This window comes from Lagenorhynchus albirostris, chromosome 5 (genome assembly GCF_949774975.1).
Source record: "Lagenorhynchus albirostris chromosome 5, mLagAlb1.1, whole genome shotgun sequence".
NCBI lineage: Eukaryota > Metazoa > Chordata > Mammalia > Artiodactyla > Delphinidae > Lagenorhynchus > Lagenorhynchus albirostris.
In genome coordinates this window covers 51,766,953-51,839,041 of record NC_083099.1, presented here as the reverse complement: position 1 = coordinate 51,839,041, position 72,089 = coordinate 51,766,953, and the positions used below count along the sequence as shown (strand labels likewise).

General features: G+C 41.2%; 2 protein-coding genes across 3 annotated transcripts; both read left to right on the top strand.

Moving 5' to 3' along the window:
* Positions 1 to 13,656: 13,656 nt before the first annotated feature.
* Positions 13,657 to 57,053, top strand: TNFSF10 (TNF superfamily member 10). 2 transcript variants are annotated; one of them, XM_060150024.1, is made up of 6 exons: positions 13,657 to 13,872; positions 20,360 to 20,497; positions 23,404 to 23,446; positions 26,960 to 27,061; positions 44,939 to 45,032; positions 56,156 to 57,053. In XM_060150024.1, the coding sequence occupies exons 1-6, from the start codon at positions 13,741 to 13,743 to the stop codon at positions 56,376 to 56,378; spliced, it is 732 nt and encodes a 243-aa protein (XP_060006007.1). In that variant the 5' UTR covers positions 13,657 to 13,740; the 3' UTR covers positions 56,379 to 57,053. The 2 variants fall into 2 exon arrangements, with proteins under 2 accessions (XP_060006007.1, XP_060006006.1); XM_060150023.1 differs by lacking the exons at positions 44,939 to 45,032; positions 56,156 to 57,053 and adding an exon at positions 28,677 to 29,983 and having other exon boundaries at positions 13,675 to 13,872.
* Positions 57,054 to 61,675: 4,622 nt separating this feature from the next.
* On the top strand, positions 61,676 to 64,946 carry GHSR (growth hormone secretagogue receptor). Its single transcript, XM_060149231.1, has 2 exons — positions 61,676 to 62,471; positions 64,642 to 64,946. The coding sequence occupies exons 1-2, from the start codon at positions 61,676 to 61,678 to the stop codon at positions 64,944 to 64,946; spliced, it is 1,101 nt and encodes a 366-aa protein (XP_060005214.1).
* Positions 64,947 to 72,089: the final 7,143 nt, after the last annotated feature.

Below are 72,089 nucleotides of genomic sequence, written 5' to 3'. Positions count from 1 at the left end.
AAAAGAATTTATATTCAGACACTGACATTCGAAATAAGATTGTGCAGCAAGACAATAGCTATGAGAGAGTATTTCTACTTTCCTTTCTCCACTCCAACCCCATTCTCTCCCCACACCTCAAAGTAGCATAAGAAAAATCGAGTACGGAAGTTTCAAGCCTCAAAAGTTCTCTTATTTAGAAAATAGCCCTTCTGCCTATGGCAGCTGGGCCATGAGGCTTGGAGTTCTATGGTAGAATGAGGCTCTGGTAGGGAAAATAGAAGTCCCACCCTTCTTTGGCTGAGGGGATGATAGAATGATAGAAAGAAGGAGAGAGAACAAGGAGGACTTTGGTGAGTGAGGAGAAGGGGCTACATAAATGCCGAGGGGGCCTTGTGTCCCCCTCAATTTCCAATAACCCCTCCCCACAATTCCAGTAACTGAGACAACAGATGAAGACCTGATTAATCAGTTAATGCTGCCCAGGCAGCAACGCTTTTCAATAGACTTCCCGGTGGTTTTAAATGTGCATTCGGTTGAGAACCACTGGACTAAGAATTAAACAGAGTGAACATTTAGGTTCCCCCGCCCTGCTTCTTCACATGAAGCCCTCATGAGAATAAACAGGTTAAATATAGGCAAAATAAAGAAGTTCATATTCCTCAGAACACCCGAGCATAGTGTGTGTTCATTTGTCACATCAGCACACAAATGAAAATACTCTATATGTCATAAGGCGCTCTCCTCTGAAAACTTCCATTGTTGTGGCCAGGTTGCAGCCGAGAGTAGAAAAACAGCGCTCTAGTTAAGGTTCCAGGAGCCTGGGAAAGGAAACTAGATGAAGGTTTTAGCCAAAATGACTACAGAAGTGGTGCGTGTTCTCTCTGTAATAAAGTAAAGTGGCTTTCCCCACAAATCAAAGTGAGATGAGCCAATTCACCAAAAGCACTTTTGTAAGTAGCTGGCTACTCTGGAGTCAGAATGAGTGGGGTTAGAATCCTGGATCTGCCCTTACTAACTGTGTGATGTTGGCAATTTTACCTAACTCCTCTAAGCCTCAGCGTTTTAGTGGGAAAAATGGGCCTTATTACACAGTCTCTCTTCACAGGGTTGTTATGAGGGAAGACAATCTGTATCACATGTCTGGTGCTAGGGTGGGGCTGTTAGGAGTCCCTTTATCTAAGAATTCTGCTGTAATTCTTAAAAGCAGAGAGACCTCGGCACTGAATAAGGAGGCCCAGAGGTATGCTTCTAACAGCTACGCAGGACGTTCCTGCGCACGCAGAAGGATTACTGTGGCGCAGTGGGCCTCAGATTTCAGCATGCATCAGCGTCACCTGGAGGGCTTGCTGGGCCTTCCACTGGAGTTTGTGATTTAAGAGGACGGGGGGAGGGCCTGAGAATGTGCATTTCTAGCAAGTTCCCAGGTGACACGGATCCTGCTGGGAGTTACGGCTCTAGATTAGAGGTCAGCCAACCAGGCTCTCAGCACAAGTCTGGCCCACTCCCTGTTTGGGGAAATACAGCTTTATTGGTACACAGCCACATTTGTTTGTTGTTGTTTCATCTGTGGTTGCTTTTGTGCTGCCATGGTGGAGTTGTCACTGCAACAGAGACCATGACGTTTAAAATATTTACCATCCAGTCCTTTACAGACTTTTCCCAACCCCTGTTCTAGGGTGAAAGAGTTCAGGTAATTTGGGGGAACAAGGTTGCCGTGGAAAATTCCCAGAGTTAGACTAAATTAATCAGGGCTTGATAAAGGGTAAGGTTTGGTCAGGACTGTGTGTGTCCTTCAAATCTTGTGTTTTTGCAAATCTTGCTCTTGTTCTATTTGTAAATGTACACATTCTTAGAGTGAGTAGGGACCACTTGGCTCTGAAATTTTAATAAAACGTTAAAAGATTAGCATTGATTATACCATCGACTCCATTTTACTTTATTTTCATGTCTAATATTAGCTTATCTACCTGTTATGATGTCAATAATTTACTTCAGAGGGCTTCATCACAGAATAGTGGGTCTCAACCCTTACACATAAGTCACCTGGGGGGACTTTAAAAAAAAATACCTGGGTCCTATCTCTGGAACTTCTGATTCAAAGGGTGTGGGATGGGACCTAGGCACTGATGTTTTTAAAACCTTCTAGATGATTCCACTATGCAACCAGGATTGAAAATCGTAGACAGAGTGTGTACTAGTTAAATTATCTCCTAGGTCCTGTTACCCTAACTACGAATTGACAGCCACCGGTGGCCTCTGGCATCCTCATTAGAGAGCTTGCCCACCAGACATGGAGCTACCAACTTTCTCTTCTCCGTGCCACACGCACAACATAGGCTCTGCTCTCCACAGAATGGAGGCCAGAGGTTGGTGTTCATTGGGAAAAGTAGTGACTTTTTAAACAGTGAATGTTAGAAATGGTGTCTCTTTGTTGGAATGAGTGATATTTAAAGTATGTAAATGGGGTAACATATTTTAGAAGCATTCACCTTGCTCCCACGAAGAAAGTATAAGAATCTAGTGAAACATCTAGGCCAGGGGTTAGCACTCTTTCTGTAAAGTTCTGGATAATAAATCTTTTAGGCTTTGTGGGGCAACCAGCAAATCGAGTTATAGCTGCACCACAGAGATGTGTAGTGCTCTGAGCAGCAGGGGGAAACCATGAAAGCACCATGTACCGTCTCAGCCCAACGATTCTGTCCCATGGTTTCTGCGTGATGCTTATATAATGCAAAACAGCCCTAAGCAATACACAAACAAATGAGCAAAGCTACTTGGGTTTTTATCATTGTCATGTGTCACAAACGGATATTCGTCTTTTGATTTCTTTTCAACCATTAAAAAATGTAAAAGTTAACAACAAAAAAAAGTAAAATCATTCTAAACGTGTGGGTCATACAAAAAGAAGTGCTGGGTCAAACTTGACCGGCAGGCAGTAGTTTGCCAACCCATGTTCTAGACTAAATCCTTAGGGACAACATCCTAGGCTAAATTCCTAACTCCATGTTCTATGTCTAGCTGTGATTGCCTGGTGCCAACTAAAAAGATAACAGAATCCAGCCAATAAAATATAGTCACTGCTGCTTTCAATAAACCTTTCGTGTAGGGTGACAGTCTGTGAATCTAAAACTTTTAGAGGTCAGTTGTTCTCAACTTTTGTGGTACATTGGAATCATCTGAGGAGATAAAAACCTCCCACACCCAAAGCAATCACATCAGAAACTCTGGGGTGGGACCCAGAGATCAGTAGTCTTTAAATCTCCTCAGGTGATTTCAATGGGCAAATAAGGCTGAGAGCACTTTTCTCAAGAGGAACAAAGAACTGGGCTTCATCAAGCTGCAGAACAGGTAATATGGTTATTTCTGTTTGTTAATAAATGTTTGTTTAGTAATACTTTCATGTGTGGGAGAAATTGGTCTGAGCCTTGCTTTCATTGTATTAGGATGACGAGGCTTCTAGAGGAGTAGCTAACATACACGCAAAACTCGTCCACAGCAAAGGAAGCCATCAACAAATGAAAAGGCGACAACCTACGGAGAAAATATTTGTAAATGATGTGACCGACAAGGGCTTAATCTTCAAAATACACAAACACCTCATACAACTCAACAACAACAAAACAAACAACCCAATCGAAAAATGGGCAGAAGACCTTAATAGACATTTCTCCAAAGAAGACATACAGATGGCCAGTAGGCACATGAAAAGATGCTTAACATCACTAATTATTAGAGAAATGCAAATCAAAACTATAATGAGGTACCACCTTACACCAGTCAGAATGGCCATCATTAAAAAGTCTACAAATAACAAATCCTGGAGAGGGTGTGGAGAAAAGCAAACCCTCCTACACTGTTGGTGGGCAAGTAAGTTGGTGCAGCCACTATGGAAAACAGTATGGAAGTTCCTCAGAAAACTAAAAATAGAATTACCATATGATCCAGCAATCCCACTCCTGGGCATATATCCGGACAAAACCATAATTCAAAAAGATACATGCACCCCTACGTCCATAGCAGCACTATTCACAATAGCCAAAACATGGAAACAACCTAAATGTCCAATAACAAATGAATGGATAAAGAAGATGTGGTACATATATGCAATGGAATACTACTCAGCCATAAAAAAGAACAAAATAATGCCGTTTGCAGCAACATGGATGCAACTAGAGATTATCACACTAAGTGAAGTAAGTCAGAAAGAGAAAGACAAACACCATATGATTTCACTTATATGTGGAAGCTAAAATATGGCGCCTACCTACAGAACCTGTCTATAAAACAGAACCTACCTACAAAACAGAAACAGACACACAGACATAGAGATCAAACTTGTGGTTGCCAAGGGTGAGTGGGGAAGGGAGAGGGATGGACTGGGAATTTGGGGTTGGTAGATGCAAACTATTTACATTTAGAATGGATAAACAACAAGTTCCTACTGTGGAGCACAGGGAACTATATCCAGTCTCTTGGGATAAACCATAATGGAAAAGGATATTTAAAAAAAGAATGTGTATATGTGTACAACTGAGTCACTTTGCTGTACAGCAGAGATCGGCACAGCATTGTAAACCAACTATACTTCAATAAAAAAAATGAAAAGGCAACCTATGGGACGGGAGAAAATATTTGCAAATTATATATCTAATGAGGGGTTAATATCCAAAATTTATACTCATACAACTCAATTAAAGAAAAAAGCAGTGCAATTAAAAAATAAGCAAAAGAGGGCTTCCCTGGTGGCGCAGTGGTTGAGAGTCCGCCTACCGATGCAGGGGACACGGGTTCGTGCCCCGGTCTGGGAAGATCCCACATGCCGCGGAGCGGCTAGGCCCGTGAGCCATGGCCGCTGAGCCTGCGCATCTGGAGGCTGTGCTCCGCAACGGGAGAGGCCACAATACTGAGAGGCCCGCATACTACAAAAAAGAAAAAAAGCAAAAGAAATAATTAGACATTTTTCCAAGGGAGACATGCCAAGTGTCCAACAGGTACATGAAAAGATGCTCAATATCACTAATCATCAGGGTAATGCAAATCAAAGCCACAATGAGCTACCACCTCACACCTGTTAGAATGGCTATTCTCAAAAAGAAAAGAGATAACATGTGTTAGTGAGAATGTGGAGATAAGGGAATCCCTGTACACTGCTAATAGGCCTGTAAATTCGTGCAGCTACTATGGAAAAAAGTATGGAGTTTCCTCAAAAAATGTAAAATAGAACTACCACATGATCCAGCAGTTCTACATCTGGGTATTTATCCAAAAGAACAAAATGACTGTCTTGAAAAGATATCTGCACCCTCATGTTTATTGCAGCATTATTTACAATAGCCAAGACATGGAAACGCAGATGCATGGATAAAGAAAATGTGGTGTATATACACAATGGAATATTATTCAACCATAAAAAGAAAGGAAATTCTGCCATTTGCAACAACATGGATGGACCTCAAGGGCATTATGCTAAGTGAAATGAGTCAACCAGATAAAGACAAATACTGTATGATCTCACTTACATGTGAATAATTTTTTAAAAACCCAAACTCACAGATAGAGAGAACAGACTGGTGGTTGCCAGAAGTCGGAAGTAGGGGAGGAGGGTGTGAAACAGTTGAAAGTGGTCAAAAGAAACAACCTTCTAGTGTTAAGGTCAATAGTCCTGGGTAGACAGTGTACAGCGTGGTGATTATAGGTAACGATGCTGTATTGTGTATTTGAAAGTTGCTGAGAGAGTAGATCTTAAAGGTTCTATAACTATGTGTAGTATGGATGTTAACTAGACTTATTGCAGTGATCATCTCGCATGATGTACAAATATTGAATCATCATGTTTAAATACCTAAAACAAATACCATGTTATATGTCAATTATATCTCAATTTTAAAAAAATAAGCCTGATATTGCAGATGAGGAAACTGATGCATAGAAAATGTTACACATTTCCAAGAGAGGAGCTGGAAACCTAAGTCTGTCTGATGTGACTACAGGCTCTTACCCACTAGGGTCTGCCACATTCATGTGCTACATCAAGAATGGGGACTCAAGGCAAATATTCCTGCCCACAACACAGCACCTCATTTTCTGAAGTATTGGAAGAGCCCCTAGAAACAAATCTGTTCCAGTATTCTTCATCTACAAGAGCAGAAACACATCCAGAGAAGTAATGTGACTTTTCCTAAAACCACCCAGAGAGTCAATGTTCGAAAGGCCATGAAAGGCAATCAAGTGTCTCCAAACAGAACTCAGGAAAGGGCCATTCACGGCCTGGATCTTCCAAGGTACATGAAAAGAAAGAAAAACATAGCAATCAAATTTTTTCCTTGGAACCAAAAATGGGGGCTGGGGGGGGAGAGAAGAATTCCTTTTCAAAAATCTATAAATATGATATTCAAGTGTGTCTAAATGCATTAAAGGTAAAGTGGTTTTTTATAACCCTCACCATTCTTCCAGGGGTCCCCAGCTGATGGCCCACAAGCTGAATCTAGGTGCGCTTTGGTTTCCTCTGCAGAGTTCTGGCAATAAATGTCCAGGGCTGAGAGGGAGTGATCCTTTCTTAGTTGACACATGCATGCCCAGTCCACTACAGCCCCGAGCTGCCCCCCGTTTTTGTGTTACTGAACTTTAATTATCTGTGTGTCCTTGGCTAAGTCCCTTCCCCTCCCTGTAAGCCATAATCTTCACCTATCGAATTGGGATGGGGGTGTTGATGACATTGTATTTTGTTTATTGCCTGCCCCCTCTCCCTAGAAGGTAAGCTCTAGGAGGGCAGGGATTTTTGTCTGGTTTGTTCAGTGATGTCTCCCATAGCACCCCGAACCCTGCCTGCCATGTAACAGGTGCTAAATAAACATTTAAGGGGAGAATAAATAGTCCTAAACACCCCAAAAAAAAGAACTCAGGCAAAGGGGATGGAAAACTTTTAAGGCACAGTAACCATTCTATATCATGATGGTGATGGTTACACATTGTATATAATTACCAAAATCAATCAAACTGTTCATTTAGAATTGATACATTTTTATGTATGTAAATGATAACCTAAATAGACAAAGAAGATGAAGCTAATATACATATATAATTAAAATTAATTTCACCCACTTCCTGTTATTTTTTCCTGACCTTAGTAATTGCTGCCATTCTGGGGGGTTTCTACATGTCAGGGACGTGCTGAATGCTTTACATTCCTTATCTCATTAATCCTTGGGTATGAGTGTAGTTTGTCTAAACCGCTCAGGTGCATTTCCTTAGTCTTTCTGGGTGACACATTCTGGAACTCCATATCTATCACTGGCAGTAAAATCTTACTTAGGACTAACTAGGATTTCATTTTTAAGTGGATGAGTAGGCTGTGCCCACTGCCTATGACTAGAAAGGTTACAGCATGCATTTATTAATTGCACCCAGGAAGCCAGTCATCCTCCCGATGACCTGTGAAATAGGTGTTATTATCATTCCCACTTCCCAGATGCTAAAGTCAGAATAGAGCCCTGATGTGCCACCAGCCAGAGTGACACAGCAGGAAGCAGCAGAGCGAAGACCTGATGCCAAGTGGTGGGAGCCCCTGAGGTTGTTTGCTTAATCCCCACACCAGATGGCCTCCCAACCAGTGACCCCGGGCACGCTGCTGAGCTGGTGTGTGGGGGCCAGGGTGTGACCCTTGCAGAGATGACAAAAGATGATTTTCCGATGCAGCGGGCATCTCCGGACCAGTGTGGGCTCAGACAGTGGTCAGAGCTGTGGTATGTTCCCCGCAACAGGCTGCTGGGGTGAGATGCGACATGAGAGCCTAGGAATTCGCACCGCCACTGGGCAAAGGCCCATCTGCAGGACCCAAAAGGCCCTGAGCATTGGGGAAGGGGCTGTTTGGCGTAAGCCTCACATAGCCCTTCTGATATTGAAGAAGTTTTTGAGGTGCGTTCACCTCCTTGGTCCCTGACATTGCTGTAGACTGGAGAGAACCTCCAGGAATTTCACTAGTGCTCCTCTGGCCAACCCAGCATGTTGTTTCAGTCTCTTTTTCTTTATTTTTCTGTAGAGTTGAAGCACTGATTGAAATGCAGACCAATCCCTCTGCAAGAGAAAAACGCAAGTTACCACATCTTAACTCCTTATGAAGGTAATTGGGACAAATTAAACATGTATTGACTTTCTCAAGATAACTTGAGATTTCTACACCCTTTGCAATTACCAGAAATAATACTACAGTGACTCAGTCTTCTGGTAATTGAAAATGCACAGCTGCAGAAGAAATTGCATGTTAATATATGATATTATCAGTGCAGGAGGGCCACCATATACAAGAATGCAGAGACTCAATTAAATACCCATTATTCAGCTTAATAATTCAGAAAGATCAGGAAACATTATCCCTGGTCAAACAGGCTGAATTTAATTGAGACCTTCCTGGGTTCACAGAGTATATCAACTCCGGATCAAACTAAAGCAATCTCATTTGACACAATGTAAAAGATTAATACAAGACAAAGAGGACAAATGACTGATCAGTCAGGGAATTAGTGTTACTGAACCAGACTTGGGTCCGCTTACCCTACATGCAGTAAAGCCAATCTACTGACACCGGCTTGTGGTGAAAGAAAGTGCAGCATTTATTGCAGAGAACCAAGCAAGGAGTCCAGGCAGCTAGTGCTTAAAAGGCCTGAACCTACCCCCCAACCCACCCCCACCAAGGCTTTCAGAGAAAGGTTTTTAAAGTTAGGGTGAGGGAGGGAGGGTTTGAGGTGTGTGATCCGCTCATGGACATTCTTCTGATTGGTTGGTGGTGAGAGTCAACGTCATCAACCTTCTGCTTCCAACCAGTATGGGATCTAGGTGCTTGCGGACAGCATACAGTTAACTTCTTCCTCCTGGTGTTTTTTTTCAGTAACTGCAAAACAGCTAAAGGACCTGGCTCAGAATATTATCTATAGCCCTTGAAAAGCAACTGAATGTCCTTGACTTTGTTTAATGGCTAAAGTATTATTATTTTGTCTTGCTTGACTGTTTTCCTTTCTGCATTTTCTCACTTTTCTGATTAAATTTATTCTTTAACCAAAGTTTTTCTACAGACAAAAGGCAGACGGAGGACATATGGGTGGAGAGGTCTGTTCTGGGAAGGCCCCATAGGGTCCTGCTCTGTTACACTATGACTTATTTTGCTTTGAAGAGAAGATATGTACCTTTTAGTTACCATGTATGCTTTTCTTTTGTGGATTTAATTAAAACATTCAGTTACTCAATAAATACTTCCTGAGCACTAGCTATGCACCAGGCACTCAGGTACTAGGGGTTCAGCTGCAAAATAAAGAGACAAAAATATGTGTCTTCATAGAGCCTAAACTCTAGTTGGTGGAGACAAGCAATCAATGAGTAAAATATATCAAATGACAGAAAACTTAAAGTGCTGTGAGGAAAAGTAAAGCATGGAAGCAAGATGGGGACTGCCAGGGCAGGGAACAGCAGACTGCAGTTATACATAGGATGGCAGAGAAAGGGCTGGATGAAGAGACAATAAAAATATAGTCATTAGAGTATCGTTTGTGATAAAGATAAATATTGGCAGCAACCTAGATATCTGTCTATAGGAGATTGGTTAAATATTTTATGATGCATCTATATAGTAGAATACTATATAGCAAACAAAAAAAGTCCTACAAATACAAAATGAACTCCCAAGATATATGAAGTGATAAAAACAAGGTGCAGAATGATGTATAGCAGGGGTCCCCAACCCCCAGGCCACAAACCGGTACTGCTCTGTGGCTTGTTAGGAACTGGGGTGCACAGCAGGAGGTGAGAAGCGGGCGAGTGAGCAGAGCTTCATCTGTATTTACAGCCGGCCCCCTTCGGTCACATTACCACCTGAACTCCGCCTCCTGTCAGCATTATGGTGAGTTGTATAATTATTTCATTATATATTACAATGTAATAATAATAGAAATAAAGCACACAATAAATGCAATGTGTTTGAATCATCCCAAAACCATCCCCCCACCTTCCCCCAGTCCGTGGAAAAATTGTCTTCCACAAAACTGATCCCTGGTGCCAAAAAGTTGGGGACCACTGATATATAGAGTATGCTACCATTTACGTCTATCATATACATGATATATATATACACACATAATATTTTTATAAATGCATGGAATCAGTGGAAACACACATAAAAAACTGTTAGTAATGGCTGTCTTTGGAGTGGAGAACAGGATGATTCATGGACAGGTGAGGGTGAAATACTTTGTATCCCATTACTATGTATATGTACTACTGTATGGTCAGGCCATTCAAGATGGCTGTTCTCTTGCTCTGGGTCCATCATCTGCTTGACCAAGCCCTGCTTCACTCACATGACTACCCAATCCTCTTAATTATAGGGCTTAATTAGTCCCAGGAAACTGATGAGCCCATCTGACATCAATTCCCCTATAAATGGTAGCTTTTTTCTCTCCCTGAGTAGCAGAGACTATTGCCGTGACCTGCTGCTGTCGGCTGTACACAGTGGGGATGTCGCTCCAGGACTTTTTGCTTCAGACACGTAAGATCCCCTGTCCCATAAACTGTTGTTGTCTCTATCACTGTCTCCTGGTTCCTTCTTTGGTCTCAAGGCTGGACAACTACCAGGCTTTCAGGCCTGCAGGGTGCAGCCCAGTAACTGATGAGCCAGCCAGGAGGCCAAGGAAACTCTCGTGAGTGCAGAGATGTCAAGAAATGAGGACAGGGGACGGAAGGTCGCAGATGTGACCCTGGGGTGGCCGCCCACTAGCCTGTGAGGCCCTGTGGCAGCTGTCTACCGTGACAGATGTCTTTCTCTTCCATTAGAGTGACGATATCCTGTTAACCTCAGAGTCTCCCTGCACTTTAAAAGTAGCAGCCCCGCGCTCGTGGCTCATCTGACTGCACGGGGATGGCTGGTGAATGCAGACAGAACACAAGGACCTGGATTATCTACAAAATGGCAGCGTACCCCCGACCCACCCCCGCTCAACGACTACAGGCACAGGCTTTAGGGATGTTAACTGAGGGACAGGATCGGGAACTGGAGTGGCCAGTTACCCGGAGGGTCTGCTTGGGCCTGTGGCAACGGCGTCATCATGAGGGTGCCCTTGGGCTTCTGGTCCCACCTGAGGAAGGAGGCAGAGCCCTGACACAGTGTGAAGGAACAGCAGCGACGTGTGTCTACAGTGCCGCGCAACAGGCGGAGGACGATACCAAAAGGCCCACCCGAGTCAGGGAGCAACGCGAAACGCCACTCTTCGGGGTCGAGAACAGCTGTGTGTGGGACCTACGGGACCCACGGACGTCGATAGTGACCAAGGAACCCACATTACTGGCCGTGAGGTTCAGGAAAGGGCCGATGCAAATGAAACGTGCTGGCGTTTCCACGTGCCTTCCAGCCCCACTGCTGCCGGGCTAATGCAGAGGGTGAGTGGGCCGCGTCAGCAGCAGGTGAGACGGGAAAGCCGCTCTCAACGCGTGGACACAGCCCAGGAGCAATGGGCCCAGTGCCCATGCCACGTGAACCCAGAGGCCGCTAGTCCACGTCAGCCGAGTTCAGCTGTTGACCACCGAGGGGTGTTGCCAACTATCGGTCAGGACGATAAGTCGCTTTCGCCCTGGCCACGGCGTCTACCCCCAGGGAACACATTATAAAACCGGCCCTGAGACTGGCAGGTAAGTCCCCGCGGGTTTGGGTTTGCTGCCTCGTGGGGAATAGGATTAGAAAGGGATTTACAGATCTCACCTGTCTCCTGCCCGGCCCCACCTGAGACCACTGAGGTAATGAATCCAGGCCCTGCCTGAAGGAAGGCACCATCATATTAACCCCGTGGGCCTCTCCAGGATTCGGCACTGGCTGTAGGGCCTGAGGTGGAGAGGCGGGATGGTACTGCCCCCCGGGACAGGAGCCACAGGCAGGGGTGGTACTATCTCAGGCTGCTGTTACTGCTTGTATTTTGTTTAATGGTCATGATCTTCCCTGCACTGTGCCTGTTATGAACATCTTACATTTTGTCCCTGATCTGAGTGGAGGGAATCTGTTCACGAACTGGGCACAGTGGTGGCCTCACTGCAAAACGAGTCTGAGTGCTGGGTCGACAGCGAGACGCCATTGTCATTCTCCTCTGGACTTTCATGAAAAACTGACCTTAGAAGCAGCGGGCTCCAAAGTTTGCCCACTTCTTGGACTCTCGATACTCCTTAGCTGCTATTGCCTGTATCGCATTTGTGGTATTTGGTTGCAGCGCCCTCTCTGTACCTGACCCCAGGGGTATCACGGAAGAGAGGTGGGCCAAGAGTGCAAGGGTGGTGCAGGGTCTGTAGGGGTGGAGGGTATGGTCAGGCCACCCAACATGGCTGTTCTCTTGCTCTCCGTCCATCCCCTGCTCCACCAGGCCCTGCTTCACTCACAGGACTCTCCAATCCTCTTAATTATAGGGCTTAATCAGTAACTGCCTGCATGCTCACCCCCTGCCCCAGCCCCTGGTTTCCCTGGCAACTGATGAGCCCACCTGACATCAAGTCCCCCTCCCCCATAAATGATAGCCTCCTCTGCTGAGTAGCAAAGTCTGCTGTCATGTCCTGCCAGCCGTCTGCTGCACATGGTGGGATGTCACTCCAGGACTTTTTGCTTCAGATATGTAGGATCCCCTGTCCAATAAACCATTGATGTCCCTGTTGCTGTATCCAGCCTCTTTCTTCAGTTTGGAGGCTGGGCAACTACAAGGCTTGTAGACCTGTGGGGTGCAGCCCAATAACTACTTAGTCAGAATAAATAAGACGTAAACTAAGAACATGATGACTGTGCAATTAGAAAATGATGTAAAGACACGTATTTATAAAACCTGGTGACCTAGATAGCCCTCTAGCCTAGGTAGTGAATGAATGGGGTAGTTCATAGAAACATGGATTCACTTCTGATGAGGTGATGACCTTGTTGACAGTGACCCTTTCAAAGCAATTTTATTTTTTTAAATGGAGATCTCGGCCTTTTTTTAAAAAAAAATAAATTTATTTATTTATTTTTGGCTGTGTTGGGTCTTGGTTGCTGCGTGCGGGGTTTCTCCAGTTGCAGCACGCGGGGGCTGCTCTTGGTTGTGGTGCGTGGGCTTCCCATTGAGGTGGCTTCTCTTGTTGCGAAGCACGGGCTCTAGGCACGCGGGCTCAGTAGTTGTGGCTCGCGGGCTCCAGAACACAGGTTCAGTAGTTGTGGCATGCAGGCTTAGTTGCTCCACAGCATGTGAGTTCTTCCCGGATCAGGGATCGAACCCGTGTCCCCTGCATTGGCCGGTGGATTCTTAACCACTGCGCCACCAGGCAGGTCCCCCAAATCTTATTTTGATTAATGGATTGTAGTTATTGTGATTGCAACACTTAGATTTTCTTCACCTTTCTAATCAAATAGAAGCTGTATTCATTTACTAGGGCTGCCACAATGAAGCAGCACAAATAGAAATGTGTTGTCTTGCAGTTCGGGAGGCCAGAAGTCAAAAACCAAGGAGTCAGCAGGGCCATGCACCCCCTGAAGCCTGTACTTGGACATTCCTTGCCTCTTGCTAACTTCTAGTGGTTTGGGATTCCTAGGCTTGCAGTTGTGTAATCCTCACATGTATTGTTTTCTCCGTTTGTCTTAACTTTCAGTTTCATTTTGATTCTTTTTCCAGTAAGCAAAGCTCAGACTCCACACCCCACCCACTTCTCCTCTCGCGCCAACCATAAGCTGCTGCCTCGTTCACTCTGTGGCAGTCAGACTCTGACAGGACCATGGCCCTGATGCAGGCTCCAGGGGGCCCCAGCCCTGGGCAGACCTGCGCACTGATCCTGATCTTCACCGTGCTCCTGCAGGCCCTCTGTGTGGCCGTGACTTACGTGTACTTCACCAACGAGCTGAAGCAGGTCAGTACGATGCGCACGCTCTCTGAACAGAGGCTCTGGGCAACCCTCCGGTTAACTGCCTTTATTGGCTCCTCTGGGAAGACTTTACAGAGGAAGAGAATCCTCTCTTTCTCTGTCTGGGGACCCCAACTGCTAATGCATATCATTACTGAGGACTTTGCAAAAGCGAATTGAAGGGACTCTGTGCACAAAGTGCAGTTACAGAACTGGCTCCACCAGTTACGAGAAGATGCGGGCAACAAAACTCCTGAGGTAGTTTTGTCTTCAACAGAATGTTATAATATAAACAGCTGCCATTCACTGAGTGCTTTCTGCTTAATGCTTTATAGTTCTTGACTCAAATTCTTGGGAGTGAGAGGAACTGCATCAGGGCAGGACTGTATCTGCTTTTGCTTTCTGTGACACGTCTAGGTGCTAGCACAGAGCTCCCACATAGTAGGTGTTCACTAAACACCTGTTGAATGAATAACCAGCCTTCACCAGTGTACTGCCAGGATACAGGGAGTAAGGTAGAGTTGAGGCTTAACCCAAAGTCAGGCTCTAAACCACTTGTAATAATGCTGTTTTGTGTTCCAAATGTGGCTAATTCCAGTGGATTTTGAATGCAAAATGACTGAAAATAAGCCAACCCCAGGTTTTGGCTTTCTGTGTACATATTTTTTTCATTTAATTTTTTTTATTGGCACATAGTTGATTTACAATGTTGTGTTCGTTTCCGCTGTATGGCAAAGTGAGTCAGTTACACATAGACATATATCCACTCTTTTTTTCTTTTTTAGGGTTTACAAATCTTTCTTTAATGACTCTTTAAAAATTAGCAAAACTGGTTCTACTCAAATAGAATGATATCCACTCTTAAAATTTTTTTAAATTTTTATTTTCTTTTAAAGATTTTTTTTTGATGTGGACCATTTTTAATGTCTTTATTGAACTTGTTACAATATTGCTTCTGTTTTATGTTTTGGTTTTTTGGCCACAAGGCATGTGGGATCTTAGCTCCCTGACCAGGGATTGAACCCTCACCCCCTGCATTGGAAGGCAGAATCTTAACCAGTGGACTGCCAGGGAAGTCCCTATCCACTCTTTTAGATTTCTATTCCCATATAGGTGATTACAGAGTATAGAATAGCATTCCCTGTGCTATTCAGTAGGTTCTTATTAGTTATCTATTTTATATACAGTAGTGTGTATATGTCAATCCCAGTCTCCCAGTTTATCCCTCCCCCCCATTCCCCCCTGGGTTGTTTTCTACATCTGTGACTCAACTTCTGTTTTGTAAGTAGGTTCATTTGTACCATTTCTTTAGATTCTACATATAAGCAATATCATATGATATTTGTCTTTCTCTGACTTCACTCAGTAAGACAATCTCTAGGTCCATCCATGTCACTGCAAATGGCATTATTTTGTTATTTTTTATGGCTGAGTAATATTCCATTGTATACAGTACCACATCTTCTTTATCTATTCCTCCACCGATGGACATTTAGGTTGCTTGCATGTCCTGACTATTGTAAATAGTGCTGCAATGAACACTGGGATGCATGTATCCTTTCAAATTATTGTTTTCTCCAGATATATGCCCAGGAGTGGGATTGCTGGATCATATGGTAGCTTTATTTTCAATTTTTTAAGGAACATCCGTACTGTTCTCCATAGTGGCTGTATCAATTTTTTCTCACCAACAGTATAGGAGTTTCGGTGTATATTTTGACTAACTGTATATTGTATAGTAGGGAACTTCGAGCTGGAAGGAATTTTGGATACCCCTCGTTGTATAAATGAGACTAGAAACTGCCAGAGAAATGACTTATCCGAGCTCAGGCAGAAATTTGGAAGCAGAGCTGGACCCAGCTCAGCTCATAGGGAATGCTTCTCCCATCACAGCAGGGTGTCAGCAGGGTTAACCTATCTCCCCCTTGTGCTGAACAGCACCCTGCTGCATGGTGAAACATCAGATCTGTCAGCTGGGCAGAAAATGCAAGGCTAAGGGTCTTGGACAAATATAAAATAGTGTTTATCTGTTAAGGAAATAAATGCAGTTTGCATATCCTGTGGAGTATAAACTTTGCTCTCAACTGGTTGGGAATTTCCTTTGGAAATGAAGTGAATAAAACAAGGGTCAACAAGTAATTATACAAATGATCACTACCATTAGATGGCCAGTAAAGTCAGCTTTGTTACAGGGCAATTTCAAAGAGCCTGTATTTGTAAGAAAAAAAAATCAACGTGATTATAATCATGCCTTTTAGTTCTACGTCTGCCCGAGAGACTGGAATGCTGCTGTGTTTCCCAGTTTGGAGCCAGCATGTCCTAAGCTTTGTTAACTTTGCAGTATAAATAGTGAGTCTGTGTCTCCATATACAAGAGGTTCCCTCAATTTGCTAACGTTACAAGTTGGCCTCATTTTAAGACTGAAGCAACTCGTTATTTACTGATCTGAGTTATGCAATTGTCTGTGTACGTGATCAAGTTTCTTTGAATTCTATAAAAATGGAAATTTCAAAGTTTAACATCTCCCCACTTGCACACGTTTTTCCTGATTGCATGTTTATGTGTGTACACTTCTGTATAGACATGCAGAAGAATTTATTAAGAGTATCAGAAAGAAGAGAATTAAGAGATACTGAGCAAAAACTGTTCCAGAAACTTTCAAAATACTGCCCTATTTAATCCTCATAACAATTCTATAAAGTAAATACAATTATCCCATTTTATAGATGAACAAACTAAGACTCAGGGAAGTTAGGTAAAAGGTGAAGCCCAATTTTGAACCCAGGCATTAAATAGGGGCTCAGTAAATGGTAACCATTGTAATCAGCATTGAGAAGTCTCTTAGAGTTGTCACCCTCTTCATCAGGAATTTATGCAAGGGAAAATGAATCTGAATCTCTTTGGGTGACTGTGTAGAGTTTGGAAAAGCATATTCAACACAAGTATTAATTTTCTAAATCAGATCACAGGTTTCACTCTGGCAAGCAAAAATTTGCAGAAGATAACAGTGGGCAAGGATTATAGGGAGTGTGGGTTGAGCCGGGCTGAGGGATGTTGGATTGGACCCTCACAATTAAGCCTGTAGATCTGCGAGCATGAACAATAAATATGGGCTTAGCCTCTAAAGTCTATGACTCTGAGAAAGTTTTATGACAAGGGGACTACCTATTGCTGTGGCATTATAGACGGGGAGGACAAAGGAGAAGGAGACCCTAATCCACTGATGTCCGTAAATGATCCTTTATGCTATTTGTGGTTTGCAGAAACTGATTGTCAGAGGCTAATGTCTGGGCAGCAGAGAGGGTCAGGGCTGCCACCTTGAAGTCTCTGAGCCAGCCAACCAGCAAAGGAGTCCACCCTGCTGACTTCAAGCCCTGCCAAGGACTGGTTGGCCCTGGCCTAGACAGTCCCACTGTTTGTGATGGCAACAGCAGCAGTTGAGTGGAATCCACTTCTCAGAACCAAAGGCAATAGCCATCTCTCTCCTTCTAGAGTGGTCCAGATAAAAACAGCACACTCATCCCCCTGCACCCAACACCCGGATGTGGTTAGCAAGAGAACAGCCCCAGCCTGAGAAGTGCTGTAGGAAATTCAACCTCAAAGTGTGAAAGGATGTGAAAATGAAAGGGGGAGAGAGACATCATATTAATCATCATTAATCATTCTTGGAATAACCATAGCACCACCTTGCCCATGTGTCAGTTACTTGTGTTGGCCTAGGTCTGTAGAAGAAACTGCTAAATATGAAACATGTGGGGATGGGATGCAGAGTGGCTGGGGCTTTCTGTTGTTCAGAAGTCAATATGGGTTGGCCAAAAATTTCGTTCAGGGTTTGCTGTGGAAAACCCTGAACGAACTTTTTGGCCAACCCAATAGAAGCATAAAAATATCTAGAAGGAGAAATAAGTTGTGATCTTTAGAGGGTAGAATTATGGGTGCCTCTTTTTAATTTTTCTATATTTTATCAAATTTCTACGGCTAATGTTGTAAAAACATCTATGCTATCCATATGATTTTCATACAGATCTAAAGAGCATGCCATTTTTGTATAGTCTTAAGAGAAAACAACCATATACAAAATTGCCCACACCCAGTCTAATCTCAACCCTGTAAAAAAAGAGATCAGGGCTTCCCTGGTGGCGCAGTGGTTGAAAGTCCGCCTGCAGGGGACACGGGTTCGTGCCCCGGTCTGGGAAGATCCCACATGCCGCGGAGCGGCTGGGCCCGTGAGCCATGGCCGCTGAGCCTGCGCGTCCGGAGCCTGTGCTCCACAGCGGGAGAGGCCACAACAGTGAGAGGCCCGCGTGCCGCAAAAAAAAAAAAAAAAAAAAGAGAGCTCATCCAAAGGTTAACTAGGAGGTGGAATGAGGGTGAATCAGAGGGTTTTATTTGTTTTACTTTTAGAAAAGTATTCTATAATTTTCTATATTTTCCAGGCTGCCTGTGTATCCTCAGCGTCTTTAGGCTTCATTCAATCTGGTTAACACTGGAGTCTCACTAGCTTGTCAGACTCCCTCCCACGTCTAGTTAGGACCTTAGTTTTCAAGGTTCTCCCTCCCCACCTCCTGAAAGTGTTTCTGGAAAATCTCCAGAGGGTCTCCAGAGGCCAGCAGTTGGTCCTGACCTGGGCTGGCCCCTGCTCTCTTCCACTCTCTCAAACTCCACTTGACTTCACAGGGGCTGGCAGCTACCCTGACCGCCTGATCCCAGCACCTCTCAACTCTGCCCTGTCCTGTCCCCAGCCTCAGCCTCCAGGGCCTCAGCCCTTTCATGCTGAGACAGCTTCCAACTGCTGTGAAGTAAGATGACAAGTTGCTCCCTCCCTTCTGTGTCATGCACATTGTTTGGTCCCAACAGGTTACGAAAATCAGTTAAGCCTGTTTATTCAGTTTCATCAGTCAACGCCCGGCCAAGGCACACCCAGTCCTGCTGGGCTGGGAAATGGCAAATCCAACTGTTCTTCCTGGAACTACCCTCAGGCCTCTTTGGTGAATCCAGCTCTTCTTCCCTGATCCTCCCCTCAGTTTGCTAGACATGCTCTTCTATTTCTAAATTGAGTTCCTTCCTTGGAAAGGCTTTTTAAGCTCACATAAATTGCAGATGAAAATTAATGTCTACAGTAGAAGAACATGGAGGTGGGTAGGATCAAAGGAATGGTGTCTGATTTCATCGCCAGTCATAACTCAGGTGGTCCCAGCTGTCACCCCCACTACATCTACTAGGCGAATGTTTTACTCTTGGAATTTTAAAAAGGAAGAAAGAAAAGAAACATTTACCTAAAAGTAAATGAATGTTCTATGCCAGAGTGTGGGGAAGGAATTAATTATCTCAGGTTTGTCACTTTTATGCTTGAGAGACCTGAGCAAACGTCCAGGGAGTACATGGCTGACAGTACAGACCTGCATGATTCTGGCTGAAAGCTCTCGTAAATATTTAAGTTATTTTGATTTGGAATGAGATCATCTTTCTATAGGAGGGAGCAGATCATCGTTAAGTTTGATCTTTCCTTCAAGCTTTGAAGTCCCCTAAGTTCAAATAACAGATGAAAATGGCTATTTTCCCATTTATTTCCCCAGAGAAAGGCAATTCAATGGACTTGTAGAGAGAAATAACATCTCCTGAATCCCAGTTGTTAAAAATGAAAACAGGAAAAAAAAAAAAATCTGACCTTGCATGAACATCCTGTTTTTCTTCGTAAGATTAATCAGTTGTCATTCTAGAGTGCTCTGGGTGGTTTGGGGTGTGTGTGTGTGGGGGTGTGTGCGTGTGTAACATCAAGCACAGACTTTGTTGGCAAGGATCTAGCCATTGTAAATGTTTACCCTCAATCAGAAGAAGGGAGCAAACCTTCAAATGGTGTTCCGAGTCTCTGCAGGTAAATCCCTAGCTGGTGTGGACATTCAAATGTCTAGTGGTAACGTAGTCTGGCTTCTGCCATCCAGAGGAGTAGAAATCACAACAATAACTAGAATCTACTGAGACAATCAAGGCTCAGATGAAGAAACAGAACATTACCTGCACCCTAAAGGCTTTGGCTAATTTTTTATTTAGGATCCTGGAATATAAACAAACTCCACTGCCTACTTTGTACCTGGTGGGTTTCTAGCTGTAGGATGGGAGTCACGCTATGTCAGAGCTGGAAGGAACCTCAAAGATCACCACAGTGAGCCAGCTCAAATGCAGATGAAGAAGAGATGTCGAAGAGTAGAAGCAATTTGTTGAGGGACATACGACTGCTCAAGGGCAGGGGCAGCAAAGGGCATTGTGACCCTGGATGCCTGGCCCACACCTGTTTCCCTTCCACCACATCGAACTGCTTACCTGTATTCAAAGGACAAAGGACGGCATCCTTACTTTTACTTCAGGCAATGAGCTTTTCCAAGGTGCTAAGACTTCTCTGAACCCGTCATCAGCTTCTGTTGTTTTAACTTGTAAATGAACAAAAAGAAAAAGCACTTGTGCATAATATTGTGTTATATTCATCTCAATCCAGATGCAGGACAAGTACTCCAAAAGTGGCATAGCTTGCTTCTTAAAGGACGATGACAGTTCTTGGGATGCCAGTGATGACGAGAGTATGATCAACCCCTGCTGGCATGTGAAGTGGCAACTCCGTCAATTTGTTAGAAAGGTAAGTGAACCACGGGGTCGCTTTACCGGCAGGCATAGAAGGTCAGAGGAGAAGGACTATTTTAGATAAAGTCTAGAGTCCTTATTTTGTAAGGGAGGAAACGGGGGCCCAGAGTGTTTAAGTGATTGTCCCCAAATTCACTGAACTAGGAAAAGATGGGACAGCCCCAAACAGTGGGTCCTGATCAACTCGTGGTCTAGAGTTTATTCCTCTCCTCCAGAGACCTCCTTCATCTAGTCTAAACTTTTTATCTCACCTTGTGGAAACTGAGGCACGGACAGAGCAATGTGTTCAAGGTCACACGACGATAAAGGACGTGTGTGATTTCTTTTTTTATTCAGAAGACAAAAGAAACCAAACAATGCTGTTTTATATTCTTCCCACATTGTTGTTCTCTGTTATTTTTGTTTTTTCTCTTCTTTTTTTTTTTTTTTTAACAAACCCTTGTGTCGCCACATTGTTGTTCTCTGGAATTAAGTCTATTTATTTTTGTGCATATAGAGATGAAGAAAGAGGAAAGGAAGAGGGAAGAAAGAGATACTTTGAGAAATTGAAGGTGATGACATCTCAATTTACAGTTAATAAATGACACATTACGAAATATTATTTTCTGTTTGTGAAAGTTGCTTAAATAGGCTCTCCAGCAGAAACTTTGTTAGCTAACAGTTTATTTCACTAAATATGATTACTTAATTATACTTTCAGTGACAGGACATGTCAAATATAGTTTCTTCTCTCAGGCTGCTTCCTTATTTGTAAGATGGCATTAATAACATTTACCTTCTGCGTATCCGGAAAGGCCAGCTGTGAACACAAACATGAAAATTGTCAACTTCATTGTTTAAAAAAATTACTGGGGACATTCCCAGGGTAGGAGGAGGATGTGTTTTAAAGAAATGATTGTAAGTCTATTGTCTGGTACTCAGTGTGCCCTTCCATAGAAACAGTGTTGTGTCGGTGGTTAGGCTCTGATTTATAACCCTAAGCAGTCCTCGCGGTAAAGCCCAGCATCACCTGTGATGCTATTCCTATGAGAAATGAAATCAGACTTCCAGCTGGTTGTCCTAGAAACACATCTGCTCCACGGCTGCCCTGGAATCGTGGGCAGGATACCTGCTGCGCACAAGCTGTCCTGGAGCAGCTGGGACTCCACTGCCCCAAGTGAAAAACACCAGGAAAGACCCAGGGTTGGGGAAGTGTCCTGAGGAACCTGAGGAATGGGTCCCCACGGTTCCTAGGACTAGAGGGAGGATGGCGAACCCACTGGTGGCAGAGGAGAGAAACTCAGAACTAGAGTAGAAATCTGGAGACCGAGGAGGGGGCTGGATGCTGGGCCTGGGAGTGGGGAGATGAGAGAAGCCATGTGGGTGGGTTTTACAGGTCTCTTTCCTGCTCTTCCTCCGTCCCTCCCATTCTCACATCCTGCCACTGACTAGAAAAGAGAGGGCGCACAGCGGTGGATGAGAGTGTAGGAGGGGAAAAGAGTTCCCCATTTTTCCAGGCACTGTGAAGTGAACAGACAATTTCCCATAAACATCCTATGCCCATTAGGTGTATTATCTCCCTTAATCCTCAAACAGCTCTGTGAGGAAGGAATCATTATTATCTTCTTTTTTTAAACAAATAGATGAAGAAATTAAAGTAGCTCATATCAGTTAAGTAACTTGAGTAAAGTTTCCCAGGGCTGCTAATGAACAGATTTGAATCCAGTCCATCTGATTGTACTACAATCTTTTTTTTTTCTTGGTGGCACTGTGTTAAGGACCACACTGTAGGACTTACCCTGTTCCCTTTCCTCCTCCTCCTTTTTCCTTCCTTCCTTCCTTTCTGGCCCAGAATGAGAGTGAGAGAGCTAATGTGCTGAGGCCACCCCTTGCTTCCCTTCCCACACACCAGTGTCCGTTGCCCTACAGGCAGCCCCCCATTATCTGGGGTCAGAGCTTTCGACAGAGGAAAAAGAAGAGAGCTTCTGATTTGGAGCAGGAGTGCAGAGGAAGGGAGTTTCTGACGGTTGTATAATTAACAACAGTGACGGGAAAGGTGGGCAATGATGGGCAAAACCCCCAGGGGTGACAGAACTGAGTGGAGAGGCATTTAAAGCCATGGATGAGTCATGTCAGGGTCGGCTCATTTAACAGAAATGCTAGATTTCGTTCTTTATTACTGGTTTTCCCCACTGGTTAGCACAAAGAAAGTGATATGAAGTGTTTAGTAAGATATGGGAATTTGGTAAAATATCTTTATGTTGAGAATGTCTCAGCCACATTCTCAGAAATGAGAGAGTGACATGGTGCTACCAGGTCACCGCTGGATGGGCTGTGCGTGTCTGTGGGCACCATGAGAGAGAGGGAGTGTGCCTTACACCTTGAGTCTTGGGGATATCCGATAATTTAAAGCTCCTGGACTCTGACACAGTGCCTTTATACACGTATGCATGCAGCTACACACACAATGCACTATACACACACATACATGCAGACACACAGACAATGCACTTATACACACGCGTGCATGCAGACACACACACTCAGAAAGTGCGGTGACATGGCTACCGCATCCGTCAGCCAGAAGGAGACCTGGAGAACATTAGGCTGACCTAACTTGGAGAAGGATAACTCCTTGCTCCTGTGCTGCTCCAGGTGTGGCCTTTCAAAGACTTCATCCAGAAACAGAAGTCTCCCAGACAGAGGACCATCCTTCCATCCACAGTAGGGACAGCTGCCTCCATATTCATCCCAGCTCCCACCCTGCCCCACACACTCTATGCTTGGACAACTTAAAGCTGCCTAGGTTGATATCTTAGGTGGAAATTTTCTGTTAGACATCAGCAAGAAGAGCCACAGACATTCTATAGTCAGTCTAAATGCTTAGGGAAATTAACAAGCTTTATTCAATACTATTTGCAGATCATTTTGAGAACCTATGAGGAAACCATTCCTTCAATTCCAGGTAGTATTCTTTTTGTTGTTATTTTAATTTTCTACTGTCAGCCTTGTGATAGGGTGAATAGCTCTCCATCCTCTTTCTCTCTGCTCCCATCCACACATCCCACCTCTGACCACTGCTCAGTGTCTCAAGCTGCTCGATTCTATTTCCCTGTTTGCATTGGCAGCTAGAAAGCTCAGAAGCAAATCTGTGACCCACCTATGGTCTGAACTTTGTTTCATCTGAATTTTATTCTTCCAATGTGGATTTTCCTTTCACCTCAACTTCTTCGATTATTTATTTTTACCTTCTAATGTGGGTAGCTTTTTGGAGCATAGCTGGAAAAAAAGGGCTCCAAAGTTACCCATCTTCTCTGCTTCAGACCGCCCCGAGGCTTGAAGCCTTTCTTTATGCAAAAGCCTCTTGCTCCGTCATCTCTTTCCCAGCAATCCTTCTACGCCCCCGAAATCCTCATCCTGTAGTCCTCACACCTTGGCTATCTCCACTGATGGTCACCAGCCTGCTCTTGACCCACAACGCCCTTCATTGTTATTGCCCAGGCCGGCTTCTCTAGTCCTGCCACTGGCTTCTTCCATTCCTGGATTTTCACGTAAACACCTCCTTCTCATCCTCCATCCTCATCACCTACTCATCACCTCTCAGAGAGAAGTTCCCTGACCAACTTTCTAAGTAAGTTCACCCACATCCTATTTTTTCTATCACACTTACCTTGTTCATTTCCTTTGATTGATATATATATAAATCAAAGGAAAATATATAAATATTCTGTTTGTTCTGTCTGATTCCCTACTAGATTAAAGATCCACAAAGACAGAAAACATGCCTCTTTCTCTTACCTCTCTATTCCTAGACTTAACTGTACACCTCAAGCCTAGTAGATTCTCTCTTATCCCCCTGGTCCTTACCTGCACCGCCTTTGGTGTGTGTGTTCATGTGCATGTGTGTGTGTGTATTTTGACTGAGATGAAATTCACATAACATACAACTAGCCATTTTGAAGCACACAATTTGGTGGCCTTTAGTACATTCACATTGTTGTGCCACCATCCCTCTCTACACAGAAAGTTCTTAATACATATTTTTTAAATCAATACATAAGTAAATACAACTGATGAATTAAATTTACTGCTGCTTTGCATTTGGCTCACCATAGCCCCATTTTCCCCTGTTAATAATCATACCAGCCTGCATACGTGTACCAGAGACTTACAGTCCTGGGGTACACCAGCCTGGCAGAGAAGAATCAGTTTTTTAATAAATATTTTATTAATGATGTCTTCCTAATTTTCAGCTATCCTTTTCCATTACAATAAGCTTCCTCATCACTTGACAATACCCACCATCCTTTATTAAATGGGCTTTATTAAATATGAAGGCAAGACCTGGTCCCAGGGTCTAAGCATTCTTTCTGGTCATTTCCCCGAAGGCAAAAACAGTATTAAGAATGTTGAACACTACTTCTCTTCTAATGAGGAACACCAGATCCGTGGTCTACAGTAGATGCATGTACTATTTTCAGTGTTGGAAGAAAAATACTCTTTTTTATTCATCCCAGTGGGGCATAGAAATCATATACTCCTCAGTATACCAAGATGTATCCATGACACCCAAATGTACATATTCACAGACTTCTTTTCCAGGAGCTGTTTGCTATAGCCAGTAGGAAATGTCCTCTCTTCAGAATTTGCTTTTAAAGCTAGGCTTTCCCATATACTTGCAATGATCTCAAATGCAAGATATTTGTCACTGGATTCCATTACTGAATATTTTAAAATAAAGTGTTATGGTCTAGGGGCAGTCAAGGCATTATGAATTATTCATCAATGGTGGTTAAAAGTAAACCTTGAAAGCTGAGCATTCTGAGAGTAACATGTACTTCCGAACTGTGTTTGGTTTTCAGTATCCTGCACACACCCACCTATCCTGAATAAGTAACAACACCAGATAGATGGCGAGACTCGTTAGCATTCCTTCCTTGCCTATGAAATTTTATCACCTCCTTTCAGTTTCTTCTACTACTAGCCTAGATTAAATCTTCCTGTTCTCAGACCTGATCAATTACAGCTATCTGCTAACTTGCCAATCTCCAGCCCTCTCACTTTCTACCCATCAAACCTTACTATGAGGTAGTTTAGCCTAAAGCACAACACATATCTTTTTGCTTCCCTGATCAAAACCTTCCAGAGTCTTCCCATGTCTGTAAAAATTCAAATCTCTTAGTCTAACATTCAAATCCTCTATAGTTTAAATCCTCATTCAAGCCTGAAACTGAACTCATCTGATGCCTGTGTCCCAGGAATGCTTTGTGCATCCTGCCTTGGGGACACTATTCTAGATCTCTGGGAATGCCCTTTTCCCATTGCTGTGGGTCCCAAGCCTCCCCAGCCCCACCCATTTCAGAGACTTGTCCTGCCCCTCAAATGCTTTCTTGCATTCCTTTGTTTATAGTTCTTTCTCCATCTTCCTAGAAGAGTGTCAGGTATAGATGTGATGGGCACTTTGGTTTGCTGGAGTGAATGAAAGGGCCTTAGTCCAAACCCCCTCCCCTGACCTCAGCTCTCCAACAAATAGGAATTTTTCCCTCCCCTGAACACCCATCACCCTTCATTTCTATTTCTTATAGGTTAATTTTCACTTTCTAATTTGTGTCTTCCCTAAAAACTGTAAGTCCCTTGCGGGCTCAGTCAGTGTAATTAGTGATTAATCTTTGAAGTCCCTGCGGAGCACTGCCTTGTCCCTGGACGTATTTGCTTGATGAAGATGTACAGTTTATCTCAACAACCAATGTAAACATCCTGGGAAGTTTGAGCTGATTTTTTTAAAGAGTAGTTTGCTGAATTTTTAGTCTTTCAGTCTGCTCCAAAGTACTTCGGATGGTGGTCAATAAATGTTATTTATTTGTTATGATCTAGTGAATCAGTGATTTTTATGCTCATATATTTGTTATCATGACAATTATGTCATTTCATATTCCCTTTGGGAGGTGAGGGAAATGACTGTTGGATACCAGTTTGTAGCATCTCTGGACAATTGTTATCACTGCTACTCCTTTAGAGTAGGTAGTATCTAGCAGGAGGAAAAAATAATTGAGATGATAAAAATTGGTATCACTCTGTTTCTATATATAACTCAAAGTGGAAATTTGCCATTAGTTCATTTTAAATGCCTTAGCAGGAATATTATAAGTCCACAGTTTTGTTGTTATTATTGTAGTTTAGGAAAAGGGTCAGAATCTTCACTTTGTTATATTCTAGTTGAACCTTACCCCTGAGATGCCGATAAATTTTAGCCCGAGTTACTGCTTATCCTTCCCATCTAAAGTACTTTTCAAATTCAACATAGGCTGAAGTGGACTGATTATAATACTAAAATGTAAATTGGTTTTATGAAAACCCATATAATCAACTTTGGGAGCCCAGTGTGCTTACAATGATAAGATTGATAAGAGCTGTGAACAGCAATGTATCTGAGACGTGTTTGACAAGTGCTGATGATTCTTTGTCATTTCTCTTTTAGAAAAGCAGCAAAATATTCCTCACCTAGAAAGAGAAAAAGGTCCTCAGAGGGTAGCTGCTCACATAACTGGGACCAATCGGAAAAGCACATTCTCAGTTCTAAGTAAGAGAAACAATGAATATATGGTTTAAAAGAAGGGAATGGAAGAACTTGTTCCAAATAATTTATTCTTTGAACTTGTATCGGAAATGTTTATATGGCTATCTACAAAATGCTCCGTAGTAATCAAGTCTCAGATTGACTCTTTTCAGAAGCAAGATTACAAGATGAATAGCTTAGTTACTGCCCTGGCATAACTGGCTTCAGGAAAATTCTGAAGTGGAAGTGGGAGAACTTTGAGTTTCCCATGCCCCCATCTTTGCTTTTCTTCTTCTTTTTTTTTTTAAAGTAATTTTTCTCTCTTTCATCAACTCTTTCTCCACTTCAAAGGTTCTAAATCAGTCATCTACTTTCCCCATGAGTCACCAAGGCCTCCCAGTGGCATTTGTATTAGGTTGAACTATAAAAAGTTGGCCAATATTTGACCACTTTGCATTTACAGAAATGTCAGTTTCATATGGTTTAACCAAATAGGTTAAGCCTAATTATTAGCTGTAGAACAGGTGTCCATATACTGCTGTGGTTAGTGCATGGGTCTTGTAATCTAAATACCCACATTGGAATCCCAGCTACTCCTTACCTAGTTCTTTGTTTTGAGCAAATTACTTAACACAATCAAGCTTCATCTTCTTCATATACAAAGTAGAGATAATCTTTAACTCATAAAAGAGTGAAGATTAATGCAAAATGCTGTTGCACTGTAAGTACTCAATAAGTAGTGCTTTTATTTTTGTAAAAAGTTTTGTCCCGGGTTAAAGAAATTTCAGTCATCAGTTAATGAATGAAAGGTTGTTGGGGGTTTTTGTTGGTTGGTTGGTTTTTGTTTCTTTTTTTCTGGGCAGTTGCCTTCATGGTATTCCTGAACTCATGTTTTGTAAATCATTGACATGTTCTGCCTATGAGTGAGATCGTTATTTCACTATTCCTGTTTACTATTCATCAATTAATATGATAGTTGTTTTCAACTCTTGAAAAACTCAATTTTGCGTCAATCATGGAGATGAGCCCAAAGTTTAAAAGAGTATCATATCTTAGTAAGGCCCATCTTCATTCAAAGTCTTTGGGATCTGAAGATCTTTAAATCTGGGCTCTTTTTGCCAAACCTTGTACCCTGTCTTATTGGGCAGTCATTTCTAGCCTTCTGCTTGGATGGTGCTTTTGACACTGGGTTAAATTAAGACCAAGGAGGAATCCAAAAAGACCTAAAAGAATAGCAGGAATTTATGAGCTCTAGACTTGAGGAAATAGATATGTTTCTTTTGGTTTCCTTCTACATCGTTGATCTGAGCTCACCAGCACAGGAAAGGAGGCAGGGATTCTGGACAGAAATTCTTCGCAGGAGTAAAGATTACCATCTTAGTGAACAATTCCCGTGCTACTATACAAAGTAGATGAGGTACAAAAAAGTATGGGACTTCCAACAGATCACAGTGATATGGGAGCCTCCAGATTTCTATATGACTAGAATTTAGAATCCTTGGAAGATCGAAGGAGCAAGAAGTTTTATAATAGATTAAAATTCTTTACAATCCCAACCAAGAATTGGCTAGCCACAGCTATTGGGAAACTTCTTGTTTTGCTACAAGCTAACTTTGTTTTTCTCTAAACTTCATCCCAGGCTCCAAGAATCAAAAAGCTTTGGGCCAGAAAATAAATTCCTGGGAGTCGTCAAGAAAAGGACATTCATTCTTGAATAATTTGCACTTGAGGAATGGAGAGCTGGTTATCCACCAAACAGGGTTTTATTACATCTATTCCCAAACATACTTTCGATTTCAGGAAACTGAGGAGGTTTTGGGAACAGTTTCAACAGAAGAGAACAGAAAGAAAAACAAACAAATGGTACAATATATTTACAAATGCACGAGCTATCCTGACCCCATACTGCTGATGAAAAGTGCTAGAAATAGTTGTTGGTCTAAAGATTCAGAATATGGACTCTATTCCATCTATCAAGGTGGAATATTTGAGCTCAAGGAAAATGATCGAATTTTTGTCTCTGTCACTAATGAGCAATTGATTGACATGGATCAAGAAGCCAGTTTTTTCGGGGCCTTTTTAATTGGCTAAATGATCTGCAAAGAAAAAACAGTGCCCCCAGAGAGACCTTTCACTTTTCAGAGTGATACACTGTGAAAAGACTGCAAAAGAGCTGACAAAATAAGGCAGCCTGAGCAGAGCAGCCTCAATCACGAGACTCTACAACACAAGCTTTTTTGGTATCTCTGAAAAGTGACCAACGTACTCCCAGACAGAGAAACTGACAAAAGACCTTCTGAGACTCTACCTGATATCAGCTTGCTAGCAGAAATCTAGAAGGTTCTCAGTTTACAAACATTTGCGTAGCAATTAACGTCTTCCGCCTTAACCGTCTACTCTTGCGAAGATACCAGAAGACTGAAAGTTCACGGTCAGGGTATGCAGTGTGCCAGGGGAGTTGGTGCAGTGTGGGGCCTTGTGGGAGTTGTCCTGTACCCTCGTACTCTTGGAAGTAAGAAAATTCCATTCGAAATCGTATCATTTCACTAAACAAATTAAAGTTATGTTTAGTGAACAAGGAACTATTTTCAGTTGGCCAAAAAGTTCGTTCGGGTTTTATGTACTCATATGTAAAAATCCGAACGAACTTTTTGGCCAACCCGATATTTCTGAATGGCTTGTGCTTTTCATTCCCAGAAGTCAGGCTGACCGAAAGCACTGAAGGTATTTTTGATAAAAGACTCTAAAATGAATGATAAGCTAATCAGAAATCGGGAATTTGGCCCCTTGTGAGCAGGAGAACTGGGAAAGTGGGGGAAAAAAAAAAAAGAACTGTTTGATAGTGTAACTTAAGGATGGGCAAGAATTAATTATGACTTTATATTTTTATACTAAAATTTAAAAATACATGTTTCTTTTTCAATAAAAATGACGTTAAAATATGTAGTTTTTGTGTATCTCATACTTATGTTTTATAGTAACAAGATTACTAATGATGGGGAAAAGGAATTCTAATCTCTTTTTCATGGTATTGTTTATCTGACATGTGTTACTGAAGAAAGAAAGAAACTACTCACTTTTTATATAATGTGATTAAAATATATCAGTCCTTTCCTTTATAGTTAATGCTTTTGTTATAGGTTGAATTGTGTCCCCACAAAAGGTATGTAGAAGTCCTCCTCCCCAGTACCACAGAATGTGACCTTATTTGGGAAGAAGTTGGTTGCAGATATAATTAGTAAAGATGAGGTCATAGTGGAATAGGCTGGGTCCTTAATATTGTATAATGTGCCTGGTGTCCTCATTATTTAAAGAAGGAAATTTGGAAACAGGAACAGAGACACACAGGGAAAACTCCATGTGGCAACAGAGGCAGAGATTGGAGTGAGGGAGTTGCAAGCAAGGAGCTCCAAGGATTGACGGCCATCATCAGAAGTTCAGAAGACAAGAAAATATTCTACCCATAGCCTCAGAAATCTACCGACACCTTGATTTTGGACTCCTGGCCTCAAGAACTGTGAGAGAATAAATTTCTGTTGTTGAAAGCCACCCAGTCTGTGGCACTTTGGTTCAGCAGCCCGAGGAAGCTAATACAGCTTTGTACACTATGTTCAAGAGATCTATTTTTACCGATGCGCACAGATATCACCATCTATATTTTTTTCTGAAATCTTTAAATTTGGCCTTTCATAGTTTGATAGTGGGATTCAACTGTAATTTAATTCATGTGTGATGAGCTAGGGATGGAATTTTATCTTTTACCATATCAGGGACCAGTTGTCCAGCACTGTTCATTGGCTAGTCCACTCTTTCCCCACTGATTTTAAGGTTTAATATCATATACCAACATCCCAGGGGGTCTGCTTCTGTGCTCACTGTCTTTTCCTATTGGCCTGGTTGTCCGTCCTTGCACCCATACCATCCATTTTTAAAAACTGTGATAAAATATAAATAACATAAGATTTACCATTTAACCATTTCTGAGTGTACAGTTCAGTGGCATTAAGTACATTCACACTCTTGTGCAACCATCACCCCTATTCATGTCCAGAGCATTTCATTATCCCAAACTAAAACTTTATAACCATTAAACAATAATTCCTCATTTTCCCTTCCTCCCGCCTCTGGTAATCACCATATTACTTTCTTTATGAATTTGACTGTCCTATGTACCTCATGTAAAGAGAATTATGCAATATCTGTTCTTTTATGTCTGGCTTATTTGACTTAGCATAATGTCTTCAAGGTTCAATCCATGTTGAAGTATGTATCAGAATTTCATTTCTTTTTTTAAATTTTTTTAATTTAAGTATAGTTAATTTACAATGTTATGTTAATTTCTGCAGTTCATTTCTTTTTAAGTCTGAATAATATTGCATTGTTGGAAAATACATACCACATCCTGTTTATTCATTTATCTGTTGATCATACTCTGGCTTTAGTGGTTGCTATTTGCTTTTCTATAAATCTTGATGTCTTGTATATATGTTCTTCTTTAGTCCTCTGTTTCAAAATAGCATGGGCATTTTGGTTTTTAACTCACAAACTTTGTGCAACATAAGTATCTTTCATTATGACATTTTCAGGCAAAGTTTAGAAGGAAAAAAGTTACATCTGGCAGTTTAAATAAATATTCTGGGAAAAGCCTCAAATTACATTCCAAATACAGTTGATACAGTGTCAGAACTACATGTAAACTTTTTTTTAATATAAATTTATTTTGTTTATTTATTTTTGGCTGCGTTGGGTCTTCGTTGCTGTACGCAGGCTTTCTCTAGTTGCGCCAAGCAGGGACTACTCTTCATTGTGGTGCGTGGGCTTCTCATTGCAGTGGCTTCTCTTGTTGTGGAGCGCGGGCTCTAGGCGCACGGACTTCAGTAGTTGTGGCACGCAGGCTCAGTAGTTGTGGCTCGCGAGCTCTAGAGCACAGGTTCAGTAATTGTGGCGCACGGGCTTAGTTGCTCTGCAGCATGTGGGATCTTCCCGGACCAGGGCTTGAACCTGTGTCCCCTGCATTAGCAGGCGGATTCTTAACCACTGCGCCACCAGGGAAGTCCCTACATGTAAGCTTTTTGAACAGTCTGAATAATGACTATTGCCACCCAGAAGGAAAACAGCCCATTTGAACTAACGGGGAAGGAGACAGGAAGGAATGAAGGAAAGCAGTCAGACTTCTTAGACTTTATAGGACGGGCTCATAGAGCTATTGAGCTATGGATATGTGATATTCTTTAAGACAAGGGAGGAAGGACCCCAAAGACGATTTAGAGCTCATTAAGCCTTCTTCCTTGGTATCAAAAGGTGGGAATCTATCACTTCAGTTTTAACAGACCAATTCTTGCCCATTGCTGTGTGAGTGGTGCCACCCAAAGCCATGGGAGCAATGCTACCAAAGCTATGGAGGCCAGACCCCTGCCCAGCAGAGCCCTTGGGCAAGGCTGCCTCTGCCTAGATGTCAAAGAATGGAGCCGTCTAGAGCTGTGGGCATCCAGCCTAGGCAGAAGACCACAGAGTGGATGAGGTTACTGCAGAGAGCCCCTGCCAGGGAAATGCCCAATGGAGCCATGAGGGTGTGGCTGCTCCCATGACCCCAAATCAGTAGAGCCACTGGTATGCAATTCCAGACAGGGAGAGCTGCAAGCATGCAAATCAAGGCAGTGAGAATTGCTCCCTGGACGGCCCCCAGCAAAGCTGTGGGGCAGGGATGCCCCAGTGTGCACGAGAGGTCATTCCCATATCCCAGGGGCTCTGGCAGGCAGAGTATCGGGTGAAAGATTATTCTCAAGCCTTAAGATTTGACGTTTGCCTCGTTGGGTTTGGACTTGCTTGGGCCCTGCCACCCCCTTCTTTCCTATTTCTCCATTTAGGACTGGGAGAGTTTACCCTATTGCCTGTCCTGTCATTGTATTTTGGAAGCACATAACTTGTTTCATTTCATGGATTCATAGCTGGAGAGCAATTTACCTCAGAGTGAATCGTACCTTGAGTCTCATGCACATCTGATTCAGGGGATATGTATATGAGACTTTAAACTTGGACTTTTGAGTTAATGTTAGAAGACATTAAGACTTTGGGGGCTGTTGAGATGGAATGAGCATATTTTGTAAGCAAAATGGACATGAACTGGGGGGAGCCAGAGACATAATGCTGTGGTCTGAATGTTTATTTCCCTCCAAAATTCATATGTTGAAATCCTAATGCCTTATGTGATGGTATTAGAGCTGGGGCTTTTGGAAAGTGATTAGGTCATGATGGGTCCACCCTCATGAATGAAATTAATGTCCTTATATAAAAATAAGCCTGAGATAGGTACCTTATCCCTTCTGTCATGTGAGGATACAACAAGAAGTCTGTCACCCAGAAGAGGGTCCCCACATGACCATGCTGGCTCCCTGATCTTAACTTCTAGCCTCCAGAACTGTGAGAAATTAATTTCTTTTGTTTATAAACCACCCAATCTGGGGCACTTTGTTATAAGAGACCAGATGGACTAAGACATTCTCCAGTCAGAAAACAAAAAGTGGTTGAATGAATTAAAAAATAAAATCTGGCAATATGCTCTCTACAAGGGACTCACTTTAGATTTAAAGATATACGTAGGCTGAAAGTGAAGGAACGGAAAAAGATATCCTATGCAAATGGTGACCAAAAACAGCAGGGTTGGCTACACTTATATTAGGCAAAATAGACTTTAAGTCAAAAACTGTCTCTATAGACAAAGAAGGTCATTATATAATCATAGAAGGTCAATTTAACAGGAAGATATAGCAATTATATGTACATATCCAACATCAGAACACCTAAATGTATAAAGCAAATACCAACAGATCTGAAGGGGGAAATTGACAACAATACAATAATAGTAGAGACTTCAATATCCCACTTACAATAATGGACAGAACACCTAGACAGAAAATCAATAAAGAAACAACTGACTGTTGTTTGACAAAACACTGATGAAGGAAATTGAAGATGATACAAAGAAATGGAAAGTTGTCCCATGTTCTTGGATTGGAGAATTAATATTGATAAAATGTCCATACTACCCAAAGCAATCTACAGATTTAACGCAATCCCTATCAAAATACCCATGACATTTTTCACAGAACTAGAATAATCCTAAAATGTAAATGTCTATAAAAGACCCCAAATTGCCAAAAAGATCTTGAGAAAAAGAAGAAAGCTGTCAGTATCACACTCCTGACTTTAGACTATACTACCAAGCCACAGTAATCAAAACAGTATGGTACTGGCACAAAAGCAGAAACGTAGATCGATGGAACAGAATAGAGAGCCCAGAAAAAAACCCACACATCTATGAGCAATTAATATATAATAAAGGAGGCAAGAATATATAATGGAGAAAGGACAGTCTCTTCAATAAAGGGTACTGGGAAAATTGGACATCTACATATAAAAGAACAAAATTAGAGTATTTCCTCATACCATATACAAAAATAAACTCAAAATGGATTAAAGACCTAAATGTAAGACCTGAAACCATAAAACTCCTAGAAGAGAACATAGGCAGGACACTCTTTGACATAAATCACAGCAATATTTTTTTGGTTATGTCTCCTAAGGCAAAGAAACAAAGGCAAAAATAAACAAATGGAACCTAATTCAATTTAAAAGCTTTTGCACAGCAAAGGAAACCATGATGAAACGAAAAGACAGCCTATTGAATGGGAGAAAATATTTGCAAATGATATGACCAAAAAGGGGTTAATATCCAAAATTATATAAACAACTCATACAACTCAATATTTTAAAAAACCAAACAACCTGGTTAAAAATGGGCAGAAGACCTGAATAGATGCTTTTCCAAAGAAGATATACAGATGGCCAACAGGTACATGAAAAAATGTTCAACATTCCTAATCATCAGAGATATGCAAATCAAAACCACAATGAGATAGCACCTCACACCTGTCAATGCTTCTATTCAACATAGTACAGGAAGTCCTAACCAGAGCAATTAAACAAGAAAAATAAACATTAAAAAGCAACCAAACTAGAAAGGAAGAAGTAAAATTTTCTCTGTTTGCAGATGACATGGTCATATACGTAGAAAATCCTAAATACTCAACAACAAAGCTTTTAGAACTAATAAATGAGTTCAGCAAATTTGCAGAATACAAAATCAACATAAAAAAGTAAGTCACATTTCTATACAAAAACAACAAACTATCCAAAGTGGAAATTAAGAAAACAATTACATTCCCAATAGTAACAAAAAGAATAAAATACTTAGGAATTAACCAAAGAGATGAAATATTTAATATTGTTAAAATGTCACTTTTATGCTAAGTGATCTACAGATTCAGTGTAATCTCTATCAAAATCCTAATATCATTTTTTACAGAAATAGAAAAATATTTTTTAAATTTTATGCAGAACCATAAAAGACGCTGAATAGCCAAAGCAATCTTGAGCAAGAAGAACCATGCTGGAGGCATCACACTTCTTGATTTCAAAATATATTACAATAACCAAGAACACTGTGGTACTGGCATAAGGATAGACAGGTGGACCAATAGAATAAAACTGAGAGTCCAGGGCTTCCCTGGTGGCACAGAGGTTGAGAGTCCGCCTGCCGATGCAGGGGACACGGGTTCGTGCCCCGGTCTGGGAAGATCCCACATGCCGCGGAGCAGCTAGGCCCGTGAGCCATGGCCACTGAGCCTGTGCGTCCGGAGCCTGTGCTCTGCAACAGGAGAGGTCACAACAGTGAGAGGCCAGCGTACTGCAAAAAAACCAAAACAAAACAAAATAACAAAAAGATAACTGAGAGTCCAGTAATAAATGCATACATCTTTGTCCAGGTGATTTTTGACAAGGGTGTCAATGCCCTTCAAGGAGGGAAAGAATAGCCTCTTTAATAAATGGTACTAGTACAACTGAATATCCATATGCAAAAGGATGAACTTGGACTTCTACCTTAACCCATATAAAAAATTAACTCAAAAATGATTATAGACCTAAATATAAGATCAAAAACTATAAAATTCTAGAAAACATAGAGGTAATTCTTCTCTTGTATTTGGCAATGGATTTCAGATATGACACCAAAAGTAAGAGCAACAGAAGAAACAAATAGACAAACTGGACTTCATCAAATTAAAAACTTTTGTACATAAAAAGAACATTATCAAGAAAGTGAAAAGCCAACCTATAGAATGTGAGAAAATATTTGCAATTCACATATCTGATAGGGGGCTTAACAGCAGGACCACATAAAGAACTCTTACAACTTAACAACAAAAAAACAAACAACACAATTAAAAATTGGACAAAGATCAAAACCACAATGAGACATCAATTTATACCCATTAAGATGGCTACTATTGAAAAACAACAGCAACAGATAATAACAAGTGTTGGTGAAGATATGAATAAATTGGCACCATACATTGCTGTTGGGAATTTAAAATGGTGCAGCTGCTGTGAAAAAATTGGTGGTTTCTCAGAAAGTTAAACATAAAATTACCATGTTACCAAACAATTCCACTCCTGAGTGTATTTCCAGGAGAAATGAAAATAGATACTTAAACGAATACTTGGACGTGAATGTTCATAGAAGCACTATTTACAATAGATCAAAGGAAGAAAAAATCCAAATACACATTTTTATTTAGATGAATGAATAAACAAAATGTGATACATACATACAATGAAATATTACTCAGCTAGATATATATTGTTTAAGGTGCATATGTATGAATCCATAAAGAAAATTACCAGTATGAAAAAGACATAATTTCAGAGTGAAGGGAGGGGATGGAAGTGCGGAGGATCTAAAAGGAGCATCAGAGGTAACAATAATGCTTTGTTTCTTATTCTGGACGTGGGTTCAATGTGTTGGTTCTCTTTAGCATAATTTTTCATACCTGTTGCATATATTACTAATATTTTATAATTTAAGTATACTTTATCTGAATGGTATTGGTAATCATGCCAAACCAGAGATCTGGGGAGAGAATACACTACTCTTTGATCTACGAATGTGTTTTTTTTTTTTTTTTTTACATCTTTATTGGAGTATAATTGCTTTACAATGGTGTGTTAGTTTCTGCTTTATAAAAAAGTGAATCATAAAAAAGTGAATCAGTTATACATATACATATGTTCCCATATCTCTTCCCTCTTCCGTCTCCCTCCCTCCCACCCTCCCCATCCCACCCCTCCAGGCGGTCACAAAGCACCGAGCTGATCTCCCTGTGCTATGCGGCTGCTTCCCAGTAGCTATCTACCTTACGTATGGTAGTGTATATATGTCCATGCCTCTCTCTCGCTTTGTCACAGCTTACACCTCCCCCTCCCCATATCCTCAAGTCCATTCTCTAGTAGGTCTGTGTCTTTATTCCTGTCTTACCCCTAGGGTCTTCATGACATTTTTTTTCTTAAATTCCATATATATATGTTAGCATACGGTATTTGTCTTTCTCTTTCTGACTTACTTCATTCTGTATGACAGACTCTAGGTCTATCCACCTCATTACAAATAGCTCAATTTCATTTCTTTTTATGGCTGAGTAATATTCCATTGTATATATGTGCCACATCTTCTATATCCATTCATCCGATGATGGACACTTAGGTTGTTTCCATATCTGGGCTATTGTAAATAGAGCTGCAATGAACATTTTGGTACATGACTTTTTGAATTATGGTTTTCTCAGGATATATGCCAAGTAGTGGGATTGCTGGGTCATATGGTAGTTCTATTTGTAGTTTTTTAAGGAACCTCCATACTGTTCTCCACAGTGGCTATATCAATATACATTCCCACCAACAGTGCAAGAGGGTTCCCTTTTCTCCACACCCTCTTCAGCATTTATTGTTGCTAGATTTTTTGATGATGGCTAATCTGACTGGTGTGAGATGATATCTCATTGTAGTTTTGATTTGCATTTCTCTAATGATTAATGAAGTTGAGCATTCTTTCATGTGTTTGTTGGCAGTCTGTATATCTTCTTTGGAGAAATGTCTATTTAGGTCTTCTGCCCATTTTTGAATTGGGTTGTTTGTTTTTTTGTTATTAAGCTGCATGAGCTGCTTATAAATTTTGGAGATTAATCCTTTGTCAGTTGCTTCATTGGCAAATATTTTCTCCCATTCTGAGGGTTGTCTTTTGGTCTTCTTTATGGTTTCCTTTGCTGTGCAAAAGCTTTGAAGTTTCATTATGTCCCATTTGTTTATTTTTGGTTTTATTTCCATTTCTCTGGCAGGTGGGTCAGAAAGGATCGTGCTGTGATTTATGTCATAGAGTGTTCTGCCTATGTTTTCCTCTAAGAGTTTGATACTTTCTGGCCTTACATTTAGGTCTTTAATCCATTTTGAGCTTATTTTTGTGTATGGTGTTAGGGAGTGATCTAATCTCATACTTTTACATGTACCTGTCAAGTTTTCCCAGCACTACTTATTGAAGAGGCTGTCCTTTCTCCACTGTACATTCCTGACTCCTTTATCAAAGATAAGTGACCATATGTGCGTGGGTTTATCTCTGGGCTTTCTATCCTGTTCCATTGATCTATCTTTATACTTTTGTGCCAGTATCATAATGTCTTGATTACTGTAGCTTTGTAGTATAGTCAGAAGTCAGAGAGCCTGATTCCTCCAGCTCCGTTTTTTGTTCTCAAGATTGCTTTGGCTATCCGGAGTCTTTTGTGTTTCCATACAAATTGTGAAATTTTTGTTCTACTTCTGTGAAAAATACCAGTAGTAGTTTGATAGGGATTCCATTGAATCTGTAGATTGCTTTGCATAGTAGAGTCATTTTCACAATGTTGATTCTTCCAATCCAAGAACATGGTATATCTCTCCATCTATTTCTATCATCTTTAATTTCTTTCATCAGGGTCTTATAATTTTCTGCATACAGGTCTTTTGTCTCCTTAGGTAGGTTTATTCCTAGATATTTTATTGTTTTTGTGGCAATGGTAAATGGGAGTGTTTTCCTGATTTCACTTTCAGATTTCTCATCATTAGTGTATAGGAATGCAAGAGATTTCTGTGCATTAGTTTTGTATCCTGCTACTTTACCAAATTCATTGATTAGCTCTAGTAGTTTTCTGGTAGCATCTTTAGGATTCTCTATGTATAGTATCATGTCATCTGCAAACAGTGACAGCTTTACTTCTTCTTTTCCAATTTGGATTCCTTTTATTTCCTTTTCTTCTCTGATTGCTATGGCTAAAACTTCCAAAACTATGTTGAATAAGAGTGGTGAGAGTGGGCAACCTTGTCTTGCTCCTGATCTTAGTGGAAATGCTTTCAGTTTTTCATCATTGAGGACGATGTTGGCTGTGGGTTTGTCATATATGGCCTTTATTATGTTGAGGAAAGTTCCCTCTATGCCTACTTTCTGCAGGGTTTTTATCATAAATGGGTGTTAAATTTTGTCGAAAGCTTTCTCTGCATCTATTGAGATGATCATATGGTTTTTCTCCTTCAATTTGTTAATATGGTGTATCACATTAATTCATTTGCATATATTGAAGAATCCTTGCATTCCTGGAATAAACCCCACTAGATCAGGGTGTATGATCCTTTTAATGTGCTGTTGGACTCTGTTTGCTAGTATTTTGTTGAGGAGTTTTGCATCTATGTTCATCAGTGATATTGGCCTGTAGTTTTCTTTCTTTGTGACATCCTTGTCTGGTTTTGGTATCAAGGTGATGGTGGCCTCGTAAAATGAGTTTGGGAGTGTTCCTCTCTGTACTATATTTTGAAAGAGTTTGAGAAGGATAGGTGTTAGCTCTTCTCTAAATGTTTGATAGAATTCTCCTGTGAAGCCATCTGGTCCTGGGCTTTTGTTTGTTGGAAGATTTTTAATCACAGTTTCAATTTCAGTGCTTGTGATTGGTCTGTTCATATTTTCTATTTCTTCCTGATTCAGTCTTGGCAGGTTGTGCATTTGTAAGAATTTGTCCATTTCTTCCAGGTTGTCCATATTATTGGCATAGAGTTGCTTGTAGTAATCTCTCATGATCTCTTGTATTTCTGCAGTGTCATTTGTTACTTCTCCTTTTTCATTTCTAATTCTATTGATTTGAGTCTTCTCCCTTTTTTTCTTGAAGAGTCTGTCTAATGGTTTATCAATTTTGTTTATCTTCTCAAAGAACCAGCTTTTAGTTTTATTGATCTTTGCTATCGTTTCCTTCATTTCTTTTTCATTTATTTCTAATCTGATTTTTATGATTTCTTTCCTTCTGCTACTTTGGGGTTCTTTTGTTCTTCTTTCTCTAATTGCTTTAGGTGCAAGGTTAGGTTGTTTATTGAGATGTTTCCTGTTTCTTAAGGTAGGATTGTATTGCTATAAACTTCCCTCTTAGAAATGCTTTTGCTGCATCCCATAGATTTTGGGTCGTCGTGTCTCCATTGTCATTTGTGTCCAGGTATTTTTTATTTCCTCTTTGATTTCTTCAGTGATCACTTCGTTATTAAGTAGTGTATTGTTTAGACTCCATGTGTTTGTATTTTTTTACAGATCTTTTCCTGTAATTGATATCTAGTCTCATAGCATTGTGATCGGAAAAGATACTTGATACAATTTCAATTTTCTTAAATTTACCAAGGCTTGACTTGTGACCCAAGATATGATCTATCCTGGAGAATGTTCCATGAGCACTTGAGAAAAATGTGTATTTTGTTGTTTTTGGATGGAATGTCCTATAAATATCAATTAAGTCCATCTCGTTTAATGTATCATTTAAAGCTTGTGTTTCCTTATTTATTTTCATTTTGGATGATCTGTCCATTGGTGAAAGTGGGGTGTTAAAGTCCCCTGCTATGAATGTGTTACTGTCCATTTCCCCTTCTATGGCTGTTAGTATTTGCCTTATGTATTGAGGTGCTCCTATGTTGGGTGCATAAATATTTACAATTGTTATATCTTCTTCTTGGATCGATCCCTTGATCATTATGTAGTGTCCTTCTTTGTCTCTTGTAATAGTCTTTATTTTAAAGTCTATTTTGTCTGATATGAGAATTGCTACTCCAGCTTTCTTTTGATTTCCATTTGCATGAAATATCTTTTTCCATCCCCCTACTTTCAGTCTGTTTGTGTCTCTAGGTCTGAAGTGGGTCTCTTGTAGACAGCATTTATATAGGTCTTGTTTTTGTATCCATTCAGCCAATCTGTGTCTTTGGTGGGAGGATTTAATCCATTTACATTTAAGGTAATTATCGATATGTATGTTCCTATTACCATTTTCTTAATTGTTTTGTGTTTGTTATTGTAGGTCTTTTCCTTCTCTTGTGTTTCTTGCCTAGAGAAGTTCCTTTAGCATTTGTTGTAAAGCTGGTTTGGTGGTGCTGAACGCTCTCAGCTTTTGCTTGTCTGTAAAGGTTTTAATTTCTCCATCAAATCTGAATGAGATCCTTGCTGGGTAGAGTAATCTTGGTTGCAGGTTTTTCTCCTTCATCACTCTAAATATGTCCTGCCAGTCCCTTCTGGCTTGCAGAGATTCTGCTGAAAGATCAGCTGTTAACCTTATGGGGATTCCCTTGTGTGTTATTTGTTGTTTTTCCCCTGCTGCTTTTAATATGTTTTCTTTGTCTTTAATTTTTGACAGTGTGATTAATATGTGTCTTGCCATATTTCTCCTTGGATTTATCCTGTATGGGACTCTCTGTGCTTCCTGGACTTGGTTAACTATTTCCTTTACCATATTAGGGAAGTTTTCAACTATAATCTCTTCAAATATTTTCTCAATCCCTTTCTTTTTCTCTTCTTCTTCTGGAACCCCTATAATTCAAATGTTGGTGCATTTAATGTTGTCCCAGAGGTCTCTGAGACTGTCCTCAGTTCTTTTCATTCTTTTTTCTTTATTCTGCTCTGCAGTAGTTATTTCCACTCTTTTATCTTCCAGGTCACTTATCCGTTCTTCTGCCTCAGTTATTCTGCTATTGATCCCATCTAGAGTATTTTTGATTTCATTTATTGTGTTGTTCATTGTTGCTTGTTTCATCTTTAGTTCTTCTAGGTCCTTGTTAAATGTTTCTTGCATTTTGTCTATTCTATTTCCAAGGTTTTGGATAATCTTTACTATCATTATTCTGAATTCATTTTCAGGTAGACTGCCTATTTCCTCTTCATTTGTTAGGTCTGGTGGGTTTTTATCTTGCTCCTTCATCTGCTGTGTGTTTTTCTGTCTTCTCATTTTGCTTATCATACTGTGTTTGGGGTCTCCTTTTTGCAGCCTGCAGGTTCATAGTTCCCGTTGTGTTTGGTGTCTCTCCGCAGTGGCTAAGGTTGGTTCAGTGGGTTGTGTAGGCTTCCTGGTGGAGGGGACTAGTGCCTGTGTTCTGGTGAATGAGGCTGGATCTTGTCTTTCTGGTGGGCAGGTCCACGTCTGGTGTTGTGTTTTGGGGTGTCTGTGGACTTATTATGATTTTAGGCAGCCTCTCTGCTAATGGGTGGGGTTGTGTTCCTGTCTTGCTAGTTGTTTGGCATAGGATGTCCAGCACTGTAGCCTGCTGGTCGTTGAGTGAAGCTGGGTGCTGGTGTTGAGATGGAGATCTCTGGGAGATTTTCGCTGTTTTATGTTATGTGGAGCTGGGAGGTCCTTTGTGGACCAGTATCCTGAAGTTGGCTCTCCCACCTCAGAGGCACAGCACTGACTCCTGGCTGCAGCACCAAGAGCCTTTCATCCACACGGCTCAGAATAAAAGGGAGAATAAGTAGAAAGAAAGAATTAGTAGAAGTAGAAAGAAAGAAAGAAAAGAAAGAAAGAAAGAAAGGAAGAAAGGAAGAAAGGAAGAAAGAAAGAAGGAAAGAAAGAAAGAAAGAAAGAAAGAAAGAAAGAAAGAAAGAAAGAAAGGAGGGAGGGAGGGATGGAGGGAGGGAGAGAGGGAGGAAGGAGGGAAGGAAGGAAAAAAGAAAGAAAGAAAGAAGATAAAGTAAAATAAAATAAACTAAGATAAAATATAATAAAGTTATTAAAATAAAAAAATAATTATTAAGAAAAAAACAGATGGATAGAGCCCTTGGACAAATGGTGGATGCAAAGCTATACAGACAAAATCTCACACAGAAGCATACACATACACACTCACAAAAAGAGGGAAAGGGGTAAAAATCATAAATCTTGCTCTCAAAGTGCACCTCCTCAGTTTGGGGTGATTCGTTGTCTATTCATGTATTCCACAGATGCAGGGTACATCGAGTTGATTGTGGAGCTTTAATCCGCTGCTCCTGAGGCTGCTGGGAGAGATTTCCCTTTTTCTTCTTTGTTCTCACAGCTCCCAGGGGCTCAGCTTTGGATTTGGCCCGGCCTCTGCCTGTAGGTCGCCGGAGGGCGTCTGTTCTTCTCTTAGGCAGGACAGGGCTAAAAGAGCCGCTAATTCGGGGGCTCTGGCCCACCCAGGACGGGGGGAGGGAGGGGCACGGAGTGTGCGGCGGGCCTGCGGTGGCAGAAGCCGGCGTGACGTTGCACCAGCCCGAGGCGCGCCATGCATTCTCCCGGGGGAGTTGTCCCTGGATCCCGGGACCCTGGCAGTGGCGGGCTGCACAGGCTCCCCGGAAGGTGGGTGTGGATAGTGACCTGTGCTCGCACATAGGCTTCTTGGTGGCGGCAGCAGCAGCCTTAGCGTCTCATGTCCGTCTCTGGGGTCCGCGCTTTTAGCCGCGGCTCGCGCCCGTCTCTGGAGCTCCTTTAAGCAGCGCTCTTAATCCCCTCTCCTCGTGCACCAGGAAACAAAGAGGGATGAAAAAGTCTCTTGCTTCTTCGGCAGGTCCAGACTTTTCCCCGTGCTCTCTCCCGGCTAGCCGTGGCGCACTAACCTGCTGCAGGCTGTTTTCACGCCGCCAACCCCAGTCCTCTCCGTGCGCTCCGACCGAAGCCCGAACCTCAGCTCCCAGCCTCGCCCGCCCCGGCGGGTGAGCAGAGAAGCCTCTCGAGCTGGTGAGTGCTGGTCGGCACCGATCCTCTGTGCGGGAATCTCTCTTCTTTGCCCTCCACACCCCTGTTGCTGTGCTCTCCTCCGCGCCTTCGAAGCTCCCCCCTCCGCCACCCGCAGTTTCCGCCCGCGAAGGGGCTTCCTACTGTGTGGAAAGCTTTCCTCCTTCACGGCTTCCTCCCACTGGTGCAGGTCCCGTCCCTATTGTTTTGTCTCTGTTTATTCTTTTTTCTTTTGCCCTACCCAGGTATGTGGGGGTGGGGGGTTTCTTGCCTTTTGGGAGGTCTGAGGTCTTCTGCCAGCGCTCAGTATGTGTTCTGTAGGACTTGTTCCACGTGTAGATGTATTTCTGGTGTATCTATGGGGAGGAAGGTGATCTCCACGTCTTACTCTTCCGCCATCTTCCCGGAAGCCTCCCAATGTGTTTTTAAAATACACACTTTGTTGGGCCTTTTGAATTGCAAAAACAAAAAAAAAAACATGTTGGTTGTGATGAGTGAAATGTAGAAATGTATGAAGGAGAGTTTAAAAATCTTCCCTCTCTCCTCCCACCATGAAGATTCCAATGATAAAATGATGTGTCCTTTTACATCTTTCTGCTGACACAAGCATATATAGTCAATATTCCAGCTTTATTTTTTCTTTTATTTTATAAATGGGAATATATATAATTATATATATGTGCACACGTGTGTGTATGTGTATAAAACTCAGCTACTCATTGATTTAACAGTATTTGGACCCCTTTCTATGTAAAAACATTCAGGTCTAGTTGATTCTTCTTAAATACTGCATAATACCTCATTGAATGACTAGATCCTAATTTAGTCCGCCATCAGTTTGTTCGCAGTTGTTTCTCACTACACCTAATGGTACAATGAACTTCTTTGTCCTTGGTCCTTATATTCGGGGTCCTAAATTGGGATTACTAGGCCGATTTAACATTTTAGATGTTAAAAATAACTGTCTGATTACTTTCTTAATCTTTTGCTGCAGTTCGCAGTCTGGGCAGCAGGAACGAGAATGCTCTGTTCCCCACGTCATCATTAGAAGGGGATATTTACTACTTCTCCTCTTGTTTGCCGACCTGGTGAGTGAAAACTATCTAATTTGTGTGTAAAGCACCAACGCTCTTTATTATGGTCAGCGAAGCTGAGTTCAAGGTTTATCAGTACTTCCTGGGGAGCATTTAGAAATGCTGATGCCTGGGCTTCACCACAGACCTACTGAATCAACATCTTTGGAGAGTAGCCCAGGAATCTTTTCGTATTTGTGTTTTAATTTCCCCAAGTGACTCTGGTATAGCTGGGCACATATCCATCGACAGGCAATTGGAAATCATGAATAGAACCTCTATCTAGAACTGAGAAACCTAAACTTCAAAAGCTGCAATTTATTAGTTAAGTGTTTAAGAAAACAATGTACCCAGGTAATCATTACGGTTAGAAATTCAAAAATTCAATTTACATGCAACATTTTAATTCCATGAATTGTTTAAAACAAGGGATACCTACATGTACCTTTCTTTGCTTTAGAGATTAAAGCCCAAGATAGGAGGCAGCTATGAAGTGGATATTTTAGAATGACAATTTCCTGGCCAGCTGTGAATCCCTTCTTAAAGAGCATGAATACTGAATGTCTGATCTTTTTGAAAATGAAATAAAATTAGGGGTGTTCTGGCCCATCATTGCTGAACTCTGTCTCATGGAACTTCCTCACTTGAAGAATAGAGAAAAAAACCCTGCTACTTCAGTTTTTATTAGGATGTATCTGGGCAGAGCAAGGCAAGGGATTGTTAAAGACAGTGACTCTGAAGGAGAGGCCAGCACAGTTGTTTGAGAGGTGCCTTGAGAGACTTGAGTAGCAAAGGCGGAGTCATTCTCTCCTCTCTCCTTGAGACCAGAAAGGGGCTGCCTTATTACCACAAACCATGAGCAACCACCAGGTGGCGAGGTTCTCTTATTTTCCTCAAAGCCTAAAGTGTTTAAGGGTGGGAGAGAATAAATGACTTCAAATTCTCAACTTGGATAAAACCAAAAGTGAAGGGGGCAAGGATGCAAATGGCAGACTCTCAGTGTCTCAGATAAGAGCACCCACCTTGCAGGGGGAGTTGTGAGGAAATGCTTAATACATGTGAAGTGCTGAGACCCTGCCTAGCTGTTTTTAAGGACTCAGTAAGCTCCTTTTAAAATATGAAAAGTGAAAGAAAACCTCTAGTATTATAACCTCATCTTAATTGTTTTTATGCTGAGTTCCGTTTCAGTTCCTGTTTTTTCTTAAAATCCTCTACAAAGTCATATCTATGTCAAAATTAAAAATGACCTAGTTAAAATAGATATGTAACTAGAAAACAGGGTTCAAATACTTCCTCTTTTGAGTGAAAATCAATGTACGAAACCCCCAAATTTACAAAATGGATAAATTCAAGAGATTGCAAAAGAGTCTTTATTTTAAAAAGAGACTCATCACAAACTTCCTTAAAAGATAAGTTTCCTTTCTACCTTAAGAATTTGATTCAATTTACTAAATTTAATTTGCTCCTGACTGCTCTGTGAACTGAACGTATCCTCAGAATCAATTGTGAAGTTGGTCATTTGCCTTCTGCATCCTTTGCTTCCCCTTCTGTAGATTTTCTCCTTTCCTATACGCTTCCCATGCTTCTGTCTCCCGATTCCCTCAGGAGAGGTGCAGACAGTAGATGAAGATTGGGAGGAAATACAGTACAAAAGCCCTGGAGGAAATACAATACAAAAGCAGAAGCTGTTTACACTTGGGCAGCCTTCTCACTGGGGGCAGCTTTCACTCTAGGGAGATAATAATGTGGAAGAGGATGAGGAACCATTTATTGAATATTTTCTCTATTCTGGGTACTCTTGTTTGCATGTTCACTTATTTCCCACAGAAACCTTGTGATGGAAGGATGGGGATAATTATCCATTTACATATGAAGAAACTGAGGGCACAGAACTAGTACGTGAAAGAGCCAAGTCTTGACCTTAGGTTGGTCTGATTCCGTAGCTCAAGTGTTGAACTGCCACTGGGCTGGAATATGTTAGAACAGAAGCAGGGGGTTAGGTGAAAATGAGCGTCTCAATGTAATTCTGGGAAACAAACAAAAAGCAGTGTTAGCAAAGCTCCACCAGCTCGACGATGAGCATAACCTACTTCTGTGACACTTGCCCCCAATCAAAAACAAAGTCCTTTCATATTATCTCTTAGAAAATAGGTTGTTTAGTTCAATGTGCTAGCATATACATTGGCATCAGATAGATCTGATTTTCCATATTCTTTATACTAATGAGATAATTATTTTTACTATTCTTTGTGACAATGAAATATGAAGTCATAATCACCACATTCTAAGGACTCTAAAACGTGTCCAAACAAAAAAGAATAAAAGCAAGTATTTGACATCTACAGCATGAGAGAAGAGGCTTTGTAACAAACTGAAAACATTTCCTGCTGGTAAAGATGGGACAATAAGAACAAAACTACTTTACCAAAAACTGGTTCTCATATTTTGACTTGACAGTTAAGGAATGCTGAATTAAGTAACAACAAATCACCTGAAAATGTGAGTGAAGCAATGACAGAAAATTATCTCATAATAAATTTTCTAAATTTATTAAGAGACGTCATTATTTTAATATAATCTCTGGTGCAAATTTTAAAGTGATTGATTTAACAGCCTGTACTCTAAAGTATATACAAATGTGGATTTGTCCTGGAAGTATAAAACACTCTGGCTTATTTATTAGGCTGGCCTAATATTTTATTTATTTATTTATTTATTTATTTGTGGCTGGGTTGGGTCTTCGTTGCAGTGCGTAGGCTTCTCATTGCGGTGGCTTCTCCTGTTGTGGAGCACGGGCTCTAGGCACTTGGGCTTCAGTTGTGGTGTGCAGGCTCGATAGTTGTGGCGCATGGGCTTTGTTGTTCCGCGGCATGTGCGATCTTCCCAGAGCAGGGCTTAAACACATGTCCCCTGCTTTGGCAGGTGGATTCCTAACCACGCCACCAGGGAAGTCCCTAGCCTAATATTTTAAAATAAGTCTGCAGCCATACAGCCTTCATAGATTCCCTAAAATCACTTGCCAGTGCATCTCTCAGAGAGAGATCAGTGCAGAAGTAACATCATGCTCTTCCTTCTTAAACTGTTTAGGCAAGTGGAGGAAACCAGATGAAATCTGCCCAAAGCAACTTTTTAATGAGTGTTCCAGTTGGTGTGTTTTCAGTAGCTTTTAAGAGATCAACTCAGTTGGCACCAATAGCATAAAAATCCTGAGGTAGGGTGATTCCAGGCATGGTTAAGTCAGTGGCTCATTGCCATCACTGAGGAGCCAGGTCTCTTCATTCTTCTGCTGTGCTTTGCTCATAATGTTGACTTCTGACCACGGGCTTGCAGGATGACTGCAGCAAGTTTAAGTAAGTACTTCACAACATTAAAGGCTCCCTTGTATCCCTTTTTAAGAGTAAGAAAAACTCTTCCACACTCACTGTTCAGAATTATAGACATGCCCATTCCTAAATCATCCCCTGGCAAGGAAAATGGGATTTCCATGATTGGCTGAGATAAATTAAGATTATCCTCCCTAGGGGTGGGGAAAGGTCCAGCCTTTTCTAAAGTATGCAGTCTCCCGACAACTGAACAATGTCAAAATTTTGATCTCAGGGAGGATGAGTGTGTGGAACTGCTGCAAAGTAAGTGTTCGACAGTGTCCGCCATGTTGAGTCAGGAAGACCCTGGAAGGAATGGCTCCCAAAGCAGGGCTGGGACCTTCCAGGTATTTGCCTTGTGGAAGGAGAATACATACTGAAGAATAACTAGATAATATTATCCCTTTTTTTCTGATTTGACATGGCAGTCTCAACCCCTGATGACTTTCAGGGAAAGAGAAAATGTTGTGATTATGCCTTTTAAAAGAGACAAGAAATTCCCTACATGGAGGAGTCAGTGGTTCAGTATTACATTTGTAACTAAAAGAAATTTGGGGGGAAGGGGGAACAAAACTGAATCTTTTAGTTCAATTTACAGAAACCCATCTGTGACAGACATACGCAATAGGAAACTTCATCTTTCATCACAGGAAGTCCAGAGGTAGGGAAGGCTCCAGGGTCAGTTGATCTGGCTCGTTCCACCTCTTGGCCCTGCCTTCCTCAGTGTTGGCTTCATCCTCAGGTTGGTGGTTGGAGTGATTCTAGGTGTCACAGCTAGTCAAGATAAAGTCCAAAAGGGGCAGAATGACAGCTGCCCATGAGGAATGGGAAGACTTTCCCCAGATGCCCCTCAGCATACTTCCTCTCCTGTTTCACTGGCCAGAGTTAGGTCACATGTCCATTCCTGAGTCCATCACTGCTTGGAGAGCTGACTAAATAAACATCTAGGCTGTGAGGATTCCAACTGCAAGTTGGTTTTCACTGTAGTTGGAATAATCAATATTCCTTACCTCTATAGCTCTAATTAATCTAATTAATCTACATCAGCAGTCAGCAAACTAATCGGCCCACCACATATTTAAAGTTTTAAAGTTTTATTGGAGCACAGCCCCATCCATTGTTTTCGATGTATTGTTGATGGCTGCTTTTATGCCACAATGACATTTCAGTTGTGACAGAGACCATATGACTTACAAAGCCTAAAATATTTTCTATGTGATTCTTTACAGAAGTTTGCCTACCCTGATCTAAAGTTAACTGCAGTACTTTCTTTTATTTGCTTTATCCTACCTTCTGAAAGTGGCAACTTTTAATTTTATTATTCTAGGAAGGAGTGTGTGATGGTTAATTTTATGTCATCTTGACTGGCTATGGAGTGCCCAGATTAAATACTATTTCTGCGGGTGTCTGTGAGGGTGTTTGCACATGAGATTAGCATTTGTATTTGTGGTATCAGTAAAGAAGACTGCCCTCCCCACTGTTGGTGGGCATCATCCAGTCCATTGAGGGAGGGTGTGAATAGAACAAAAGGCAGAGGAAGGAGGAATTTACCCCCTTTTCCTGCCTCACTGTTGAGCTGGGACATCTCATCTCATCCTTTCCTTCCACTCAAACTGAGGTTTATACCACTGACTCCCCTGGTTCCCTGGTCTTCAGACTCAAACTGAATTATACCACTGACTTTCCTGGGTCTCCAGCTTGCAGATGGCAGACTGTGGGACTTCTCAGCCTCCATAATAACATAAGCCACTTCCTCATAATAAGTCTCTCTCTCTCTCTCTGTCTGTCTCTGTCTGTCTCTCACTCTCTCACTCTCTCTCTCATTTATATATACTGTATCTATTTGTCTATCTGTCTATCCCTATTGGTTCTGTTTCTCTGGAGAACCCTATCACAGAGTGAAACCTATGTTCATCTTATCCATAGTTGTATGATTAGATATATTTTATCGATTTCCTTTGTGAGTTTTTAAATTGAAGACACCTAGTCTACATAAGACACCTACATAAAGTCAAGTCAATGACTCTCCCAACAGGTTTATGCTGTTTATACAGGATCCAGTCAGTGGCGTGTTGGACCCAGTTTGTACTGACTTGTAAGAGCTATTTGCTAGCATGGCTTTCAAACTCTGCCTTCAGCGACCTTGGTGGTGTGAAATTGACCATGGTGGGGAGTAGGTACACCACAGAAATTGGCAGACACTTAAATTGAGATTGTTCGCTGTTCTTTTTTTTTTTTCCTGAAGATCTGGTTGTTAAATATTTACCAGCACACCATGGCTCCAGCCATTATACACACCTGTCTCTGCTCTATAACTGCATAACAGAGAATGCCAATGGTGATCGGGGCTTTACCAATACATTCAGCTTCAAATGATTTGTAATCTGAAGTAGTCAGTTAAATCCCTCTTGCAATGAGATAATGTAGCCTGTGTTTTAAGTGTTACATAGCTTTTGATTTGTATAGGTTTTTCTCTAAGTAAATATTTCTCTTAGATAAAACATACAGATGAAATAAATGAAAGCAAAATATCTTCCCCTTAAACTATCTAAAATTACAAGCATATTTATATTTTATAATTTATGTAAACCACTTGTGTGTGAATAAAGCGGAATATAGCTATCAGTGTACAAGGATCAAGTGTTCTGAATTCTCACTTTGTTCTGGAGTGAGTGTAGCGTTCACTGGGATCCGAAGGGAAGCCCTAGGTTTGGAGAGACTTGCCTTAATAAAAAGTGCACTCATTCATTTAAACAAGCATTTATTAAGCATCTATTAAATCCCAGGCAACAATGACTTGCAAAAGACCTGGGCCCTGCTCACATAAGCCTTACAATCTAATGAGGAAGATAAATGTTAAACAAATAATCACATAAATGAGTACAAAATTAACAGCGGAACAGTAGGAAAGAAATGTAAATCTTTGTAAGCATGGAGAACTTGACCCATCTGGGTTGCAGAGAGTAAGAGGGAAAGAGTTCCAAGTTGAAATCTATATTCCAGGGAAATCTACTGGGTTAGCCAAAAAGTTCATTTGGGTTTTTGGAAAAACCTGAATGAGCTTTTTGGCCAACCTAATATTTTCCAAGAGATCCTGAAAAAACTTGCCAGCCATTGTGGGCTCAAGAACGATGGGGGACCATTTGAAGGGTTTTAAGCACAGGAGTGTCAGGATTAAATATGTATTTTCAAAAGATCTGTGGCTGCAGAGGCACAAGGATCTTGGCATGGGAAGAATAAGCAGAGAGAGAGCAGTCCTTTGGCTATTGCAGCAGTTCTGGTGGGGTTTAGGGAGGCTCAGACCAGGGCATTCATGGAGGATGTGGTGAGAAGTGGCTGAAACACATCTGAACTCACTGAGCTCCCCACAAAACACTTCAGCTGCCTTCAAGGAGTTTATAATGTAGTTGAAGAGGAAACTCATGGGTATAAAGTCACAGCAACAGTGTATAATTAGGAAGTAAACTGAGGAGATCAACTGAGGGACATAGGAATTGAGAGCAAGAAATGGGCCAGGAGTCCAATGGTTAGGATTTGGAGAGAGAGAGAGGCCGGAGGAAAGAGGTGGCAAGAGGCAGGGCAGTGAGGGGAGGAGCAGAGATGGCACAATGGGATGAAGAACAAATCTTGCTGGATATGCAGGGTCAGGCCAAATTATGAGAACTTGAGAAGGTCAGAATTTGAAAGACTTGATGTGAGATGAGAATGAGCCACTAAAAGTATTTTACATAAGAAGGAAACCAAACGAAAGTAAGCTTTAAAGAAGTTTAGTTTTACCAAATTCTTGTGGTTAATTAGACTGAGAAGAACTTGCTGCCTGCATGGTTGTTGAGTAGGGGATTGGACTTAGCTGTTGACAATTAAGAAAGGAGGTGAGGCCTAGAGGAAAACATGGACAGAACACTCTTTGACGTAAATCGCAGAAATAGTTTTTTGGATCTGTCTCCTATAGTAAAGAAAATAAAAACAAATATAAACAAATGATACCTAATTAAACTTAAAGCTTTTGTACAGCAAAGGAAACCATCGACAAAATGAAAAGACAACCTACCGAATGGGAAAATATTTGCAAATGACATGACCAAAAAGGGATTAATATCCAACATACATAAACAGCTCATGCAACTCAACATCAAAAAAACCAAGCAACCCAGTTGAAAAATGGGCAGAATAACTGAATAAGCATTTTTCCAAAGAGGAAATGCAGATGGCCAACAGGCACATGGAAGGATGCTCAACATCGCTAATCGTCAGGGAAATGCAAATCAAAACCACAATGAGGTATCACCTCACACCTGTGAGAATAGCTATCATGAAAAAGAATACAAGAAACAAATGTTGGAGAGGATGTGCAGAAAAGGGAACCCTCTTGCACTGTTGGTGGGAATATAAATTGGTGCAGCCACTGTGGAAAACAGTATGGAAGTTTCCCAAAAAACTAAAATTAGAACTATGATATGACTCAGCAATTCCACTCCTAGGTATCTAACTGAAATAAAACAAAAATACTAACTCAAAAAGATACAGGCATCCCAATGTTTATAGCAGCATTACTTACAACTGCCAAGATATGGAAGAAATGTAATTGTCCATCAACAGATGAACGGATAAAGATGTGGTATATATATATATATATATATATATATATATATATATATATATATACAATGGAATACTACTCAGCCATAAAAAAGAATGAAATTTTCCCATTTGCTGCAACATGGATGGACTAGGGGAGCATTATGCTAAGTGAAATAAATCAGAGAAAGATAAATACTGTATGATATCACTTATTTGTAGAATCTAAAAAATACAGCAAACTAGTGAATATAAGAAAAAAGAAGCAGACTCACAGATACAGAGAACAAACTAGTGGTCACCAGTGGGGTGGGGGGGCAGTATAGGGGTGGGGGAGTGGGAGGTTCAAACTATTGGGTGTGAAAAAGGCTCAAGGATGTATTGTACCACCCTGGGGAATATAGCCAATATTTTGTAATAACTGTAAAGGGAAAGTAACCTTTAAAACTTGTATTAAAATTAAAAACTAAAGAATGGAGGTGAGGGACAGATATTAGGAATATTCACTGGATAGGAGATGATGAATTTGCTTTAGACATAAAATGAGCTTGAAATGGTGATGAGCTCTCCAGTAATAAATGTCCAGTAGGCAATAGAGACTGGGTGGTTTTATTTGCATTCTTCTGCACTGCTTACAATCCCAGCTTGTCTTTCCACGTTAGCGTTCTCAAAAGGAATGTTCCATGATTTGTACAAAGGAAAAGTTCTCCTTTCTAAAGCACTTGGCAAGACTTTACAAAATGAAATATTTTTATACATTATCTTAATTGCATATTAAATAATATCTTGCCATAACAAAATTGAATTGCCCAGACGGTCATTGATTGTTTCTTTGTTTTGCGGTACGTGGCCCTCTCACTGTTGTGGCCTCTCCCGTTGTGGAGCACAGGCTCTGGACGCGCAGGCTCAGCATCCATAGCTCCCGGGCCCAGCCGCTCCGCGGCATGTGGGATCTTCCCAGACCGGGGCACGAACCCGTGTCCCCTGCATCAGCAAGCAGACTCTCAACCACTGCACCACCAGGGAAGCCCGGTCATAGATTTTTCTGTATTCTTTACCAGTTTTAATAAGTAATTATGGATTTTTAGGAAATTAGAACCAGAGGTAGACTCCTATTTTAGTGAGCTTCATGAGATAAATAATTTATAGTGTTTAACTTCCATTAAATTTTTTTAAAAATTTATTTATTTTTGGCTGCATTGGGTCTCCGTTGTGGTACGCAGGCTTCTCCTTGCAGTGGCTTCTCTTGTTGCAGAGCTTGGGCTCTAGGCATGCGGGCTTCAGTAGTTGTGGCACACAGGTTCAGTAGTTGTGGCTCATGGGCTTCTTTGCTCCACGGCATGTGGGATCTTACTGGACCAGGCCTCAAACCCATGTCCCCTGCATTGGCAGGTGGATTCTTAAGAACTGTGCCACCAGGGAAGTCCCTCCATTAAAATTAATATACACTGCAATCTATAGCAAAACAGGTTCAGGATATACTTTATAAAGAAACTCATATACTCATGTCTCATTTACAAATCTTCTCTAGTTTATTAATAACCCACATTTCGTCAGAGATTAAAGTCTTCTTTATCCCTCCATCCTCCTAGCCCTCAACACTTCTAAGGTAAACTACCACCTAAATACCAATAGAGTATTTATTAGAAAATTTAGAATTTCAAAGGTCCAATCACACTACAAATAACAAACAACAACAAAAAAATGTCTTTGCTTCAGAGATTAGCTTCAGAGCGGACAACAACTGTTGAAGGCATCTGCTAAGTGGGATTTTTAATTTAATAGAATTTGTTGTAACTCTATCAGTAAAGCACAATTGCTGTGCACCATCTGTCGAAGCTTTGAAACTGCCTTGCATGTTACAATCATATCCATTAAAATGGAATACTACTTTTTACTAACTTGTCTTCTTCCTATTTATTTTCCAATGCTTTCAGAATCATTAGAAGATGAATTGACAAGAAAACAAACAATCTCAAGAGTCAAAAGGACAACTCAACAGCAAAAAAAATCCCACCAAAAAAACCCCCAAAAACTGATTTTTAAATGGGCAAAGGACTTGAATAGACATTTCTCCAAAGAATATATACAAATGGCCAATAACTATGTGAAAATGTACCCAGCGTCACTAATCATTAGGGACATGCAAATCAAAACCACAATGATATACCACTTCACACCCATTACGATGACTATTACAAAACAGAAGAACAAACAACAGGAGAAAAAACAGAGGATAGGTGTTGGCAAGGATGTAAAGAAATTGGAACCCTGTGCACTGCTGGTGGGAATGTAAATGGTGCAGCTGCTGTGGAAAACCATATGGCAGTTCCTCAAAAAATTAAATATAGAATTACCATATGACCCAGCAATTCCAATTCTGGGCATATACATAAAAGAATTGAAAGCAGGGACACAAACAGATGTTTGTATACCAATGTTCATAGCAGCATTATTCACAATAGCCAAAAGGTGGAAGTAACTGAAGTGTCTATTGACGGATGAACAGATAAGCAAGGTGTGGTCTATATACATACAATGAAATATTAGCCTTAAAAAGGAAGAAACTTCTGGCACATGCTACAACATAGATGAACCTTGAGGACATTATGCTAAATGAAATAAACCAGTCATAAAAGAACAAATACTGACATGGGGTACTTACAGGAGTCAAATTCATAGAGACAGAAAATAGATGGTGGTTGCCAGGGCTGGGAAGAGGACATTCTTCTTTTATTAAACTGTAATTTTATTTTTATGTTATTCTGTAATATACCTGAAGGCATATAAAATGCAGCATTATTTATAACAGTAAAAGATTATTAAAACATACAAACAAATAAAAACAGTAAAACATTGGTTGAATAAAACTAAGTTACATCTCCAAAAGTATGTAACTTTCTCAAGATGGAGTACTACAGAAACATTTAAGAAAAGGATATTGATATAAGAGAATTCCAGGATACAGTGTTACATTAAAAAATCAAGATAGTAAACAGTGTATATAGTATATTACCCTTTATGTAGGCTACACACACACACACACACACACATACACACACACACACACGTATTTACGGAAACACACACAGGATAGAGAAACCAGAGGCTAAATTTTTTTTTAATAATGCATTTGAGGAGTATAAAAAAGGTGTAAGGTTTTCCTGAATATTCTTTGGTTTCTCATTTTAAATTTAGGACTCCGCCTGCCAGTGCAGGGGACGCGGGTTCGTGCTCCGGTCCGGGGGGATCCCACATGCCGCAGAGCGGCTGGGCCCGTGAGCCATGGCCGCTGGACCTGTGCATCCGGAGCCTGTGCTCCGCAGCGGGAGACGCCACGGCAGTGAGAGGCCCGCATACCACAAAAAAAAAAAAAAAAAAAAAAAAAACTTTAGGACTATACTTTATTTTAAAGTTTTAACTGTCAAATCACATGAATGATTTATATATTCAAAAATAAATTTAAATTTTAAAATAATTCCTAAAATTTAAGGTACCTGAAACAAATCTAACCATATATCAAATTAATAACATAACCGCACATAAAAAAGCATTATTTCAATTAATTTTAGAACACGTAGTTGTACACAGTGGGGTATATTTTAAGGACAAAGAGAATGGCAAGAAAATCTCAAGCTTTATTTGTCAGGTTTACTATTAATGGTAATGCCATTATTAGTTTGAAATTACTTAATGCATATTACAACATAAATAATTATCTTTATGTTGTTAGAAGCCAGGATGTTCAGTAGGAATGTAAAATCAAGTACAGGGACTTCCCTGGTGGCACAGTGTTTAAAAATCCACATCAATGCAGGGGACACGGTGTTGAGCCCTGGTTCGGGAATATCCCACATGCCATGGAGCAACTAAGCCCGTGCACCACAACTACTGAGCCTGCGCTCTAGAGCCCACAAGCCACAACTATTGAGCCCACAACTACTGAAACCCGCGTGCGTAGAGCCTGTGCTCCGCAACAAGAGAAGTCGCCGCGGTGAGAACTCATGCACTGCAATGAAGAGTAGCCCCCGCTCGCTGCAACTGGAGAAAGCCCGGGCAAAGCAATGAAGACCCAATGCAACCATAAATAAATAAATAAAATAAATTTCTAAAAAAAAAAAAAGAAAAAAATTTTATAAAAGAAAAAAATAATAAATCAAGTACATTAAGTATATAATTGGAAGTTGAATTGAAATACCTCTATAAACTTATGACTTCTAATTTTTTGTATGGGAATAATTTCAAACAAAGAAAAGTTGCAAGAATAGTACAAAGGAAATCGTTCTACCTCTTTCCTAGATTCATTTATTATTAATATTTTGCCTCATTTGCTTTGTCATTGGCTCTGTTTACCTACACACACATAATTATTTTTCTGAAACAGATGCATAAATCATGGTTAAGTGTGTATTTTTAAGAATAATAATATTTTCTTTCACACAGTTATCAACTGCAGTAAACTTAACATTGATTCAATACTTCTATCTAATCTACCATCCATATTCTAAGTTGGTCACTTAACCCAATATTGTCCTTTATAGAAGTCTTTTTCCTCCAGTTTAGGATCCAGTCTAGGATTACAGTTAGCTGTTACATCTCTTTGGTTTCCTTTACTCTGGAAAATTTTCCCAGTTTTTGTCTTGTATAACATCGACATTTGGGGGAAGAATTTTAAAAATAGAATATTCTTCCTTTTGAGTCTGTCTGATGTTTGCTGCAATTAGATTGAGGTTGTGCATTCCTAGCTGGAATACCATGTAAGTGAATTTGTGTCCTTCCCAGAGTATCACACTGGTGATGTTAATTTTGATCATTTGCTAAGGGTGTGTCTGATTTATCTACTGTATCATCATCATTATCTCATGATTTTTTCAAAAATCATATACCCTAGCTCTGTCCACTGACAGGGTCTAGTCCATAATACTACAGGGGCAATAAACACCCCTACTTCCCAAATTTACGTTTCTAAATGCCATTCCCCACTATAAGGTACCAGGGATTATTGGAGAAATGGCTGCTCCCAGGTATAGAGTAGGGAACTTCCAAGGTGAGCAAGGGGTATCTTACACTGCCACAAATTCTGGCAAGGAAGTTCTCAAAATCTAAGCAAGTCTGGGTCTTCCCTGGTGGTGCAGTGGTTAAGACTCCACACTCCCAGTGCAGGGGGCCTGGGTTTGATCCCTGGCCAGGTAACTAGATCCCACATGCATGCTGCAACTAAGAGTTCACATGCCACAACTAAAGAGCCGGCAAGCCACAACAAAGAAGCCCTCCTGCTGCAACTAAGGAGCCCATGTGCTGCAACTAAGACCCGGCACAACCAAAAAATAAAAATAAAAAAATCTAAGTAAGTCATGTCAAAAGACTCTGGAGCCAGCTTGGAGGGGATCTCATTGGACAAAGCTAGGATAATTTAAGCATCAAAAAGAAAAAATAACCATAATTTTGGTTGGTACTCATTGAATATATAAAAATCCATGAATCCATAATAACACTCCTCATACCATTCATAGGACAAGGCATGCTGGGCTTTTAGGCTCCAATGTGGTTTTTTTTTTTGTCTGTTTGTTTTTTGCGGTACACGGGCCTCTCACTGTTGTGGCCTCTCCCGTTGCAGAGCACAGGCTCCAGACGCGCAGGGTCAGCGGCCATGGCTCACGGGCCCAGATGCTCCGTGGCACGTGGGATCTTCCCGGACCGGGGCACGAACCCATGTCCCCTGAATCGGCAGACGGACTCTCAACAACTGCGCCACCAGGGAAGCCCTCCAATGTGGTTATGTGCCCATCTGAACAGTTTAGTATGTTCTGCTTCACCTTTTGGAACTCAGCTTTGAAGATCCAGCTCAGGTGGCAGAACCTCTATGCAATTCATTGTTTCTCCATATTTCAACAGAGCTCATTGTACACGCCTCTTTAAATGCACATATCAAAATGTAATGGAGGGCTTCCCTGGTGGCGCAGTGGTTGAGAGTCCGCCTGCCGATGCAGAGGACACGGGTTCGTGCCCCGGCCTGGGAAGATCCCACATGCTGCGGAGCGGCTGGGCCCGTGAGCCATGGCCGTTGAGCCTGCGCGTCCGGAGCCTGTGCTCCGCGACGGGAGAGACCACCGCAAAAAAAAAAAAAAAAAAGTACTGGAATTGCAATTCAGGACCTTTCTGACTTGTATTTATTTTGTTATTCCCAGTGCCTAACACATACTAATAGACAGTTTTATATATTTTTATATTATGGGTTGTAAATGAATGAATCAATTTCAATACTATCCCCTGTTTTTTCTTCATGACACAATACAATTTGTCTTTATTTTGGAAAATAATTGAATGCAGTTAAATATCTGGCTATTTTAGCCAACATGCCAAATTTGTATCATGATAGAGTTTTTAGAAGATTCTTCCCACATATCAACTTTAGCTTGTTGCTAAATCTTATTTATTGCTTTAGCACTCAGTAGACTAGAAATATGTCCCATAATATTTTCCTGATTCTTATTCTTAAACAATAGCTTCCTATGGTATTTTAATTTATCCCAGTCTGTTTTCTCCCCCTAGAGACTTGTCTGCACACATAAATCTATTGATAATGTAGGATGAGAAGTGTTAAAGTCAAATAATTGATTAAAAAAAAACTTGTTAGTGACTGGTGGCTTGACTTAGTTGTAATCTTTTTTTTTTTAAGTAGTTGAAACAGATTTTTGGTACACTTTCTGTCACACAGCCCTGGTAACCTATGTAGCGTGTTTTCCAGTAAGTTGCCTGTATTAAACTTCCTCATTCAGTCTCCCACTGTGTGTGGAATCTTTCATGCACGTGTGCATATATTCATCCTTAGGTTTTTGTGGACTTCTGAGCATTAACAATTTAGTTGGCAGAGTTGACATAAACAGTCTGGCAAAGGCATGTGCAAACCCACTAAAATACTTCAGGAAAGCCCTCTCTCATACACAGTGAATTTAGGCCACAGGTAAGTAAGCGTGAATAGGTGCGTCCAGCGCAGCCGCTTAATACGGGTCTGTGTTTGGGAGGAATCTCCCCGGCTCCCTCGTGGAGCAGGACTGTGGTGCTGAGGCAAGAACTGAAAAAGGTGAGGGCGGGCAGCCTCAGCTAGGGAGAGCTGTGGGGCGAGGTAGAAAGGGCCGGTCGCTGGCCGTGGTGCTGAACACGCTCCCGGGCTGCCCCCAGGGTGGCCCGCGGGAAGAGGCCCGGCGTGTTGGTGAGTGAGTTAGCGGGTAACCGCCAGTCTCGCGCCTTCGGTTGTCGATTCCTGGCTCCGGGCAGGGGACGCACAGGCCGTGTCCAGCAGAGTCACCTTGCGAGCGTAGGGGCAGTCTCCGACCCATTCCTCAAGAGCAACCCTAGTAACAACAACGTCGCCTGTATTTATTTCTGGAGCTCCAACTCTGTCCCCAGCATTTGGCATCCATTCCCAGTGGTCATCACAACATCCTCGAAATTTAAAACAAAAAGGTTGATGCCTTGCCCAAGTGAACACAGCTACCCAAAGGCTGATCTCTCGTCCATGCCTCAGAAAATGTTTGCTGTGCGCCCTCGACGTGCCAGCCTTACAGCCTCTGCCGCTCCCCGTTTGACAGCTACCCCCACGCCCTGCCACGCTAACACGCCCCTTAGCCCTTCCTCTTCCCCTGAGGTTTGCAGCAGGCAAAAGTAATCTCCTACACAGCATATCCCCTACCACCGCCGAGTTGGGGAACTGTACAAAGGACTGGAAATCCGAACACAATTTATTCACACATCTTGCCCCTTCGCTCTCAGTAGTCCACCGGGTGGGATAGCCAAGTCTAGCTCTTGAGCCCCCAACTCGCTGTGTGACCTTGGACAAGTGGCCACACCTCTCTGAACCTGCTTCTCCTCGCTAACACGGCGATAGGTTCTAGGACTGCGTGAGGCTCTTCCCAGGTGCGCACTGGTCTCCTTTCAGGTCGGAACACTCCCTACCTCCCTTTTCCAAGCCCGGTTGTGCACACTTACTTCTCCCCACCAGGTCCGTAGCCAACTCTATCCCTTGTTGAGGAAGAACTCACGTCCCGGGAACTGAAGGTGTTCTCCCCACCGTGCCCGGCCCCAACCCCGGGTGTAATCTGCCCTTCTGGGCCACCCTAGCCAGGCAGCACCCAAGGCTAGGGAGAGGCCCCTCGCGCTCCAGCTTCGCAGTGCCGGGTCTCCTCTGTGCCCACGCGCCGGGACGCTTTGGGAAGTGCGAGACGCATCTGGAGACAGAACGCAAAGGCGAGGCAGGGCTGGCGGAGCTTCCTCGGTGACTGGTACTTGTGTGGAGGCCGGCCAAAGGCTGGGTTGGGAGAGAAGGACTTTGGGGGAGAGGACGGGGAAAAGGGGAGGTGCCAGAAAGAGCGGTGGGTCACTCGGTCCATCTCTCCACCAGTGTGTGTGTGTGTGTGTGCGTGCGTGCGTGCGTGTGTGTGTGTGTGTGTGTGTGTTTGTCTTCCCGCCTTCCTCTCTTCCCCTCCTCCCCGCCCCAGGCTCTCAGTCTCACCTTTTCCCTCAGCTGCTGCCTCTCCCCTCTCTTTCCTCTCCAAGCATCCTCCCTGAGAGCCTGCGCCCGTTCCTCCCTCGCACTCTCTTGCTCCTGTTCCTCCCTCGCACTCTCTTGCGCCTAAGGAGACCTTTTCCGGGACCAGCGCCCGATCCAGCCTCTCAGTGCAGCCGCATCCCAAAGCCAGTTTAAGCAGGGCCGGCAGCATGTGGAACGCGACGCCGAGCGAGGAGCCGGGGCCCAACCTCACGCTGCCGGACCTGGGCTGGGACGCTGCGCCTGACAACGACTCGCTGGTCGACGAGCTGCTGCCGCTCTTCCCCGCGCCGCTGCTGGCGGGCGTCACAGCCACCTGCGTGGCGCTCTTCGTGGTGGGCATCGCGGGCAACCTGCTCACCATGCTGGTGGTGTCGCGCTTCCGCGAGCTGCGTACCACCACCAACCTCTACCTGTCCAGCATGGCCTTCTCCGACCTACTCATCTTCCTTTGCATGCCCCTCGACCTCGTCCGCCTCTGGCATTACCGACCCTGGAACTTGGGTGACCTGCTCTGCAAACTCTTCCAGTTCGTCAGCGAGAGCTGCACCTACGCCACGGTGCTCACCATCACCGCGCTGAGCGTCGAACGCTACTTCGCCATCTGCTTCCCGCTGCGGGCCAAGGTGGTGGTCACCAAGGGCCGGGTGAAGCTGGTCATCCTGGTCATCTGGGCCGTGGCCTTCTGCAGCGCCGGGCCCATCTTCGTGCTGGTCGGGGTGGAGCATGAGAACGGCACCGACCCTCGGAATACCAACGAGTGCCGCGCCACGGAGTTCGCGGTGCGCTCGGGACTGCTCACCGTCATGGTGTGGGTGTCCAGCGTCTTCTTCTTCCTCCCTGTTTTCTGCCTCACTGTGCTCTACAGCCTCATCGGCAGGAAGCTGTGGAGGAGGAGACGCGGCGAGGCAGCGGTGGGCGCCTCGCTCAGGGACCAGAGCCACAAACAAACCGTGAAGATGCTGGGTGGGTTTCGGTGCGCCCTTGAGCTCTCTCTCCCGGGCCCCCTCCTCTTCCCCTGCCCTTCCCCTTCTTCCTGAGTCTGCCTTTCTCCCCAGTTTCTCTAGGTCTCTGTTTCCCTGTAAGTTTCTCAATTATTCTCTCCTTTTTCCGTCTTGAGCTCTGTCTTTGGTCTCTAGTTTCACTGTCTTGTCTCTCTCTATTTTTGTTTGTTTTTGTTTTACATTTTTGCTCTATCTCTCTCTATATCTATGTTTCACTCTCTCCCTTCCTTTCTCCCTCCCTCCTCCCACCCCTTGACTATCTCTTTGTTCTCTTTCTATCTCTTTGTGTCTCTTTCTCCTGGTCTCACCTTTCTCTCTTTCATGGAAAAATGTCCCACCTTTGTATTTCTCTAAAATGTGTTTTATTTTGGCCCAGAAACTTTGCTTCAGAATGAGATCTTTCATTAAAGAGTATATTGTGGTGTTAAAATGTGTTAAAGGTGATGTTAAGCTTCCTGCCTCAATTTGTAGATATCTAAGTTGCATTAAGAAAAGCAGGTGTTAAGGGTGAAAAAGAGCAGGCATTGATTCTAGGAAGTATTCATTGGTAAATGTAACCAAAGATGTGATCATCGTGGATAATTCTATCAGAGAAGATTCATTTTTCTTTCAACATTGTGATTTGCTTTCTGACTTGCATTTTTTCCCCAGATAATTGCATCAATTCTGTTTACCCTGATGCTGTTTATACAGCTTTGTAAGGAAATCAGTGACAAGTCAGGGTCTCTGTTTTCAGTTTACTTTTCTCTCCAAGTAGGACAGGCTAGATAAGCTAGGATAGGCAGGCTTCCAAATTGAGAAAAGGAGAATTTGTGGGAGCTGACAGAACTTACTATCCCTCCCCAAATGGTCCTTCAGAGAACATCTGGGTGCAGTGTCACACTGGAGTACGCTGAATCGTTATTGCATAAATTCAGCTTCTTTAAGTATATGTGTTTGGTACAAGTGAAGTAATACAAACTGTGTTCACATCCAAGCAAAATATTAATTCTCCTTGCTTTTATCAAAACCAGAATCTGCACATTTTATTATCTGGACATTGTAGTCAACAGTTTGTACTTATTTGCATATATAGTACTTCTTAGAAGTTATTCTAGGATAATTTTGATTTGTAATTTTACAATTCTTGAAATCCTGTATATTAAAGTGATAGAGTTTATTCAAAGAATGTCAAGTTTTTTAAATTTTTTAGACCACTGATTCTCAGAATGACTAATAGATTGTAAACCTGCTAGTGCCCCCCAGGGGACTCTAATATTCATGTTGCTCCTGGGGCAGTCAGTTGCTACTATACAAATTAGTTTTGAGGATACGTTTAATAATTTCCTCTGATTTTATTTTTAAGCTGTTAATTATCCTCACTGGTGACTCTCTTTTGCCTTGACAGTTGGAAGGGAATCACTAAAGTGGTGCAAGTCCTAAATTATAATTTTCTGTTATTTTTCCTCTGATTTCTGAATTTTAAAAACTTAATCTAAAAATGCAGAGGTTTTGAAGAAAGCAACCTTACATGGGCAAAATTAAGGCCTGGATGGATGATAATTAATGTTAGTTGGTTTTATGGCCTTTTCTACCTTACTTACGTCTATTTTAGGTGGAAAAGCTCGTTCATCTCAGTGATTCTCAATCCTGACTGCATATTCAGTCTTCTGTAAAACTTTAAAAAGAAAAAAGAAAACAGGTGTCTTAGTTTCCTTCCTAGAGATTTTAATTTAGTGAGTCTGTATTATATCCAAGGAATCTGTACCCCAGGAAACTCTGATACATAACTATGGTTGAGTAAAACCACATTGTCTCATATAGGTTTGATCTAACACATATAAAATGGTGGACTATTGTGACTAGATTGTCTAGTTACTTGAGTCAATATGTCAACTCAAGCACAAAATCACTAAAATTGTTAACTAGAAACGACTGGGAAGCTCAGCAGTAAAAATGGTTGAATTGTTGATCCGGACAGACTCAATCTTGGTTAAAATATAGGAAAGAGCAGAAAATGATATTTCTCTGAAGTCAGTGGTCCTACCACACATAATCAAAACAAAACCATGTCTTCAAAATCGATTGTGATTTGCTATATTTCTTGAACGTTGCTATATTTCTTGACGTTCTCTTTCTCATTGTCCTTTCAGCTGTAGTGGTTTTTGCTTTCATCCTCTGCTGGCTGCCCTTCCATGTAGGGCGATATTTATTTTCCAAATCCTTCGAGCCTGGCTCCTTGGAGATTGCTCAGATCAGCCAATACTGCAACCTCGTCTCCTTCGTCCTCTTCTACCTCAGCGCCGCCATCAACCCCATTCTGTACAACATCATGTCCAAGAAGTACCGGGTGGCAGTGTTCAAACTTCTGGGATTTGAACCCTTCTCCCAGAGGAAGCTCTCCACTCTGAAGGATGAAAGTTCTAGGGCCTGGACAGAATCTAGTATTAATACATGACCAAGCACATTGCTCAGCAAAGTCATTGCTTATTATTCTAAACTGGAAGCCATAGCACAGCAGAACTTGGGAGGAAGTTGAAGGTTAATTTTGGAATTAGGGACACATAGGTCTGGAAACAATGGGGGGGGGAAGAAAAGACAGAATTTGTAATGTGTGAGCAGTTTGATTTGATTGCACACTCATCAGTGCTCTCATACACGATTTCTGCATATTCACTGCCTATGATTTTTGCATTCTGCTGTTGGTGCTAGCAAGGGCTCTGCAATTCAGAGAAGGGAGGTGGTGTAGAGAGGGCAATTAGGTCACTTCTTACTAGACAAATTCTAACTCTGATTTCTTTTGCATAATGATAAAATTTTTTGATTAAAAGAATGACATTAAAATAAAAAATTTAAAACATGACTTTCAAAAACTAGCAATTTTCATAGAGCACCAGATCAGTGCTGTCCAGGAGAAATATAGTACAAGGTACTTAAGTAATTAATATAAAAATTATTAATGAGAATTTTACATTCTTTTTTTATACAAAGTCTTTGAAATCTGGTTTGTCTCAGATTTTCAGCTCATCTTAATTTGGACATGAAGCGTTCATCAGTAATACTTGATTTATTGCGAGTTCATAAATTTTGCAGAAGAAAAAGTAGATTCATTAACCTAAGCTGTCCAAACACACTTAAAAGTTTTCTAATAAATAAAACAACTGTGAGTTCTTAACTTCAAAATTAATTGAAATTAAAAATTCACTTCTTCAAGTTGTACTAGTCGCATTTCAAGTGTTCAGTAGCCAACTGTAGCTAGTGGTTACCATACTGGACAATGCAGCTCTAGAGTATATGTAAAATTATTGTTAATCTTACAAAAAATATTTAAAAATAAATACTCATTCCCTGAAATCTTTTTATAGTGACATTAGCATAGCAGTGTGTTAGAGTGATAAATTCTAAAAATTACACCTAAATGCCCTATAATTTCTGCTTGGAAGAAAATGGATATTAACTATAATTATGCATTTTTAATTATTACATGTGTTAATAATATTCAGGAAATGAGGCTATAAAAATTATAGAAAATCACAAATTACCTTATTTGGCTTATCAAAAATACTTAAGCCAATCATAAGTCTTTGATTTGCAAATAAAGAAATAATTTATAACTTATCCTGAAAGGTTTACAGAAACTTAGTGAACATAGTAATTTTTCAAATGGTGAAAAATTCAGAATCCCTTCAATGCTACTGTTTGTTGACATTCAAAACTTTAAAAAATCTTACAGCCATTTTTTCAAAATGCCTATGCCATGTCCCATCTCCAAATTAGTCATGCTGTTTACACCCCACTGCTTATCTGATAGATATGTTTACTTGGATTTCCAGTCTGCCTTGTAATCATAATTATGAATGATTAGACACCTTCAACTAAATATTGTACATTTTGGTTATAAATCTAAAACTTTCATTTATATTCACATTACTCCTTTATAGTCAACTCTTCACATATTAAATATAATCAAAAATGATTTTTTTGTACTTCCCTGTAATAGTAAGTCATATAAGCAATTCCTTCATGAAATTATTAGTCCACCTATGGAATCGATTGAACTAATTAGGGAAATTATTGCCATGATTGATTTTCCCCTGCCAAAAGTAAAGATTATTATGCAGAAATAATTGATTGACTCTTCATTTTTAAAAAATGAAAACATAATCATAATTAGAATAATTTCTCCAGAGAAATACTTCTAAAATCCTTCCTGACAATAAAACTGTAGTATCAATTTAGTCTAAATGCAGAACTTCAGCAAACTGATTATTCAGTTAATTCTTGGGGGTGCATAAATATTTTTTTAAAAATACTGATTCATTTAAGCCCATTGAATACTAATTAGGTCATTCAGCCTTATTGTCCTAAATAGGGGGGCCCAGTAAATCTCAAAGAGGTAATTCAATTTCCTGAAACCTTAGAGTTTTTGTCTACAAATACATCCTACTTGAGAGGAAACAAGCAAAAAAAGGCTTGACTTCTATCACATAGTTGATTGCTTTGGAGAAAAACAAACCTAACTTTTAATTATTTAATGCCCTCACCCACCAATTTCTTGTGGGTTCATGTCTACGGTCTCAGTATAACTCACTCAAAGGGAATAGTTTCCATAGAACGGACCACCATTGTCCTTCACTGGATCTCAGAGAATAGGTTTAGAGAAAGTGATCTTTAACTGCACTCTTATACGATTGCCTTTTTATTGTTTGTAACTTCTTCGTTTCATCCTGCTCCATAAATTGTATAAAGCTCAGGGAAAAGAAGAACTTATATGAAGAAAAATATTCCTAAAAGTCTATCATGTCACATTTAGTATGTGCCTGTTATGTTCTAAGCTCTAGAGATTCATAAGCCAAGGATTTTATCCTTAATGAGTTCATGACCACTTGCATGTTATGTCATAGTATATGCACTGTAGTATATGTATATGTCATAGTACTAATATCTTTAAATTATAAAGTAAACATCTCCAGCTGACACTGTGTGGTGCATCTCCCTGTATTGTTGTGTATTTGACTCAAAATAAATTCAAAATGGGCTGTTCTTACACAAACCAAATTTGTAGATGTAGCTAATATGTCTGCCAGTGCATTCTTCATCAATGTAAGAAAAGTAAAGAAATTAGTTTCAGTTATAATCTGTGTTTCCATTTTTCTGGTTACCTGGAAGTGAGGTTTCTATCACCACATTTCACACTGTGTCACAAAATCAAGGGTTGGATTATTTTCATTATAGGAAGAGACTGTTGTATGAGAAAGAACTTTCGAATAATTGCTTTTAGGAAAACATCCATTGCCATGAATTATTTAAAATTGTAAGTTTTGTGGCAGTGAGAATAAGAAACACTTCTAATGTCTGGACAGACCTTGGAACTCATTTCTTTATAATCAACTTTTTATTGCAATGAAGGTTGCTGTGATGGGATTTGACTTGAATTTCCAGCTTTTTTGCTCTAATGCTTTTATTAAGAACCTGAAATCATTACAATTTACAATTGCTAGTTCAATGTTGACAATTTTCGCTATAATTTATTTTGCTGTTTTTCATTTATTGATGTACTTGAATTTAATGTTCAAAAAAAAATTGTGAGACTTTTTGCAAGACTGGTGCCTGAAAATACTCCCATCTTTTAAAAAAGTGTGTACATCTTTAAAATGTGACATACATGTATACATATATCAAAATTTCTTGTCACAGTGTCTAAGTGAATAGAATAAAGCATTCTGCTTTCAGAAACACTGTATTTAGTGTAAATAATTCCATTAAAAGATAAAGACACTGTCATTCATGATACATTATCTAATGATCCTCCTATGATTTCTTTACAATTTAAATTACAACACTATCCAGGATATATACGATTGGAACTTAACTAGATGATTAGTGACCGATGTTAATTTGATAAATTGATAACACAAATATTTTTTATCCAGAGAGTAAACTCCATGTCAAAACCAACAGAAAGCAATGTGCTGGTGGCAAACGCTAACTGCTCTAAGTTCATGTCACTTATTTATTCAGGTTAAGTGAATTCAGTCATGTTAATTCTTGACAATAATCTGTTTGAAGGAGGTGATGTGGAAGGTTTGGATGAGGCTTGTTTTGTGTTTTTCCTTCTGAATGCAAACTCTTGCAGGGTGTTGGAGGTTAGCCATTTTGGTTGAGAGAATTATCATCCTTTTAAAAAAAAAAGCTGCCATGACTATGTGCCCCCCGATTGCCTGGATATTTGCTGGAATTCCGATTAATAACTTATGCTGTGACACATATCCTCAAAGGACTACCGACTACCCTCAGAACTGGCAAACCATTAAGGCCCGCGAAAAGCATGCCTCATGTAAACACTCAGAAAATTCTACCAAAATGTTTACAGATATTCTTTCCAGGAGAGCTATTCTGCCTCCCAGCCCCAGAGAAAGTGTTTGGGAAGAATAGTTTGAAAGACTTTCTGTGATTTAAACATCTCAAATCTAAACATTTCTCTGGCTCAAGTAACAAAAACATTTATACTTTTCACTTGTAGCTCTGTAGATTCAGGATACTAAGGAGCTCTTGCTCGTATAGCTGTATTCAAACAGCATAATCTCCTGGTTCACTGATACCTGCTGTATTCTAGGTCTGTGCAGAATTTACAACTTGGTCAATTTATGTTGTTTCAATATGTTCTAAATGTCATTAATGATACTTCGTTTTTGTGATTCTTTTTATTTAAGGTTTTTGTGAATGTTAAAGAGTTTACTATAGCTCTCCATGTACCTGTCTTATGAAATTAGGCATTGGTTGTCCTTCCTTCGGGTGTCCTTAACCAAACAATTGCTTAATAAATATCTTTTGAAAGACTACAGCTAATTTCTTCGACTTACAGGGATAAATCTTAGGTGTCTGGGTTATTTTACCTCTACTCTCCTAGATTCAGTCCTATTTTGTCCTTTTACTTTCTGAAATATGTATTTCGCAACTCTGAGGAGGTGTTTTGTTGTAGTGAGTTTTATTTCCCCGGGGGCTCCAACATTTAATAATGAGGTAAGAAAATCCTGTAAGTATGAAGAAGACTTGGGGACCTGGTGATGCACTGTGATCCCCATGCTCCCCCAGCTGTCACTTACAGCCTGTTACCCCAGATCCAAGAGTATTGTAGCCTCCATGGTATTACACTAATGTGTGACCCAGAGATTCCTGTTCATCTTGCACTCAGCAGCCACTCACTGAATGTTGGCTGGACAAATGAACGTTTAAAGACCAGATTATGTGTCACCTGGACATTAGCTTCCAGACATATGGATTCCAGGTGCCAATAAAATTTAAGACTAAAAATTAGAAGACCAATAAAAGTGGCCAACTTTTATTTGCCAATTAAAAGACTTTAAAATACCCTACTACCCATTATTACCATCATTTCCATTTTAAAAGAACATTAAACTAAAAAGTTAAAAGGACATAATCTCAGAATAAGGAACCATCACAGTGTGAAAATTCAATATGTTCAACATCCCACAAAATTATATATGTATGCTGTTAATATGAGTTAATTACAATTTGGAAGCAGTATCTAAAAATGTAGAAGTAGTACTTGGCAATAATTAGTAACATGCTAAAGTAATCCAAAGAAGCAAATCATGGGATTTGTTTTTATTGATCTGCTAAGGCTTTTCCCACTATCTTCTAATCTCCTCTGTCTACCTCTCCTTCAATTCAGTGCCATTCAGTGCCTGTCACATTTTTTCAGGCCCTCCCTGTGGCAGACCCTGGGCCTGACTGTAAGGTGGAAGAGGAGAGACCAGCAGGCCTGCCCAGGACTTGGTAGGTCCCACATTCTGGGGTCAATCTACAAATGCTGGATGCTTGTTGCTTCCCCACTCATAACTCATCATCAGTTTCTGATTTCATAGCCAGCTTTTTCAAGGGGCCATCAAATTAATTAGAAAGCAATACACATCTCCTGAAGAATAGTTTGACACTATGTATCAAATGCATACAAACTTTGCATACCATTTGATCCAGTAATTTCATATCAAGACATAATTATGGAGGAACACAAAGATTTGTATGTAATAGTGTTCATTGCATCTTATTTATAATTGTGAAAACCTGAAAAGCCTAACTGTCGGAGAATAGGGAATCTGCAAAGTAAATTCCAGAAATGATAACAGTTAGTTTGCATATAGGCAGCACTGCAGTAAGGTCTTTCAATTCCTTTTCTCATATAATCGTGCCAACATACCTAGGAGGAGGGTCTGTTGTTCTCCCTATGGGGTAGAGGGGTAACTGACACCAGAGTTTTGTCACGTGGTCAGGAAACGGCAGAGCTAGAATTAGATCCCAGACCACATTAGGCGCTAGTGCTCTCATTTCCACTATTCTAGAGCATTACGCACTACTGTGGGAGAATTTTAATAGTGTGGGAAAATGTTTACCCAATATTAGTAAGCGAAAAAGCATATTGTCCCATCTTGAAAAACAATGCATGTTCACAGAGCATGAAAACTGAAAAGATACAGCATACTAAAGCCCTAACAGTATTTCTCTGGTTCATGGAACTATTTTATTCCTATTTTTCTGTGGTTTCCAATATTTCTACAAAGAATGTATATTACTCTTGTAATAATGGCAAATGGTAAACTGAGTTACTATGATTCAGAGACTGGTTTCCTTCTCAGCCCTGCTCTGGGACTCACCCTCTGCTCTCTGCCTCTAGCAGCTTGGGTTTGCCCGGCTTCTGTGGGAAACAACATCCTCAGGGCAAAGTCTTCTTACCCAGCACTAACTCTGACCCCTGGACCTGTGCAGCGCCTCGTTGGGACACCTGCTCTTCCACAGGGGTAAGTTTCAGAGAGGTGGTAGGAGTGGGAAGCCAGCCAACATTGGGCTTGCATCCCAGTCCTGCCCTTGGAGCTGTGTGGCCTCAGGCAAGTCCCTTCCCCTCCCCCCCATGGAAACTACCAGAAGCTGGTAAATGCTCATGAAATGGCCACTATTATCATTGGTCATTTGGCAAAGCATGAGACAACCCCTATTTAGGCCCCCTCCGCAGGTGCTCTGCAGCTTAGAGCCTTTCTCCTGACTTCTCTATCTGCCCTGACCCCAGCCAGGCAGAGGTCTCCCAGCAACTTCATGGATCATTTACAGAAATTAGAGAGGCTGGTGAAACAGATGCAACTTTAGCAACACCGGATAATTGCTGTGGCCAGGGTGTTGACAAGGTTCTGTCAGGTTTTTCAATATGCAGCAGACGTATTTTGGAGTGATCCCTTGGACCCTCTCCTGGGGGACATTTGCACCTCTGTTTGGGGAATGAAAAAATAATTTCAGCCTCAGTCAACAGGAGGCAATATAGATGGGGCAGGAGCATCTGGTTTCCTGAAAGGATAGCTCTAGTCCTGGCCACATGTTCAATACCTAGGCCTGCTTAGCTACATAAGAATCTTTATTGAACAACGTTTTTCTTTCAAAAGTTATCCTCCAGGAACAAAGCACACAAGGTGGTGTAGCAAGGCTTGGAGCCCAAACGTTATGGGATTTATTCCTGGCTTCGTCACCAACCAGCCATGTGACACTGGGCAATCACTTAGCATTAACCTCTCTGGGTCCCATCACCATGATC

Excerpts from the sequence above, each read along its gene's own strand:
- TNFSF10 (XM_060150023.1), top strand. The coding sequence starts at position 13,741 with ATGGCCCTGATGCAGGCTCCAGGGGGCCCCAGCCCTGGGCAGACCTGC. Across the intron at positions 23,447-26,959 it reads AACCATTCCTTCAATTCCAG|AAAAGCAGCAAAATATTCCT; the intron begins GTAGTATTCTTT and ends TTTCTCTTTTAG. Across the intron at positions 27,062-28,676 it reads AAGCACATTCTCAGTTCTAA|GCTCCAAGAATCAAAAAGCT; the intron begins GTAAGAGAAACA and ends ACTTCATCCCAG.
- GHSR (XM_060149231.1), top strand. The coding sequence starts at position 61,676 with ATGTGGAACGCGACGCCGAGCGAGGAGCCGGGGCCCAACCTCACGCTG. Across the intron at positions 62,472-64,641 it reads ACAAACCGTGAAGATGCTGG|CTGTAGTGGTTTTTGCTTTC; the intron begins GTGGGTTTCGGT and ends TTGTCCTTTCAG.